This window comes from Sceloporus undulatus, chromosome 6, assembly GCF_019175285.1.
Source record: "Sceloporus undulatus isolate JIND9_A2432 ecotype Alabama chromosome 6, SceUnd_v1.1, whole genome shotgun sequence".
Lineage (NCBI taxonomy): Eukaryota > Metazoa > Chordata > Lepidosauria > Squamata > Phrynosomatidae > Sceloporus > Sceloporus undulatus.
In genome coordinates, this window is record NC_056527.1 from 153796988 (window position 1) to 153868753 (window position 71766).

Genomic DNA, 71766 nt, shown 5'->3' on the forward strand with positions numbered 1-71766 from the left:
TTTTAAGGGCATGTCTTTCCTTCAAAAATACCATATGCCCCTTCATTGGGAGGGATGGGTGAGCATCCTTTCCCTTCTCACCAGCACCTTAGGTCTCCATCTGTCAGAAAAGCATAGCCATCCTGCATCCTTTTTCCTTTTCAATTTGATCTGTTTTTTTTCCCCCTTGGTCCATCATGTTTTATTCATTGAAGTGACAAGGCAAGAAAAAATGGCCTCTAACAGCACTTTGAACCATTCTATTATGTTGCAGTGGCAATTCAAAAAACAAAACAAAAAACAACCCTCCCAGAAAGGGAAGGGGGAAACCTGTGAGAATCAGAAAGACATGAAAACCTAAGTCTTCAGTGAGAATTAGAAAGATATGAAAACATAAGTCGAAAGGATCTGGCTACGCTGAAAGATGGCTGAAGAAAACTGTCAGATCATTTGCAAAAGCTACTTTCCGGCTGAAGAAAAGGTTCCTTGAGTCACATAGCAATGTCACAGAAATCCAGCATCACTTTTCGAAAGTGCTATTGCTGTCCTCAGCTTTGTTTTCACAGTCTTCGACAACAATCCGCCGTATATGAAGCCAAATGAAGAAATCTCTTTTATTACTGACAACAGTCATGGCTGTATCTCTGGGAGGATGGGTTCACAACTTCAGGAGAAATCTCCATTGCACAGATGATGGGACCATATAATCCTGCTTCTCCCCATAAGTTTGTGGTTGAGCATTTATTTACTTATTAGAGGTTGAGTCTCCCTTATCCAGAATTCTGAAATCCAGTATATTCCATAATCCAAAATTGTCCACATAGGTGTCTGAGATAGTGACACCTATGCTTTCTGATGGTTCAGTGTATACAAACTTTGCTTCATGCACACAGTTATTAAAAATATTGTGGATAAAATTACCTTCAGGCTATGTATATAAGGTCTATATGAAACATAAATAAATTTCGTGTTTCAGCTTGAGTCCAACCTCTGAGATATCTCCTTGTGGATATGTGAATATTCCAAAATCCAAAAAACCGCTGAAATCCAAAACACTTCTTGTCCCAAGCATTTTGAATAAGGGAGACTTAATCTATATATTTCCTTACTGTATCCCCATTCCAAAGGAACTCAGGGTTGCATACATGGAGCTTCTCTCTCTTTTTCATTTCATCATCAAAACAGTCCCATGAGGTAGACGAGGTTAAGAAGTGAGGTCAAAAGTCATCCAATGCACTTGATAGTTGAGTGTTTTGAACTTGGGCCTCGCTGGTCTAAATCTAACAATCTAGCGACAGTGGCATACATTCCACCTCTTTTCTTCCCTCTTACACATTAATGTTGCAGATTCTCATCACTGCCTAAAGGTTGTCAAACACAACTGCATGTAACCATGATACTTTATCCTATTCTCCTCTCTGCAGGCCAACATAGCATCTTGGTGTTCTAGCTGAGCATTTAAACTTTTATCTATAGTCATCCTTAACCCTGGCTCCACGGCTTTTAATTTCTGCACCAGCAACAGTTGCATCTTCTCACTTCTGTCCCTCTTCATCCATCATTTCTTGTTTGGCCAAGGCTGGAGGAATATGTTGCCATAGTCATCTTATGGCCACATTGATCCTTCCTGGAGGCCATACTGATTCTTCTCAGGGATGAGAAATGCAGTCGTCCTTCCACTATAAACTGGGGCCCATTCACACTACAGAATTAGAGTGCTGTGGTTCCACTTTAACTGTCATGGTTCCATCTCATGGAAATTTGGGATTTGCAGTGTAGGGAGGGTCATTTAGAATTATCAGCCAGAATACTCCATTGCCACACCAAACTAGAAACTAGACACTCTACAAATTGGATTAACCATGGCAGTTAAAGTGGAATAGTGCAGTTAATGCAGTTTGACACCACTTTAACTGTTGTGGCTCCATTCTCTAGAATCTTGAACATTAAAGCTTTCTGACAGAAAAGGCTAAATATTCCCAAAACTACAAATGCCAGAATTCCATAGCATTGAGTCACGGCAGTTAAAGCGGAATAGCAATAGCATTTACATTTCTATACTGCTCAATAGTGAACTCAGCACTCTCTAAGTCAGCGGTTCTCAACCTGTGGGTTGCGATCCCTTTGGGAATCGAACGACTCTTTCACACAGGTTGCCTAAGACCATCATAAAACACATATTTCCGTTGGTCTTAGGAACCAAGACACCGGAATTTTATGGTTGGGGGTCACCACAACATGTATTAAAGGGTCGCAGCTTTAGGAAGGTTGAGAACCACTGCAGTGGTTTATAATTTGTAAGCCAATTGCCCGCAACAAGCTGGGTACTCATTTTACCGACTTATGAAAGGATTTGAGGCTGAGTGGACTCTGGAGCCCTCTAGGATCGAACTTACAACCTTGTGGCTGTAGTACCGGCATTTAACCACCGTGCCACCAGGGCTCCTTATCCAAACTGAATTGATCAATCAAAGGTATCAAACTGCATTAATTCTATAGTGTAGATGCAGCCTCAGAGAAAGGAACTGACAAAACCACTTTGGCTAAGAAAACTGTATGAAATTCATAGGGACTTCAAGAAAGAACAGGTGACTTGAAGATGCACATAGACACTCACAATTTTGTAGTGTGGATCAGCCCCTGGTTTTGAGCAGCTATTGCAATAGAAATTCAGTATGTGTGAGGTTTTCGCTGTTTCAGGTGCTCTGGTTGCTATCCAAAAGCTGTATTCTAATCCCTCTCTCTTTCTCTTTTCCTTAATTAACATCATTATCTTTAGAACGAAACAGATGACAACCAAATCCAGGTGGTTGGGGGCGACGTGGAGCTCCCGAAAGAGCTGGCGAAGATGATCGAGCAAGACAATGAAGAAGAAGAGGAAAAGGACTCTGTTATCGGGCAGCTAACCAACATCCAGAACCTGGACATAGATTCCTTGAAGGGTAAGGCCCAGGCCACGCTGGATGACCTGAAGCAGTCTGCTGAGAAATGCACCGTTATGTGACCCCAACGTTGCTCACCGGCAGGAGAAAAGAAAACCCAAAATTGTACACATGTTCCGTAGTGGAGTGGTTGGGGCGATGTCCATGGGAGACCAAGGATGGTTGGTGGTTTAGGAAAACAATCCAGCAGACCCCCTCCATTGAGTGTGTCTTCCTTGCCGGTGTGTGAGCTGGATACCTTTTTTAATTTCTATAAGCCACAGTTCTCTTCTTGTGACAGCTGTCTGACCTGTCCCCATCCCTGTAAGTGAACATGAGGTGTGTGTTTCAACAGTCTCAGGTTAGAACCCAACGTCTTGTTGTCCTCCTTCCGTGATGGCTGTTCTCTGTGGCACGTTTTTGTTCCAAGTGCCACCTCTCTCTCCCTCGTTCTTGTTCCCCATGTTGCCCTCTCAGTGGTGAAGGAAGAGAGCCATTTACTGTCCTAGAACTACACACATATGGGCTGTGTAGTTAAATTGAAGAGGAACCAACTCCTCCCTGAAGGAGGATTATTATTATTTAATTATTATTATTACTAATCCTTTTGCCTTCATTCTGAGTTAAACAAAGTAGATTCAAAGCAAAGGGGGTTGGTCAGAGGTAGACATTCAGCTCCTTGAAAAATAAGTCATTTGGCCTCAAGGAATCCAAATCTGGGGGATCAAACGGCGACCATTGTGTCTTCCAGATTCAAGACATTGGAGGGGAAAATACCCCTATCTTCCTCCCCCAGGTCCACACTCATCCATAGCAATACGGAGAAACAGTGACAATACTTTGCACTTAAAAAATAAACAACAAACTTGGCACCTCAGAGGTCTTTACAAAGGAAAGCATAGTTGTGTCATCCCCATTTTACAGATGGGAAAAACTGAGGCACAAAGGCAATCCAGCTTCTTGCCTCTAGGTCATGCAGCAGGAAAAGGATGGAAGCCCAATCGGTTGGTGCCCAGTCAGCCAAAGGCAACGGATGCCCTGTGGGTACTGTTTTGTTCCAATCCCATGTGTAACACAACATTGTGGGTACTCCCGTTGTCCTTGCTTCCAACGTCAGGAGGGGAAAGGTACATTTACCTATGTGTAACGAAATGTGGCAATCAGTCTGTATGTTGTGCCGTGACTATGCAGTGTTTCTGTACGAGCCTCTACCTGCTATGACAAACCCCCCTTCTCCCACATTTCCATGGTACTGTTAAAACTGGTGGAATAAATGCCAAGAATTCTCTATGCATTTCTTTGTCCTGCCATTTTGTCCTGAACCGAGATTCGAAGGAGCCTGGGACTAAACTGAGGCTATCATAATTTGGGACGCATCATGAGATGACATGACTTACTGGGAAAAGATGGTAGTGTTGGGGAAAGTGGAAGGCAGTAGGAAGAAAGAAGACCATATTAAAAGTGGATTGACTCAAGGAAGCCACAGCTCTAACTTTGCAAGATCTCTTGATGTCCAAAGCTCATGAAGATCACTTATTCATAGGGTCATCATAGGTTAAAGCCCACTTGACAATAAATTGCAACAAATTACACAGCCTCAATTGTACACATGCTGGTTTTATCCCCCTCTGAGAGCTAAGACCATGGATTCATCAACTCATTTATTCAGCTTGATTTTAAATGTTTTAAAGAAAGAAAGAAAGAAAGAAAGAAAGAAAGAAAGAAAGAAAGAAAGATCAGTGGGCATCTTCTAGATCAGTGATTCCTAAACTTTAGTGCTCCAGGTGTTTTGGGCTTCAACTTCCAGATGTTCCAGCCAACTTGGCCAGCAGTCGGGAATTCTGGGAGCTGAAGTCCAAAACATCTGCAGGACCAAATTTGAGAATCATTGCTCTAGATGTTTTGAGCTGCTGTTCCCATAAACCCATGCCATTGAGCTGGTTGGCTGGGATGTCATGGGAGTGGTAGTCCAAAACTGTCTGGAGGGCACTAGGATGCCTACTCCCCATTAAACAGTGGATGTGTGCAAATACTTTACAAATACTTCTTACAGTCAACCAATCCTATAGAATCAGATCCTATTTGATAGTATGTTATCGACTCTAACAATGGTATTGTGTTATCTACAATTTGCAGAATCCTCCACCCACCCTGGATTATGAGAGTTAATTTGATACCACTTTAACTGCCATGGCTCCATCCTACGAAACCCTGGGATATGTAGTTTGTTGTCGCATCAGAGCTCTCTGACAGAGAAGGCTAAATAACTCACAAAATTATGAATTCAGGGATTCCATAGCATTGAGCCATGGCAGTTAAAGTGGTGTTAAGCTGCATTAATTCTATAGTGTAGATGCAGCCGAAGTGGAGCAAGAGGTAGCCTTGCTTTAAAGGTTTGAAATTTCCCCAAGAATTGGTGGGGAGTGGTAGTTAGTGCTCACATTCACCCTATAAATGCATTTTATATATTTAAGAGAAACATAACATAATGACTGGACATTTACCAGTTAATGAAGGAGGCCTGTATTATATTATTATAATTCAACTTTCAGTAGTTGCAGTTGGTCTACCAAGCTGTGCAAAATAAGCTCACTGAAAGGATGGATAAGAATGTTTCCATCTTAGAATGCCTGGGATCCTTTGTTAGTTAGAATTGGGTGATTCCCCTATCTTTTCTTTACATAAATCATGGCAGAAAATAAACTGGACTCCAGAGATCTTGTTATACCTTCACGGCAGGGATAGCACTAACATTAGGCAGAGTGAGGCCATTGCTTCAGGAGGCATACACTGGCAGATGGCGGTAAAGGGTTGGAAAATAGAGCAGTCTGCCATAGCATGGACTGTTCCAGAAGTAAAGGCTGAAGAGAGCTATAGTTCAACAACATCTGGAGATCCAGATATTTCCTATTCCTGATTCATGCCCAGTGTCACCATTGCATAGTAGTCAACCAGAATGTAGGTTTTCCAGTGGCCAAGGTTGGCAGATGTTCCTGCATCTTTTATTATTCTGGTCATTGTTACGGAACAGGGCATACTTACCAAGATTACTGTTTATATCACAAAGGGAGAGGTATCATTAGAAGAGTGTGGGGATTATAACCCACAACAAGTGGCACTCTAAGGGAGATGTGTGTGACACGACTGCTTTCCAAATGGCTGACTTTGGACAGAAATTAACTACATCCCATTCAAACACAGGAGCTCAGCGGAAGAGCTGGTGTGAGCAGAGCGAGGGTCAGTGGACAGAGAAAGGAGAGACCTCAGGTTTTAAAGTTATTTTTACTCTTTGAAAGTTTTCTAACCAAATTTTCACTTTAACGACATGACAATCCTGTAAATGCAAATACATTTAGGCTGTGCATATGGTGTTGTAACTTAAAGATATACTTTTTAATTTTGCTAGCTATTCATGTCACAACCATTGCCATTATGAAGTCACAGGCCTTCATTGCCAGCATCCATAGTTTTCTGTGGGTTTTTCAGGCTGTGTGGACACATCCTGGAGGAATTTGTTCCTGGTGTTTCGCCTTGCAACTGTGGCTGGCCTCTTCTGAAGATGCCAGCCACAGTTGCAAGGCGAAACATCAGGAATACATTCCTCCAGAATGTGGCCACACAGCCTGAAAAACCCACAGAAAACTATTTCCATTATGTTTGGTGATATATGGGAATTATGATTTACAAGTAACACTACAAAAACATTACTAAGGATTCTGTATGATGTGGTATGGAAGGAAGTCAGTGAGGGGGTGACACCATGAGTTATTGCACCAGGTGACACCAACCATAGTTGGGACCCAAGGGAGCTCACAATATATACTCCTTACAGGAGATCCAAGTGCTCTCTTTTTCTTTAGATCTGATCCTTTGAGTCCAGGGCTGGGGGAAACATAGCTCTTCGTACAATAGCATCTAGAGGCTTCCATGTCCATTCTGGGTTTCACGCTGAAGTTTGAATGAGCTATCCAAAAGAGTGAACCTATTTTGGGGATAGGGTTCAACAAGTTGGATAGCTTCTTTCAGGTTCAGATGAATGCCCCCATCAAATTCCCCATGCCACTGGCATAGAAACCATCAACAGCTGGTACCTTCAGATGTTGTTGGGTGATATGTCCCATCAGACCTGGTCAGCATTGAGGGATTGTGGGATTTACAGGTGTTATTGCTCCTGTAGCCTAATAATTTCACATAACATTTGTGATCCACTCACATCACATTCTCCATTCCCAGTTCAGGAGGCAATGTTCTTCCTCTAGCCCTGCACAAAGAGAGTTTTTATTTCTTAGTCTTCCATGGAGAATCTCCCCCCCCCCCCCCCCCTGGTTTAGTGCAAACAGTGCAAAGTGGCCTTTGGGGAACTGGAGAATTGTCTGCTCTAAAAACAGCAGTGGCACTGCTTTCCCGATATGAATCATTCCTCAAAACAAGCATCTGAGCAAAATCTATCATTTCAAGCAGACAAGATGATATCCAAACTCAGAGCCTCTCTCGGCATCACATTCTCCAACATGGGAATGCTTTCGGATATCAATCTCATCAAGGCAAGCGCTCGGACAATGTTGTCATGGGATCAAAAATCCTCCCAGACCTCCGAGGAAACAAATCTGTAACTGGAAGATGGCCTTAATTGCATGCCCTGCTCATAGATCGTCCTGCAGATTCCTAGGTTTACTTTATTGATTTATTTACAACAGTTATATAAATCCTCGTGGCAACATTCTTCCCAAGGTCATTGCATTAAAATACAATCTCATAAAACAATTTGTGACACACTCTCTTTTCTTTCTCAGCAGAGAGAAGAAGAAAGCCAGGCAGCTTTAAAACAAACCAAAGCAAAATCATAGTATGCGAAATGGCTGGAATTATGTTAGTGACATAACACAGGCGTACATTGTGCTAGACATTATGGCTGCAAACCAACCAAATCCTTCAACTACACCATGGTGCATATATGCTACACCAGCCCTAGGAAACCCGCATGCAAAATAGCAACATTGTGCAACACATGTTGAGCACAGGCTGCTGCTGCACAATGTGATATGTGAAACCACTATGTGAAATTGAAATATGCAGTGTGCAATCACAAATGCAACGTACACAGTTTTTCAACTGTAACATGCCATGCACAACTGCAATATGTAATCTTGCTATATGTGCAACCACAATTCTGCCACCATCTATAGAATATGTCCATCACACTGCAGCAAATAAATCATTCCATATGTGTAGGACAATTTATGCATGCGTACTGTGTATCACTAACAGAATGCTATATGTGGAATAATATATTGGTGGGGAGAGTCAAAGCACAAAAGTCTTATCCAGCTGAGGGCAGTGCAAGAAGAGCTATGCATTTGGAGCTGTTGTGCATGTAGCAGCGCATTAAAGTTCATATGTTTTGGACTTTAATAGTGTGCGAATGTGCATTGCCTTTGTGTATTGAGCATTGCAATTGTACAACAGGTTGTCTACCATGGGCATGGCCCATTGACCCACATATGTTGCGCTATGTTGATATTCAGTATAGGGGTCACATAACTCCAGTGGTGGATACTTATATTATACTGAAGTGATGCAGGACACAGACCATTGGATGTTTTAGTTCTAAGAATATGTTTTCTCTAAATTTGTGTCTGGTATAATGCTTTCCAAATAATGACATTTGTGGATTTCAACACCCAGAATCCTTGACTGTGACAATGCTGGGCTGGGCTTCTGTTGACATTCAGCAATACCTAGGGATCCAAGTTGGGGAAAATTATGCTCTAGGGAAATTATCCCCATTGGACACCTATAAAGGAAAACACTTTTGTTGCAATCAGAGTCAAGTCCTTGCAAATTCATAGCATTGAAATGTCTCCAGCAAAATTCAGTGGGTTTTAATCGGCCTTTCCCAGCTTTGGGCCATCTATATTCCTGGACTTAACTCTCAGATTCTTCATATCACAGTCAATGAAAATAATGAGTGTTGAACTCAAATCAAAATGGAGGGTGCCTAGTGCATAAAGGCAGGTTTAGATCCCCAACCTTTGGATTTACGACAATTTTTGACTTCAGTGTCTCAAACCCCTGACTATTGATCATACTGGCTGTGCTTCTGGACTTTAAAGTCCAAGACATTTGGAAGACCAAAGGTTGAGAACCACTGGTTTAAAGGATTTCCAACACCTGCTGTTCCTAGTTATGCTCCATTCCTGTATCTCATGGATGGTACTATGGCTCCAGAAGCTATTTCAGCATGATTTATAAAGAATTGAAAGGACATAGATTCAAGCAAAAATTGAGCAAGGGTATTGCTCCACTGCCACCTTCTCAAACCAGGTAGACGATATAAGCAATAATGATGATAATTATTGTTTAGTCTTGATATTTATTTATTGCTCACCTTTTTCCTAGCCTTGGGACTCATGGCAGCTTCCAAAGGTTAAAAACGACCACCTCCAATGCAAAGGGGCGTTATAGCACCTTTGGGACTAACTGAGCATAAGAAGTTGAGCTTTCATAAACTTGTTGTACTTCCTCAGATGCATGGAATGAACTGGTTGAAATTCACTCCATGCATCTGAGGAAGTAAACCAAGTCTAAAGCTTGTGCTGCAACTTCTTTCACTATGTCTCAAAGGTGTGGTAAGATCCCTCTTCATACTGGTATTCCACTCTAACATGGCTATGTCTTTAAATACCACCCCCAAATTTATTATAGAGCCAGAGTTTGTCAATGTTAATTTATGGACAACAGTTCCCAATATCCCCCTGTGACCAAATAGGAGATCCAAAGAGAAATAAGTTCTTCATGCTCAGTCAAAAAGATGCAAGAAAGGAATATGAGTATTTTCCCTGCAAGGAAAGGTCAAAATATTAAAACAGGGAGATGGTTTTAGGGTGACAGGTTTAGGCCATAGACCATTAACCAGGGATGATGGGAATTGTAGGCCAATACATGGCAGGCTCCAATTTAAGGAAGCTGTTTTACCTAGGAATATTTTGAAGGCACAAGGAAAGCAATTTGTAATCCTAGAGATGTGCATTTCTACTATCTTTTGTGCACCGATGCTCAGACTGTGCTGACGTACAAGTCTTCAGGGATATGAGAGAGCTGTTTGAATAATACAGTGCATTCAGGTGGCAATGCTTTCAGTCAGTACAGATTAGACATAAAGCAAGAGCGGGTAGAAGATAGCTTGAGATCTACAGGTAGACATTTGGTGAATTGCAGGAGATCAGCAGAGCTGGCTTCATTAAAGAAAGGTTGTGTAGCCAATCCCAGGGCCCTCATTACCTGAGTTTCCAGGACAGCTCAGGCTCCAGGCTCTAGCAAAAGGAAATGTTGTCAAAAGCACGCCAGAACAATGGTTTGTTGCAGATCCCCAACTGGATGCAGCAATAAAACCCAAGGCAAAGGCAAAGCTAGCTCATGTCCCTTAGCTGATCAAAGCAGTCCTTTGTCACAGCCATTGTTCATCCATGGAGAATGAGATGCCACATGGACAGAGGAGGGCGGCCAAAATGGTGAAAGGTCTGGAAACCATGCCTTAGGAAGAACAGCTTAGGGAGCTGGATATGTTTAGCCTGGAGAAGAGAAAGTTAAGAGGTGACATGATAACCATGTTTAAACATTTGAAGGGATGTTGTATAAAAGACAGGGCAAACTTGCTTTCTGCTGCTCCAGAGACTAGGACACAGAGCAGTGGATTCAGACTAAAGGGAAATGGATTCCACCTAAACATTAAGAAGAACCTCCTGGCAGTAAGAGTTGTTTGACAGTGGACTACACTGCCTTGGTGGGGTCTCATTCTTTGGAGGTTTTGAAACAGAGGCTGGATGGCTATCTGTCGAGATTGCTTTGACTATGTAATTCAGCATGGTAGAATGGGGTTGGATTGATGGCCCTTGGGGTCTCTTCCAACTCTATGATTCTACAGTTTCCTGAGCTGAACAAGGGTTGGTGCACCCAACAAAGATGAGACCAATTATTTGGTCTTTCCCAGTCTTTAAATATATTTTCTCCCTTATTGTAAAAGATACTGACACTTTCACCGACAAAAGATGGGGGATCACCCCATTCCAGCCAACAAAGGGACATCTTCCCAGGCATTCTAAGATGGAAACATTCTTATCCATCCTTTCAGTGAGCTGACCTTACAGAGCCTGCTAGACCAACTGCAACCACTGAAAGTTGAATTATTAGAATATTTTCCCCTTATAGACTTGCTTGATTAACTAGTAAATACCCAGTTATGATGTTGTTTCCCTTATAAAATGCATTTATAAGGTGAATGTAAGCGCTAACTATCACTCCTCATGAATTCTCCAGGAAATTCCAAACCTTTACAGTTAGACTACATCTTGCTCTACTTAAGCTATATCTACACTGTAGAATTAATACGGCTTAACACCATTTTAAATGCCATGGCTCAATGCTATGGAATCCTGGGGTTGTCGTTTTGTGAGATACTGTATCTCTCCTTCTCTGTCAGAGCACTCGTTTGCCACAACAAACCACAAATCTTAGAATATCATAGGATGGAGCCATGGCAGTTAAAGTGCTATGAAACAGCATTATTTCTGCAATGCAGATGACGCCTATTAAGGGGCTGAACATTTGGTTCTGATGGGGAACATCTCCATTCAGTACAAGGTTCAAAGAAATCCAAGTTGCACATGCAGTACTATTGCGCAGCTAGGTAAGCATTGCACATGCGAATCTAGTTGCACATTTGCTCTAACATTGCACTTCACTAAAGAGGTGGTATCACACAGCTGCCATGTAACTCCATGATGTTGTGCTCTCTTTCCTTCATTTAAGATCTCAGCTAGTATGAAAGGCTGTAGCACGGCGGTAGTTTCCATGTCAGTGGGGCAGTGAATCCACTCTGCCTTTCATGCTTGCTGGGATTCAATCCATAGAAGAGATATCCATGGTGTTGACCCTATTTGAGGGATAGTAAGTTCATACTAAATCCTGGCAGGGATTCACTGTCCAATAACATGGAAAGCATAAGTGGAAAGCTATTGGAAGGAAAAGAAGACACCCTAAGAGTTAAAAATGATCTGAATATCAAAGTCTTTATAAAACCTCTTTCTTCTCCCTTCCTCTTGTTCACTTTGACTTGTTTTAATTCCAGCAGCTAATCTCAACACCAGATGCTTTATTCATAAGGAAACAGTGCCACTAATAGCTTGGACAAAGCCGATCCCCTGGTTCATTAGTGGCAATTCTTGAACGGCTGGCAAAAAAAGTCCCATTTTAGCAATAGCAGGAAGAACCCTTGGCTGTGTGCTAAAGCTACTCGAGAGTAAGCACTATGTGTCTCTTGTGCATCTATTTGTGAGAGGCAAAGATGCTTTGGCGAACCAGCGTGTTGTAGTGCTTTGAGTGTTGGACTATGGCTCTGAAGACCAGGGTTTGAATCCCGGCCCGGCCCTGGAAACCCACTGGGTGACCTTGGGCAAGTCACACTCTCTCAGCCGCAGGGGAAGGCATTGGCAAACCTCCTCCAAACAAATGATTGGGTTGCCTTAGGGTCACCATAAGTCAGAAGCAACTTGAAGGCACAAAACAACAATCTGAGTGTGAATGGGGTTTAGAAAAAGCGAGAGAAGCCATACATGACAGTTTTCTTTAGTCTCAGCCCCAGAGGAAATGATTCACAGCATCATTACGTCTCACACAAGAAGTAACAATTGCTCATTACTTGTTTCTTTTTACTCCTCACTTTCTGCGTGGAAAAAGCTTTGGGAAGGGAAGGGCATGTTGAGTGGAATTTTCTTGCTTTTTAGTTGGAATTTTGTTAAAGGAACTAAAAGGCACCAAAGAAGGGAACAAAGAACTGCACCACCATGAAACCATCACGATAAACAACAGTAACAAGTCCTTTGACAGTCACCCTGGTGTAGTGGCTTGACTTGGACTCTGAAGACCAAGGTTCGAATCCCATGGAAACCCATTGGGTGACTTTGGGTGAGTCACACTCTTTCAGCCTCAGAGGAAGGCAAAAGTGAACCCACTCTGAACCAATCTTGCCAAGAAAACCCTATGATAAGTTCACCTTAGGGTTGCCATATCAGAAAGGACTTGAAGGCGCACAACAGCAGCACAGCCACAGCTCCTGATAGTACGATTTATTTCTATTTTTCTTTTCCAGTTTTCTCACTCTTTCTTTCTCTCCTTCTCTCCAGGCTTCTCTTTTATGTTAACATTCATTCCTCCCCCCCCCCCCAGCCTTTTTCCCTTTTCACAACTAGCTCTGTAACCTCATCTCTGCCGAGACCATGTGATGTTCCCCTGGTTTATTTTAGGAGCCAATATGACCTCCCATCGTGAGAAAAGAAAGCAGCACATGTTATTCTGTCTGGAGCTATAATGTGCCACACACAGGGATGTATATAATATAAGATGAGCCCTCTTGGGCTGCGTGATGAAATTTCACCTGTAGCATGAATGCGCCTCTTTGCTTCCCGAGTCCCTTGACTTCGCGCATAGCTGACACTAAAGCTTTCTGTGACTTGTGTATTCCCCCTTTCTAGGTGCGCATCTCCATAGCAGTGTGGTGCTTTGAGTCCTGAACTTGGATTCCAGGAAACCCACTGAAGGGGCATCTACACTGTAGAAATAATGAAGTTTGACACCACTTTAAGTGTTGCAGCTCCATCTTATGGAATCTTGGGATTTACAATTTTACAGACTTTCGCCTTCTCTGCCCAAGAGTGCTGGTGCCTCACAAAACTACAAATCCCTGACTTTGGTCATTTAAGTGGTGTCAAGCTGCATTATTTCTATAGTGTAGATGCATCCTGGGTGACCTCAGGCAAGCCGTACTTTCTCAGCCTCAGAGGAAGGCACTAGCAAACCCCTTCTCAACAGATATCACCAAGAAAAACCCATCATAGGTTCACTTTAGGATTGCTAGAAGTCAGGAATAACTGAAAGGCACACAACAATGCCCACTGATCCCCAAAGAAGCAGAGAAGTGTAGTGGTTAGCATGCTGGACAGGGACTTGGGAAGTCTAGCTTCTCATTCCACTACTGATTCATAAAAATCATTCAGGCAGTTTCCCCCCCCCCCAAACATCCTTCAGCAACTTGGATGGGTCCTTTACAGTTCCTACTAAAGCCCAGAATGTAACTCCACTCCTAATGAGACCCACTACTTTATCTGAGAGCGAAATATGACTTGCTGGATGTGAGCCCAGAGTGGTCACCCTCTCCCTCCATTGATTTTCAATTCATACAGTCTGCAAAAATCTTTTGGATTATTTGGGATTAGCGATGTAGGAGAGACTGGAAATGCTGCTGGGGCTGCAGCCCAAAGAGCTGGCCTGCCTTGAAAAGCCTGCAAGAGTAAGTCACCTCCCTGACCTCGTCCAGCAATACATCCTTTAAAAAAGATGGTTTGAAGAGGGACTTTAGTGTAATTTGCTCTAAATTTAGTATCTGGACCAGCCGTCCAAGTGCCTCCTTCAGAGGGAATAAAACAAACCAGATAATAATGCACTGAAATAAGGAAAGAGAAGAGAGCTCCACCACACTTAGAAAGCAACTTGTTCCACTGTTGAACATCTCTTACCAGCAGGATGTTCTTCCTAATGTTTAGATAAAATCTCTATTCTTGTGATTTGAATTCATTGATTCACGCTCTAGTCTCTGGAGCAGCAGGAAAAAAGCTCGCTCCTTCTTCAATGTGACATCCTGTCAAATATTTAAACAAAGCTATCGTGTCACCTCCTAACCTTCTTTCCTCCAGGCTACACAACACTTAAAATTCCCAATTAATAATCATAATGATAAATAATATTCAATGATAAAGTAACAGTAAGACAATGGGAATCCTGGGATATTATACACGGGGTCCATATTAACAGGGACCTAGTAAGTTAATCAGGAATATCAGTCAGGGAAGGTGTGTCGGAAGAGATCCGTCTTGACTGCCTTTTTAAAGCCACCAGGATTATCAATGTTCCGGATCTCTTCTGATAAGCCATTCCATAGTTTGGGAGAGTTGTACTTCCATATAGCGGGGGATTCTGGGAGTTGTAGCTCCAGTAGTGGCCACCAGTGACAGGGTTGTGGTGGTGGGGAAAAGCATTGTCCAATGTACTGAATCCTAAATGGGTCCAGATGCATGGACAGTGCCTTTAAAATCTGGAATAAAGCCTAAAGCAGATCCACCACCACCACCCCTGAGTTGGAAGCCACCAACCACTATTGCCGCATATGCTTCCTTGAACTCCTTAGAGGATGCCCATGAAGAAGCCCCTCTGCCTCTTTTGGCAGGGTCTTAGTACCAATTAAATAATGTCTGGCTCATTGAACTCACTTTCTAATCCTAAGTGGCAGGAGTCACAGCCGATGACAATAAGGTGCCCTGGGTCCCTGCCACCTGGATTGACTCCACACTGCCAGGGAACACAAAATGCTCACTCGGCTACTGCGACCAACACATCATTAGCTTCAGTATGCGCAGTGACATTTTGCAAGCTACCCCCCCCCCCAACACACACTTCTCAAGAAATAAATAAAATGTATCAGGCCCCATTGCACATTGACTAGGATCTGCTTGGACAGAGGCAAAGCACATCACCTCAGACCACGCGGGGAAGAGCTGGTTGTCTACTAGTCAGGGCCCAGGAAGATGGAGATTCATCCCAACCAGGCAGCGATCTGAGCAAAGAAGGCGTTTATAGCCACCAATGGCTCTCCTTCCATCTTGCGGCTTGCGTTCTTTTCACGTTAAGAGATAAAATGGCCCCAGGACAAGGAGGCTGTTTGGATCATCTCGCCTCCAGTACAAAGCTACTGCGATGCAATCTTTGAATCCGGTTATTGACTCCATGGGGATGGAGAACAGCCTGCTGGAGGGGTAAAAACAAACAAACAGCCCGTTGACTACTCTTTTTAACACAACAACGTCTTTTATAAGTTAGAAAGGCAACTGGCAATGCAGATAAGAGCTCAAATTCTAGATGTCAGAGACAAGCAAAACCTGTGCAACAATGCATCGCTGTGTGGAGTCCCTTTGTTTCACCATGCCCTTTTCCGGGATAATTGGTCCTCAGCAGACAGCTTTGAGATTCCTACAATTTCTTCTCTTCAGTTACTTATTTTTCTTTCTTTCTTTAGATGCCAGCCTTCTGACAAGCCTATGACATGTTCCTCTTGTAAGGGCCTGGTGTCATTTGGGACAACTGGGGAACAGTTTGGTGGCATTCTCTCATACGGTAACACACATTTCCCCCCGTTCTGTTCTGTTCTGTTCCGTTCCATTCCCGTTCCTCCAAGTGCTGTGCGATAAGCTTATCTGCCTCTGCCTCTGAAGGCCAGTACTTGTTAGATGATAACATATTATCCAACTGTTCTGATTTGGCAAGGAAAGTCCTAATTACCATCCCATTTTTTCAGATGCTTTTAAGATAGCCTGGTTTCTCCCTCTTCCTCCCACTTTCCTTTTTTGTCCTGGCTTACTTCAGTTGTTGCTCACAGAGTTCAAAGTGCAGAAGTTAACACTCAGCTAACTCAGGGGGAGAATAGAAGAGGGGAAAAAGTCTTGTCCTTTGCAGTAGCCTCAGGCAAAAGCAAACTTTGGCAGCCTCTGCTACTTTGTCTGTTCTTCCTTATTAATAACCTTCGCCATCCTGACTACACCCTGATGATGCTTGGCCACACATGTCCCAATTTTCATCTGTAACACGTTGGAGAGCATGCTATAACAGGGGTGGGAATTATGCTGCTTTCCAGATATTGCATCTCCCATCATCCCTCACCACTGGCTATCCTGGCGGCTGGGAGTTGCAGTCCAACAACTTTATAGGGCTGTACCATACTGACCTAAATGGCCAAGCATTTCTTAAAAGGCAATTTCCTTTGTTCTCACAACCCCAGTTTCTCAATCTAGGTCAACTGAGAAGACAGAAAGAGAACATAGAAATGGCAGCCCATCACTTGCCAACCTTGTCCCATTTTATTGTGTAGTATATACTCCATTAAGAAAGTCAGGAGTGAAATGACCCTAAAACATCACCTCTCCTGACTGAATGTAACCCGAGAAGAAGGGAAAAGAGCGTTCCCCAGCCCCAAGAAAACACAGCTAAAACGGGGATAGCTGTTGCAAAGACTTAATCTCTCATCATCTATATTATTATCCTTAGATCAAAGAGTTATGTAACAAGAAAGACAAAAAATAACCCCAAGGGGATTATGCATTGTAAGGAAGGATGCATCTTCCACAGCTTTGGGAGTATAATCCCATTATTGTGCGCTTGCATACACGTGCGTGTGTCCCTTTCCATCCTTTATCTCCTCACAATAGGAAATATAGGATTGTGTCACATGAAATCCAAAACAATCGGATGGTGCCTTCAACAGATGGCCATTTCACCCTTCTCTTTGTGAGAAAACACCTCCAAAAGAAATCAGCTGCCACTTATGTGTGCATGTGATGGAAAGGAGCTGCGTATTTTCACACACGTACAAATTGGTCCAATTGGATGGCTTCAGGGAAATAATATCTCCTCACTCGACTATATCAGAAAAATATGAGTCCACCACCTCAGAAGAAAGCTGCCACCTTGGTACTGTGGATCTATCTAGCCAAGCAATGTTTCTCTTCCAGGAGATGAGCATGTGCTTAAAACAAAGTATGGGACAGGACTACACATTTCCCACCCTTGAACATTAAAACCACTACCTTGACCTGGATCTGAAAAGCAACTGACAAGCAATTCTCTGATTCTTTAGGATCAGAGTAATATGATCTCAATACTGTGTACCAATTTCCAGCTTGGCTGCCACATGTTGTTTGAAGTGTTGCTCCTCGACACTCCTCAAGCATAATCTCTTAAGGCTATTAATGGAAACCCAGCATATTTTTGACAAATAGACTTCCGTCCTGAAGGAAGGCTAGGAATAGGAAGGGCAGCTATGAAAGAACTAGGCAAGATCCTAAAGAGTAAAGATATACAAGATGATATGTTATAGAGCTAATTGACTGTGGAAGTTTTAAAGGGTTTTGATTATTTTTGTAATTTGATGGCTATAAGCTGTATTTGGTTGTCATGAATAGACTGTATATACAAGATGACCACTAAAGTTGGATGCATCCAAACCATTGTATTCCCCATTATCATGTACGAATGCAAAAGCTGGACAGTGAAGAAAGCAGATAAGAAAGAAAAAAATCAACTCATTTGAGATAGGGTGCTGGAAAAAAGTGTGGAGGATATTAAAATAGATAAAATAAACCTGCCTAAACCTAAAATAGATGAATAGACTCAATTAGGAGGTCACAGGCTAGGATTTGCAGGATCTGAGCAGAGCAGTGGAGGATAGGCAGGCTTGGAAATGTCTCATCCATAGAATTGCCATGAGTCAGGGTTGACTTGAGGGAACTTAACAAGAACAGCAAAAGATAGACTTTGTGGTGGTTGTGTGCCTTCAAGTTGTTTCTGACCTATCGCACCGTAAAGGAGCTCTATCACAGGCTTTTCTTGGCAAAGAGGGTTTACTTTTGCCTTCCTCTGAGGCTGAGAGGGTATGATTTGCCTAAAGTCACCCAGTGGGTTTCAATAGCTGAGCGGAAGATTCAAAACCTGGTCTTCAGAATCATAGTCTGGCCTTCAAACCACTACACCAAACTGGCTCAGTACACTAAAATTATCTTCAACTCTAACAAGATCAAGCCTAGCATCTCTTTATATCTTCCCACCAACCTACCAGTGACCCGATCTGTTTTGCTTACGGATGAAGACCAACTAGGTATGTCAGGTCTATACATTTTTTTAAAAAAGGGGTCGTTGAAGGAGTTCTTTTCAGTTTTGCACCATTTCATTCTATAACCAAACACCTAGCCATGTTAGTCTGGAGAAATCATTATGCAAAGGGATCTTGCAGCACCTTTGAGAGTAACTGAAAAATAGTTTTTGTAGGCTCGAGCCTACTTCCTTCAATGCATTTGAGGAAGTAGGCTCAAGGCAATGAAAACTCATGCTACCAACTTCTGTCTTTCAGTTCGTCTCAAATGTGCTGCAAGATCCCTGTGTATTCTGCATCCAATTTAGAAAAATAGGGTATTTTTGGTTTGTTTCCGCAGGGATGCAAACTTGGACCTTTCGCAGAAATTTTTACCTTGTATAGAGTGAAAATTTCACCCTGTTTCGGAAGGGAATTTTCTGTTTTACAGTTTTATTTCCCTCTCCATTGCCCACCCACTCCACCCCCTGGACCACCACAAAAGGCAAATGGCCTTTGTGTCTTTGTACATCTGCCAAGAATCCCACTCTCTGTTTCTTGCTGAACTGCTCCCCTCCCACCCTTTTTCTGAAAGCTCCCCCCGAATGGTGTGGAAATTTCCTTCGTTTCCATTTCAATGGCCAGGAGAAATAGAGTGAACTGTGCCAGCCTTTGGAGCTTCTAGAGTGCGCTTTGTCAAGGCAGTGGCAGCCAAACAGAGCCTGTCAAGGAAAGGCTATTGCTAGGCTGTAGGGCGTGAACAATCGACTGGGCCATAAAGGCGCCAGCTCACCGCATGGCCCTGGCAGGACAAAAGAGGGGAACCAGCGTAGAAAATGCTATTCAGCCTTTTACTGAGACCAGCCATTAAAAGACACCCTTCTCTCCCAGGGCCCTGATTCAACCCTCCCTCCCCTATAACTGCAAGGACCACTGCAGCTTTTCCTCTCTGTCTCCAGTCACCTTAGGCCACTGGTTGATTTAATGGTCTGCTTGAAGAACACGCATGCACCTGATCAGATTCAAGTCTTGGATCTAAACAGTTTTATTGAGTTATGTCAAAGATCAGGTTGTCGCACTTTGGACACATCATGAGAAGGCAAGAATCACTGGAAAAAAACAGTAATGCTAGGAAAGGTAGAGGGAAGTAGAAAGAGAGGAAGGCCGCATGCAAGATGGATGGACTCTATTAAAGAGATCACTTTGAGTGTGAGTTTGCAGGAGTTGAACAGAGCAGTGGAAGAGGGTCTTGGAGATATCTCATCCATAGGGTCGCCATGGGTCAAGATCAACTTGCGGGCAGTTAACAACAACAAAATTGAGTTTGGGTTTCCAGGTCTGGATCATCCCAGGCCCTGAGGTTTCCAGGCTAAAATCTAAGACCCCGATGCTGGCGTGTGCCTTCAAGTCGTTTCTGACTTATGACGGCCCTAAGGCGATTCTGTCATGGGGTTTTCTTGGCAAGGTTTACCCAGAGGAGGTTTGCTGTTGCCTTTCCTTGAGGCTGAGCGCATGCGACTTGCCCCAACATTGCCAGTAGTATTGAGCAGCAGAATCCAAACACATCTTCACATCCAGAGCTTTAAACTACACAACCCCAATGGAGAATCTTGGCCAAAGTATCCCATGATGTGTGTGTGTGTGTGTTGTGTGTCTTCAAGTCATTTTCAACTTATGGCAACCTTAAACTGATTCTATAATGGGGTTTTCTTGGCAAGATTGGCCCAGACAAGGTTTGCTATTGCCTTTCCGTGAGGCTGAGAGCATGTGACTTGCTCTGAGGTCCCAATGGCAAACCTCCTCTGAACAAACATTGCCAAGATAACCTCATGAAAGGTTCGCCTTAGGGTCACCATACATTGGAAACAGCTTGAAGGCACACAATAACAAACAAATATCCTTCTATAACTCATTAAGGATGCATCTACACTGTAGAAATAATGCTGTTTGACACCATTTTAAGTGCTGTAGCTCCAACCTATGGAATCCTGGGATTTGTAAGATCTTTAGCCTTCTCTGCCAAAGAGTTCTGGTGCCTCACAAATCCAGAAATCCCAGGATTCTGTAGGATGGAGCCATGGCAGTTAACCTGGTGTCAAACCACATTTTTTCTACAGCGTAGATACACCCTGGGACAAGGAGGGCCTCTGTGTAAAAATTATGTTCTTGGTTTTTACTGATATGAGTGGTTAACAAGATTCCTTTTGCAGTAATGTAGAAATGTCCTCTAGACTTTTTGTGAGCATTGTTTGAACAGAACAATCACTTTGGTGCAACTTGAGAATGAGAATCCCTTTGGCTTGGGCTGGCAGCAGACGAAATTGTATTTGAGTACCATACTACTAGCAGAAAACATCACAGATTTGGAACAATTACTAAGGAAGGTCAAAGATGAAAGTGCAAAGGCAAGCTTAATGCTGAATCTTAAGAAAACAAAAATAATGATCATGGAAGAAATACATAAATTCTATCTAGATAATGAGGAAATTGAAATATTAAATGAGTTCCTGTATCTTGGATCAAATGTCCATTGAACCGGAGACTGCCTTTAAAAATTCAGAAGACTAGGAATGGGAAGGGCAAGATAAGGTCATAAAGTGTAAAGATTTACAAATGAACACCAAAGTTAGAATTGTCCAAACCATCATATTTCCCATCATCATGGATGGGTATGAGAGCTGGACAGTGAAGAAAGCAGATAAGAAGAAAATGAACTCATTTGAGATGTGATATTGGAGGAGAGTGCTGAGGATACCATGGATGGCCAAAAAGACAAACAAATGGATCCTTAAGCAGATAAAGCCAGAAATCTCTCTGGAAGCCAAGATGATCCAATTGAGGTTGTTGTATTTTGCCACATTATGAGAAGTAACAACTCATTAGAAAAGACAATAATGCTAGGAAAGGTGGAGGGGAGTCAAAAGAAAGAAAGACCACAAGTTAGATGGATAGATTCAGTTAAGGAGGTCACAAGTATGACTTTTGGCTTTGGGAAGAGTTCAGCTTTGATGTGCTCTAGCACATATTTATCTGTCTTTTTGGCAGTTCAGGGAATTCCTAGCATTTCAAATGAGTTGATTTTCTCCTATCAGCTTTCTTCATTGCGCAGCCTTCTCAAGCATATACTAAAATTGGAAATCCTATGGCACGGGGATGATTCCGATTCTTTATACTTGAGGCTCTTTGCGAGTTCCTTCACAATGCCTTTTCAAAGTTTTAATCTTCTCACCTACATCCTTCATTCAAATTAGGCTGCAAGACTTGGGCTCTTCCCCTCTGAGCATCCCTACACATTTTCTGCACACATTTCCACTAATGTATGTATTTTCCCCTTGGGCAAAAGCATGTTTGCATGTATTTTGCCACTGCGTACTATTTTTAAAAGGTAGATCTGATTTGACCTATATTTGTTATGTTTTAAAAATACACCCTCAGGCAAGGCAAGGCACACTTTGTCTCTCCGTGAGTCTCAAGAGAATACTTTCCTCAAGAATCTCAGCTTGAATGAAACTCTGTTCAATTCCTGTAGTGCAAGGCAATTCTTTTGTTGCTCCTGGTTGTCAGGCTGCCATGTGTACGTTTAATACCGTTTCTTTGCGCCAAATGCAGGCACCCTGATGGGAGTGCCTTCTCCTGGTGAGTTTTTATCCATCACACAGCTGTTCAAGACACAACAAAAACACAAGTTCCATTTTTTAAAAAGGGGGCAGGCAGCTTCTTTGATACTGATCTGGAATGTATCGAGAGTGCAGTCATAGCAGTTTGATACCATTTTAACTGCCATGGCTCCATGCTATGGAATCCTGAGATATGTAGTTTAGGGAGGGATATGGCGTTCTCTCTGAAGGAACTCCAGTCCACTCCTCTGAACTGCGGTAGACAACTCTACCTAACTCCAGAAACTATAACTCCCAGGATTCCACAGCATAGAGCCATGACAATTAAAACGGCACAAAAGTGACATAACTGTGTAGCGCGGACACATTTTTGTTAAAGAAGTGAGCACCATCAAATACCCCTACCCTCACCCAACTTTCTGAATCATCTTATGCCAAATTTTATTACCTGGATTTTATGATGCTTTGTCTCCTAGAACTCACATGGCCAGAAGGAAGAGTGGCTACTGCCTACATAGGGGTCATCCGCACGGTGTTTTTTTTTACCGGAACAATGCAAATATCCTCACACACGCATTCCGGATTTGTTATTCACACTTTGAAATGGCATCGATCCGCATCTCTTCGGGATTTTAGCAGGAGCCAGTGGCTGAAGAAGGGGAGTGGATCCCCTATTGCCAGACAGGGACTTGTTATCTGGGGTCTGAGGTCTGCAAAAAATTTAAACATGCTGCTTTCTTCCTGGAGATCCCCTGGAAGCTGCCATTGGAACTGGTTGTACAGGGGAAAAGGAAAAGGAGGAATGTTTCCTTGTAAAGCTGGCCAGATGGAGCCTCGCCCTGCCAACAAGTCAACAATACAAATGTATTCTGAATCCATTCAAAATATGCTGAGTTTAATCTGGATCTGCTCACATGTTTGCACTACTGAGAATCTTTTTGGGTTCATTTGACCTGGGGTTAAGTGAGGGTTATTGGTAGCCTCCCCCCCAACTGATTCGGGTGCATTCGGTGTGTGTGTGAGAACAACAGGGATTCAACCTGGGTTATTTTCATTTCATGTGAATAAAACCAAAGATTCAACCCAGATTCTACCTGGATTATTTTCACCATCTGAATAACCCTCAGCGCCCTGGTACTAAAAGTTGCCTTCATCCAGCATTTGGATGAACGCTGCAAGCGACTTCATGGTGCCATGTTTTTTTAAACTCTCATATTGCCTTGCAGTGGTGCTGCATTGCAGGACCGTCTTGGCCTGCAAAAAATTTAAATGACAGCTCCAAGCCCACCAGCACAATGGTCCCTCCTGCCAGGAAAGTGGCCTCCTGGGCTCATGGCATGGAGAGTGAGGAAGCCACCGATGGCAGAGAAGGGCCACCACAAAGGTCGCTAGGCTGACGGAGAAACCTGGAGCTAGCTTACAATTGCTTTTGAATGTTTCAGCAGAAAAGTCTATTAATATATCATTCACATGAGAAAGAGAGATTGAGAGAGAGAAACCACTGTGTAGTGGTTGGAGTATTGAGCAGGGACTTGGGAGATCTGGGAGCCTTGAAACTTATTAGGGTACCCTGGGCCAACGGTCACCTTCTCTCAGCCCGATCTACCTCTCAGAGTTGGCATGAGAGTAAAACAATGTTGAGAAGAGGCAAAAACCCTTGCACATCACCCAGATAACCTTGAAGGAAAGGAAAGAAGGAAGAAAAAGATGATAAAGAAACTTCCCCGGGGAAGATGTTGTCCCTAGGGCTGATCTAAAATAAGACAAGGACATGTGGGACACTAGCCGTGGGATAGGGTGACAAAGAACAGATAAAAATAGCAAGTGTTCCCCATCCTTGGACACTCAATGGCAAAAATCTGTGTTCATTTAGCACCAGGAGCATCACGGGATGTTTTTACAGTCCTCGGTGTTGTGTGTCAACAGTAAAATGGGAATTTAATCCACACATGAAGGGCAAGGGAGGGACAAATAAAAGGAAACACACATAAACACACACAGTGGCCCCAGTTTGGTGATCTTGAGCCAGTCCCTTTCGCTTATTTCCAGCCTGAACTCCCTTGCAGGGTTGTTGTGTGAAAATAAAATGGGGAGGCGAAGCATGTATGTTTTCTTGAGCTCACTAAAGGAAAAGATGGGATAGGAATGTAATGTAAATGCATGCGCGTGCACACACTCACGGGATGTAAATATAAAATGTAGGGAGAGAATTCTTTGCATACAACTCTGCACTATATATGTTGTGTGTATATACAATATATATGTATATGCTCCAAATATATTGACACATATACATAGAAATAAGAGCCAATGTGGTGCAGTGGTTTGAGTGTTGGATTATAACCCTGGAGACCAGGGGTGGAAGCCCTGCTTGGCCATGGAAAACCACTGGGTTGCCTTGGGCAAATCACACACTCTCCGCCCCAGAAGACACTATGACAGAATGGCAATAAGTCAGAAATAACCTGAAGGCATACAATAACAACAACATGAGCATGGGGAAAGCCAGTATGCTATAGTGGTTTGTGCTGTGGACTACGGTTCTGAAGACCAGGATCTGAATTCCTGCTCACCCATGGAAACCCACTAGTCATGCACACTCAGTCCCAAGAAACCCTATGATAGGGTCACAATAGGTTAGAAACAACAACAACATAGAATTCAAAGATCTAGCCACATTAGTCTGTAGAATCGGTAGGTAGAGAGATCTTGTAGTACCTTTGATACTCATAGAAAGAAAGAAGTTGGCAGCATGAGCTTTTGTAGATTTCTGAGGAAGTAGTAGTCTGAACTCTACGAAAACTCACGCTGCCAACTTCTTCCTTTCTGTGAGTCTCAAAGGTGCTACAAGATCTACCTACATAACAACAATATGGGTATGTACAGAACCAGTATGCATTCGACTACAACTCTGGAGAACAGGGTTCAAATCCCCACTTGGCCATGGAAACCCACTGGATGGCCTTGAGTGAGTGACACACTCTCAGTCCCAGGAAACTCTATGATAAGTCTGCCATACGTCAGAAATGTCCGAACAACAACATGGGTATGTAGATTGCCAGTGTGGTGTAGTGGTTTGTGCATTAGACTGTGACTTTGAATCCCCACTCAGCCATGGAGACCCACTGGGTGACTTTGGCCAAGTCACACACTCTCAGCCCCAGGAAACCCTATGATAGGGTGGCCATAAGTCAGAAATGATTTCAAGGAACATAACAATGGATGTGTTGAGGGACAAATTGAGGCAGGATTTCTGCTGGGAGACGTAGCAGCCCATCTGGAAAAGGCCTGGACAGACCACACGGGATGTTGGCCAGGCAAAGCAAGGAGGGGGGCGACTGAAAGGCTTGGCCCAAAAACAATGAGCCTGGAAGATGAATGGGAGACCCTTCCTCCTCCTCCTCCTCCTCCTCCATCCCTCCCTCTTTTTCACGCCCATTTGGGATGCCAGGCATTTCCCAGAGAGAGAATCCCAGCCATCATCCTGGAGAAGAGAAGGTTTTGCTCAGTTTCTCATCTCCAAGGGCTTTGCAACCTCTCTGCCATCTCCTGGACGGACCATCAGTTGCCAAAGCAGAGGCTCAGTTGGGCTGGATCCAAGGCAGAATCCCAGACTGACTCTCCATTTCTGGGTACCCAAAAACATTCATCCTGTTGGAGAGCGAAAAAAGCAGCCGGAATGGCCTGGAAAGGTGCAAGATTTATTTTGTTGGGGAAGGGATTTTTGTAAGAGGAAAGATTTCTTTTGTTGGGGTGGGTGGAAGAAGAGGCTCATTTTTTCAATGCTCTCAGGGAGCCTTTTTGTTAAACCAAGGTTACAAATTCTGGGGAGCCTTTTGTCAAGAGGAAAAGCTGCATTTGGAGGGTGCGCTTTCTCGAAGGAGGGATTTTCCTGCCTGGTCAAAGTTTTATTCCTGTCTGGAAAGACCTTTGTAAGAGGAAGAGTTGCATTTGGGGGTGTGCTTTCTTGATAGATTTTTTTTCCTGCCTGATCAAAGTTGTGTCTCTGACACTAAAGTTGCATTTAGTGTTTTGTTTTATTTTTCAAGAGGACAGTCAGAGGGATTTTCCTGCCAGATCAAAATTTTATCCCCAGCTGGACAGACCATTGCAAGACTAAAAGTTGAATTTGGGCTGATTTGAGGTGCTCTTCCTTGAAGACAACAGTTGGGGGGATTTCTCTGCCTGACCTACTGTAAGTTGTGTCTCCAGTTGTACAGACCTTTGCAAGGCGAAAGGTTGCATCTGGGGTGATTTGGAGTGCTCTTGCTTGAAGACAACAGTTGGGGGGATTTTTCTGCTTGACTAAAGTTGCATCCAGTTCTGGACAGACCTTTGCAAGACCAAAGCTGCATCTGAGGTGCCAAGTTGGGGAGAAAAGAAGGGGATACAGTGAAAGTTCCAAGTTGCCTTTTAGGAGGGCTTTCTGTAAGACCAAAGTTGTTTCTTTTGGAAAGAAGAAATCTGCCTTTTGGGGAGGGAGAGTTGGTGCCCCACCAAAGGGATCTCTGGGGTGACTTTTTGCAAAACGTGAGGTCCCCATTCCTTGTGTGGAAACAAAAGACCCACATCTAGACCACAGTCACACATCGGCAAAACTCCAAGTGGGGATTCTGTTTTGGGAAGAAGGACTCTTTTTCTCCATCAAGGTGGGTTTCCAGGCCTGGCAAGGGACCCTTGTTGGCTTGAAGGGACTCTTCTCCAAGAACTGGAGCCTGGGTCTGGCACACATGGAACCCAAGGGCCCACAGGGGGCATGCAGTGTTTTCTCCTCCTTTTCCCTCTCTTGCTTGTCCTTTGGGAGATTCCCCATGCCCAGGCTGTCGGGGAACCCTGTTGGGAAGCCCTCTTGCGGTGCCAAGATGAGCCAGACTGTGGATCTGCCTACAGCCAGTCCCAAACAGCTTGCCAACCAGTTCTGGACGGGGAGAGGCCCACTCCAGTTTGCCCCAGCCATTGCATCGGTGCCTTGGTACGTCTGAATAGGAGTCGGAGTGGGCCAGCATTGGAGCAGTGCCACTGTGGTTCAGACATGCGATGCCAACACCTCAAAGCTGCCATAGAGCCCTGCCTGCCCCGGCCTTCCCGCAGTGGCCTGGGTTGCATGGCAGCCCGGTTCCGATGCCAACAGGAACCCACGTGCCAAGCTCCGCTTTCTGCCTACTTGGCCCATTGTGGGCAGCTTTTCAATGGACGGCGCTGCACGGGAGAGTGCCGGGCTGCCATTGGGCAACTCTTGGTAGCACCTGGTGGGCCAGCTTTGGAGCGCTGCATCTGTGATGGTACCGAGAGGCCCTTTTGCCAAGTCCTCAAAGCCAACATGGGACGACTGTGCTTCGGACCTGGGATGGTACTCCTGGAAGCCACAGAATATGAGGAAGAGGAGGAAGAAGAGGAGGAGGAAGAGGAGGAGGAAGAGGAAGAGCATGATGGGGGAGGGCAGGTGGCTAGCAGGGGGCCTCTGATTCCCTCCAATGGGCTATCTCACCTGTCCTCCCTATGGACCTCTTTGGCCTTTGGCCTCCTCCCTCTGGGGTTACTTTAGAGAATTGGCCAAGCCAACTTTTCTCCATTTCTGGTGGTGCTAGTGGCTGGCTTCCTTCAAGTCATTTCTGACTTATGATGACCATATCATGTTTTTTTCTTGGCAAGATTTGTTCAGAGGAGGTTTGCCATTGGGACCTTGGGCAAGTCACATGTGCATCAGGAGAGAAGCTGCTGACCTATGGAAAAACTGAGTGGGAGGGGGACAATTTTAGTGCAACTTTTATAAAGTTTGGTACAAAAGGTACATTGATGCTACTTGTGTGCCTTTCTCATGACATTTTCAAATGAGGGCCTTCCAATATGGATATAATTTCTTCTTAATGTTGACAAAAAGACCTTGGGAGTAAAAATCACCAGTGTGACGAAGCAAAGTGGACAGATTTTACTTGTCTCATGTGTATCAATGGTTGGTACTATTCCACTGTGGGTAAATGGCAGCTGGGGAGAGGACTGAAAGGTGGGAGGAATGGGATAATCCCCCCCCCCCCCCCCCGCAGTCCTGACCTCCCCAATGACTGGCCACAGATGCTATGGACAGATACATTTGCAACAGTCCATGCTCTGTTAAACAATACCTTTAACAATACTTTTTTCAGGAGTGGGCATCTGTGGAAGACTGGGTGAATTAGGCCCTCAGGAGACCTTGTGGGGACACATCTCTCATACCGCTCCCACCACACACACATACACACAAAAATATATTTGTTGTTGTCAACTACCCTCGAGTCGATCTCAACTCATGGCAACCCTATGGATGAGACATCTCCAAGACCTTCTGTTATCTACTACTCTGTTTAATTCCTGCAACCCCATAAAACCCATAGTGACCTCCTTGAGTCCATCCATCTTGCACTTGGCCTTCCTCTCTTCCTACTTCCCTCCACTTTTCCCAACATTATTGTCTTTTCCAATGAGTCCTTCCTTCTGATGATCTGTCCGAAGCACAACAGCCTCAGTTTGGTCATCTTGGCTTCCAGGGAGGTTTCTGGCTTGATCTGCTCTAGGTCCCATTTGTTTGTCCTTTTGCCTGTCCATGGGATCCTCAGCACTCTTCTCCAACCCCACATCTCAAATGAATGGATTTTCTTCCTATCATCTTTCTTAACCATATTGTCTTCAAACACCATCTAGTGGTGCACAAATTGGTCAACAGTTTGCCCACCCCTGAATTATTAAGTCCTCCAATGCTAATGAACATTTGGCTTTCCAGATGTTTTGATCTCCAAATCCCATAATCTCAAACAATGGCTCTGACACATAAGGGTGATGCGAGTTGACAACTGCAGAGAGTGGTGGCCTCTCCTTCTTCAGAGATTAAATGGACATCTTTCAGGAGTGCTGCAGTTGTGCATTCCTGGAGCAGACAGTTAGTCTAGGGGACCTTTTTGGTCCCTCCCAGCTCTAAGAATCTATTATCTCTACCTTGAAATGGTGGATATTGGTAGGTGAACTCTAGGGTCCCTTCTGCCTTTCACATTAAGTGATTCTATGCTCAGCACTATCAGCACCATTGCTGAGCTGAACAGGAGGTGATTGCTCTTGAAAGGCAGTAGTCCAATGACTAACAAGACATATTCTGGACCACTGGGTGAACTCCCTGGCATGGCAGGTTGGTGGCTGCAGTGTCAAAGGAGTGATAAATGCACTCCAGGTATTCATCCGTGCTTGGATTCACCACTCCACTGACACTGAAATCATTGCCCTGCCCAGCCACCTAGTGCAAACTAGTAGCCCGGGTTCTTGGAAATGATCCTAGATCTTGGTCTGATCTAAAAGGGCATTCTGTGCATTCTGAAGGATTTGTACCTAAGATCACTTATAGCAGATATGGCATCTTCATCTCTCATCTGGAAAATTCTAGCTACAAACATTCCGCAAACTGAGAATCCAAAGCGCAGAAGCTTTGTCCATTGTCCCCAAGCCTGGAAAAATTAACTTTCTTCGATAATAACTTCCAGGATCATAGAATCAGTTGGAAGAGACCCCAAGGGCCATCCAGTCCAACCCCATTCTGCCATGCAGGAACTCTCAATCAAAGCAGTCCCAACAGATGGCCATCCAGCCTCTGTTTAAAGACCTTCAAAGAAGGAGATTCCACTACACTCCTAGGAAGGAGTGTGTTCCACTGTCGAACAGCCCTTACTGTCAGGAAGTTCCTCCTAATTTTGAGATGGAATCTCTTTCAGCCAAAATAGCTGGGAAATCCTGGGAGTTATGTCCCACAGAAAACATGTTTCCAAACTCAGTATAAATCCCATCCTCACACCTTCTTTCCTCTTTATGTCATAGGTCTTCACTTGGAAGTCAGGATACAGATAGCGCTTGGGTGGAGAGCATAATGTGCACTGCAGGATGATAAATACAAGGTTATTGGATTAGCTAAGATGGATCACTCTGTTGCTTGGTTCCTTCTTATGTGAAATTTCAACTAATATAGCTTGTCTTAATTGTATTTTCAGAGAGGTTGGGCTGCTGGCTGGCAGACCAGAGGGAATGACAATTTTGGAAGCAGAAACAAGTGGGTAAGGAAGGGAAAATAATCAGCTGCAGAGTTTGTTTTGAGAGGATGTTATTTTTATTGAACGCACTGATGGGAAGCATGAATAATAGAGAGCAACAGAGCTGTATGTGAGTAAACTATGGCTCCAAGCTAGCCAGCTTTGACCATTGTGCAACCTCATGACTTCATATCCTTTTTTCTCTTGCTGTTCCCAAACTAAAAGTGGATGTTTTTTGGTGGCTTTTTCGGGCTCTGTGGTCATATTCTAGAAGAGTTTACTCCTGACATTTCACCAGCATCTGTGGCTGGCATTGTCTCCGATGCTGGTGAAACGTCAGGAATACTCTTCTAGAACATGGCAACATAGCCCGAAAAACCCACAAAAAACTATGGATGCTGGCCAGGAAAGCCTTTGACTTCACACTAAAAGAGGATGGGCCATTTGCCACATTGCTGGGTAGCTGCTTTGTCAATACCAATCCTTCCTCAGCATCAAGCAGCATGGTGCTTTAAGAAATTTCCCACAATGTCCTAGTGCATGGATGAGCAATGGGTCATGCAACCCTTGGGACTCCTGTGTGGCCCCAGAAGTCCCCAGATTTTTATTTTCGGGGCGATTTGGAGGCACCTTTTGGCTGCATACCAGGTAATAATGTGCCCAAACCACAAGGGTTTGCTTCTCCTAAGCTTCCAATACCTCTGAACAAAACAGAAAAAAGAAATTAATGGTCAAAATGGAGGTCAGAAGTGACATTGTGACACTTCGGACATGGTGAAATGTGCCAGTGTGGCCTGCTGGAAGAGGCCCCAACTCCAGCATACTTGTCCACCTCTGCCATAGGCCAACACTATGCCAAAGATATTGTGGGAAAACAAAATGGCAGCTCACTTCCTAACACTGCTCAAAGTGTTATGAATTAAGCTTTCCATGGGGGCCAGTTAGAGATGAGAGGGCTAGTCAGAAGGCGGTTTGGCCAGTTGCCTTCTACTCCAGACCTGAAGCCAATTCTTCAATTAATAGAGCAGAAATATATGCACATAGACTGTGGAGTGCTATGGATCAAATGTACTCAGAAAATCCAGGTTTAAGCTCAGAGTGTTAAAACACACTGCAGAAATAATCCAATTTTAGACCGCTCTAGTTGCCCTGGCTCAGTGCTAGAGAATCGTAGGAATTGTAGTTTCGTGAGGTAGGTTAAGACCTATCTGTTCACACAGGATTTTAAAGAATATCGCAGCCTGTCCTTACAGCAATTCGTTAAAATCCTGTGTGAACAGATATATATATATATAGTTTTATCTTTTTAAAATGTGTTTTATTATTTTAATAGCTATCTGTTTTAATATTTTAGTAATTTAATTCCTTTTTAATGTACTTTCTTCTATGTTTTTAATTGTACTGGTTTTTAATGTTGTGAAGCCACTGTGAGTCCCAGTTATGAGAAAAGAGTGGAAGACAAATAAATATAATATAATAATAATAATAATAATATACCTTCTGTGTCAGAAAGCTCTGGTGCCACAGCAAACTACAATTCCTTGGATTCCCTAGCACTGAGCCAGGGCAATTAAAGTGATCTCAAACTGAATTATTTCTGCTGTATGTTTTGGACCCAAGCTGCAAAATTCAATATATGACTCTGGTACAGTCATTCTTGGCCTTGTTGTGAGGATACAGTGGAGAGGAAGACTCATGTACATCCACTTGATGTCACAGAGATTTAAATCTAACTAATATATTCCAAAAACTCTTCCTTGTAGGTCTCTTCCCAACTACACGGTTATAACAGTGGGGTATCACTGACTTTTATGGCTCCCCCCTATGAAATTCAGATTTGTAGTCTCATGCAGTAAACAGAACTCTGCCAGAAAGTGCGCCAAACTACAAATCCCAGGTTTTGTATGGCAATTAAGGTGGCATCAAAGTGCTGCAATTGTGCAGCATGAAGAAGGAACGAAAAAGACCCCAGATGCTTTTGAAAACAATGCTAAGAAAGCCGAGACAGCCCTTCTTTTAGAACCGGGAAATCTGTACAAGCCAGATGTTAAGAAAAAGATCCATCTTAGTCTTTAATGAGGGGGTGGGAAAGAAGAGGACACCAACTGGAGAGGAAAAACGTACCCAACCTACACAGGGGCTCCCTCCTCTGTAGCAAGACGGACAGAGGCTTGGCAAGCATAAGACAGTGATCTATTAATAAACAGCCTGCAAGCGCCTAGGGAAGAGAGACGTGGCAGATGGCTTTGGCAGGGAACCCTTTGCTACGGCAGGCGGCATGCTCCATGGGCGTAGGGTGCAGCCAAGCCAGAGCAAATCAGCTTGCCTTTCTCCATTCATGTCAGCTTCTCAAGAGAATTGCATGCACTGGCCAGAGATAAACCCGTTGTGTTGCATCCCAATTAGGTGATGATGCAATCACAGCCATTCCCTCCTCCCTTGCTTTTTTTAGTTAAAGTAGAATTAACTACTTTTAGCCTATCCGATAGTAACGGCCAGATATAGCAGTACAACGCCTTCTTCCTTGTCAGTTTTGACAAATGCATTCTCCCTCAAAGACGTAAATCCAAAACACTGCAGAAATAATCCAGTTTGAGACTGCTATAACAGCCCTGGCTCAGTGCTAGGGAATCCTAGGCGTTGTAGTTTATTGTGGCACCAGACCTCTCCAACAGAGGTGGCTCAATGTCTCACAAAAATAGTTTGCAGAATTCCCTAGCATTGAGCCAGGGCAGTTAAAGTGGTTTCAAACTGGATTACTTCTGCAGCATGTTTTGGACCATAGAGTAGAAAACAGTTACAGGTTGAGTCTCCCTTATCTGGAATTTTGAAAGCCGAACTATTCCAAAATCCAAAACTGTCCACCTGGGTGGCTGAGAGAGTGATTCCTTTGCTTTCTGAGGCTTAACTGCACACAATCTTTTCCTTTTCTGCAGAAAATGAGTCAAAATATTGGGTATAAGATTACTTTCAGGCTGTGTGGATCAGGTGTCTACAAAACATAAATGAATTTCATGTTTATACTTAGGTGCCATCTCTAAGATCTCTTATGATTTATATGCAAATATTCCAAAATAAAACAACAACAACAACAACAATAAAACTCCAAAATCCAAAATACCTCTAGCCCCAAGTATTTCAACTTAATGGAGACTCAACCGGTAATAGATCAGGGCGAGTGATGTGTTGGAGATTATGGACTACAGCTCCCTTCCTCATCCTGGGTAAGGATGATGGGAGTAGCAATCCAACAAATTTGAAGGGATGCACATTCTCCTTTTGGGCGGTAGCTCAGTGGTTCTCAACCCCAGTGACTCTCCTGCAAATGTTTTGGATTTCTCTGACTACTGGCCATGCCAGTTGGGATTTGGGGGTGTTGACATTCACAACATCTGATGGAATGAAGTTCAAGAACCACTGTCCAGCCCAGAGGTGGGGAAAGCGCACCCATGTGCTTCCTGGGTCTAAAAGAATGGGTCCTCAAATGCCCTCTAGAAAACATGGGTGGCAAACTGGCTACTGGTTTAAGGCTCCAAACATTGGAGTTTATCACATGGGAGGGAATCAGTTAAATCCTGTGAAGAAATGGGATTTAAATCTGGGAAAATCCTGCAAAAGTAGGATCGTTTTCAGATGATGTAGGGGGCATAGAGCATTAACGTGACATTAATCCCAAAAGTAAAATTCCCGAAAGTAAAAAGCAGTGTGATTTTGCCCACTTTCTGGGTGGATTAATGGCACATTAATACTCAGTGCCCCCAATGTGTCTAAAAATGATCCCGCTTTTGCGTGATTTCCCCGTGATTCAAATCCCGTTTCTGCACAGGATTTGGGCACTTAGCTATGTGATAAAGTCCATTGTAAAGACCAGTGGAGACACTTTTGCCTAAGAGGAAATTAACCAAAAGTCAACTACTGTTTAATCTCCCATTGTAAAATAAAACGATCTTTCCTGAACATATAATGGCCTGTATGAGCCTCAAACATGGCAAAATTGCCCCCTATACCACCTAGAGGGCATTTCAAAGGAATTTTTTGAGGAGGGGGATTCTTGCCCCTCAATTTTTTAAAGCCTACCAGAAACCTTTCTTCTAAAAGGTTCACTGCCTATTGTAAAATAAAAGGCCTCTCTTGGATCAATAATGACCCAGGGGAGTCCCAAAACATGGTAAAATTGTTCCCCTCGTCTCCTAGATTTTGGGTAAAAAATATTTTTTTGTGTGAGCAGTTAGCTCTCTGAGGTCTTCTAAGGAGCAAATGTGGTTCCCTAACTGCTATCAGTTGACTATCACCACTCTAACCTATGCGCTGGCTCAAGCAAAGCTTTCATTGGCAACCCTATGGGGTTATTCAGATGGTGAAAATAATCCAGGTAGATTCTAGGTTGAATCTTTGTTGTTCACATGCATTTCCAAATGCATCCGATTAAGTTTGCAGGGGCGCTGACAAAAACAATGTCTGAATGACCTCAAAGTCAGTATTGCGCTTGTCTAGAGTTGCTAACTAGAGCGTGCTGGAGCCACACAACCAGCCATTTCATGCTACTAGATCTGGTGGCAGGGAAATCTTTAAAGTACCACTGTATGTTTCAACAAAGAGGTGGTGTAGTGCAGTGATTTGAGTGGCCATGATCGACTTCTGATCCTCTAGCTTTTGCTGGACTGCAACTCCTAACAGTCTAGCTGGAGAATGGAGAAGGCAGATGGAAGCTGCAATCCCATACTATCAGGAAGGCCACAAGCTGTCCAGTCAATGAAGCCATTCATGTACTTTCCATGAATCCCTCTCTCTGCTCTTAGCATCAGAATCTCTACAATTTACCCAATTTCCTATTGTTCAAAAGACCCGCTTGGGATTATCAAATGCCTAAAGCCCTTTCTCAGCTTTATACTATACATCTCCTGAAAGGGTGGCTACCCTGAGTTTAATCCCCGGGTATCAGCAATGAGAAGCATGCAGCCCTCCAGCTATTGTTGGACCACAAAGCCCAGCATTCTTCACCGCTGGCTATGCTGAACAGGGCTGCTGGGAGTTGCAGTTCAGCAACACCCAGAGGGCTGCACATTCCCCATCTCTGTTGTATATTAAGTGCTTTTAAATGCCTCGAATGTCGTTTAGTGCTGCCCAACAAAATTGCATTTTTACAGAACATCATATATAAATAAATTACATTCTACAAACACCGATAGCTTATACAATAACTCATTCCGGAATAAAATTTGCTCCGTGTTTGTGTCTGTGTGTCTCTTTAGTGCCCAAACATAATTCTGTTCCAACAGACATGAGTCCAAGCTGTGTAAACAGTTTCTAGATAAAAGTGGTCCGTCCGCTGCTCAGTTGACGTCGAGGTATTGAATCCACTGGCCTTTATCCCGGCATTCAGGTTACTGCAGAGTGCATGCTGTAACAAGGAAGAGCGAAAGAGAAAGTTAGGGGGAAAGGAAGGTTTTTATTAGCATCAAAATAAATTCACTACCACCATCATCTAGATCAGGGTAGGCAAAGTGCAGGGCCAATTTGGGGAACACTGAATCTCCTAAAAGGTCAACATTAGGGGGAGATATGCTCCAGAATACAGTACTCCCAAATGCACTCCAGGAGGTGTGGAGAGCATTTCCACCACATCTAAAGCCACTCTGGGCCTCCCACGAATCAATTCTTTAATATATTGTATATATTCATGTATATGTCTAGAAATTTTAGTCAAAAAATTGACCCCAAACCCCTAAGTTGACTCATCCATGGGTCAATATAGGTACTGTAAGTACTGTATTTTAACACTTATTTTAAAAAAGGAACTGTCCCCTGGTGAAAAGCAAAAAATGTTATCTATCCTGGAATCACTGACCTCTCTCTCCATTCTTTCATCCATCCATCCTTTATTTTGAATACAAATAGTTATGCCTGCTAGAATTTTGTACGTTCTTTGGCACTGTTTTCCTTTGCATCATCCTTTAGATCCTTTGCTACATGCCCCTAGATTTTACCCTCGACTTATCCACAGGTCATATTAAAATCCATGAGGTCGACTTATAGTCAAGTATATACAGTATATATTTGCAGAGAAATGCTCTAAAATGTCCTCAAGAAAGAACACCCACACTTAGAACTTTTGAAAAAATAAAATAATTTAATTCAGTTTCATTTTTGCAGGAGCAAGTGTAGCCTTTCATGATTTCCTGGGAGCTAATGCAACCTCCCTGAGCTTTCCACTCCGATCTAGCATCAAATCAATGTCAGGATATCGAAGATTGACCTTCTAAAAGGAATATGCATTCATTGCCTTCAAAAATGAAATAGACTCATCCTTTGAAAACTGATCCTCCTCATTCCAATACCGACCCTCCAAAATTTCACAGATAAAAACCAAGACACATGTGGCCAACCAGCCCCAGAATAAGGTCAAGATGGCACAATTTTTTAATGAACACACAAGCTAGGATAGGCTGCAGTAGTTTGCTTTTGCCCAAGCCTCCTGGAAAGGACAAGTTTCTGCTTTCTTCTGTCCTTTCTCCCTTCTGCGGAGTTAACTGAGGACAACCTACTTTTGCAATTTTGAACTTAGTTTTCAGCAAGTGAAGGAAACTGAGGACAAAGGTGGGAGGAGAGAGAAACTGGGACTTTTTAAAAGCAGCTGAAAAGTGAGACAACAGCAGATTAACAGTTAGAGGGCACATCTCTCATGTTTGGAAATACAAATTCATACACCACCAATGATAATGATTGCACAATTGAGAGAAATATTCCAGGATTTTCAATGACCAATGTGAAAACCATAGGTTAAACAACATGATATATAGTGGGCTCACTGCACAGAAAAGGGAGGCAACTTCCAAGATACGATCCATCATCCTACTCTAGAGGATAACTTGTTTCGAAATGAATGGGAGAAGCCACGGATCCTGCAAATGTGGATTAAACCAGCATCCACGCATTTGGCAACAGGATGATGGCAACAGGTGGAACCTTGTTAATTCCAGGAAAACTATAAAGTGTGTGTAGGAAACCAGCTTGTTTCGTGGCATCAGGACTGCTGGCCTCCCGCAGCTACCTCATTTGACTCTTTGGGGCTCAAGGGCTTATCGCAGACGAAGATGAAGGATTAAAATAATCATCATCGGCATCATCATAAAAAGGCACTCTCCGTGTCTCTGGAGAGTTATTTTTTCTAAAAATGTTGGACGCCAAGTCTTTATTTTTCCCTCTCTGCCCAAAATGAAAATGTGTTTTTTCCCCTAAACTAAACTGTAATCAATCCCAAATCCTCTTCTTTTTTTACTACATCTGACCTAATAATAATAATAATAATAATAATAAAATTTATTTCTACCCTGCCTCTCCAATAAGATCTACAGCAATCTCTTTAAGAATGTGCAGATAACTAATCAGAAATAACTAATTGCTTGTAATTAACAATATGGCATAACTAACTAATCTCACAACTATTAATGAGGGTCACATTTTTCTGGGTCTGACAGTAATGTCTGCCATCTGATGAAGTTCTGCAAAACCTCATGCTACTATCCTTCAATGGTTCCTTCTTGTTTCTAGAACCTTTAGAAAGTATTGGTGTGTGTGTTTGTGGGAGAGAGAGGGGGGGAGAGATAGTAGGGATGCAGAAGTGATTGTGTGTGTGTGTGTGTGTATGAGTGAATAAGAAAATAGATAAGTAAAGTATATACTCGATTACAAGTCGACCTCATGTATAAGTAGAGGGCAGGTTTTGGAACCAAAATTAGAGATTTTGATATGACCCATGAATAAATCAAGAGTAAAACTTAAGGGCATGTAACAAAGGATGTAAAGGATGAAGCAAAGGAAAACAATGTCAAAGAACATACAAAATCCCAGCAGACATTGTTTGTGCGTATGCTAAAGGCTGGATGGATGAGAGAATCAGTGCTTCCAGAACAGAGTATGCTCTTGCCTTTCACCAGGGGATGGATCCTTTTTAAAATAAGTGTTAAAGTACAGTACTTACATTGACCCTTGGATAAGTTGACTCAGGTTTTGGGGGCAATGTTTTAACTAAAATTTGTAGACTTATACATGAGTATATACAGTATGTGTGTATAAGAGAGAGAAAGTAGGGCTGCAGAACTGACAGTGTGCCTGCATGCATGTGTGTGTATGTGAGAGAGAGAGAGAGAGAGAGAGAGAGAGGGAAGGAAGGAAGGAAGGAAAGAAAGAAAGAAAGAAAGAAAGAGGGAGACAGGAAGTCTGAGAGCAGACATGACAGTGTGTGAAAGACAGAAAGAGACAGAAAGCAAAAATGTAAGTAAGTTGTGGTGTGTGTAGGGGGAAGTAGCAGTGTGTAAGTGAGGGTGCATCTCAGAGTCAGTCCTCCACCTCCTTAACCAAGCCAAGCCCTGGGCAGACTGTTCCCCAGCAGGACTGCCTTCCTTGTCTGCATCCGCCTCTCTTCCAGCCGGGAACCAGTGTGACATCAAGTCAGAGCAATTCGTCCCTGCCTGCTTCAAAGGGCATCCTCCCTCGGCCCTTCTGGACACCTGCCTGCTGCCCGGTCCAGGACAAAGCTGCCCCCCTGTGATCCCTCAAGCGTGTGCAAGCCCTCGAGGGAGGCTCCCTAGCCTTTCTGTATGCACTCCCAGACCTCTGCTTGCTATGGAATAAAAACAAGGGAGGGTCAGGACTCCAGCAGGGTCTCCGTCTCCTGCCTAGTGAAGCTAACTGCTTCCCAGGCGGAGAGAAATAAGAGGGGAGGGCAGCTTATTCCAATTAACCAACCAAATACAAAAAGAGAGGGAGATTAGCCAGCTACCTGTGGATTCTCTCAAGATGGAAGGAGCCACCCGCAAAGACTCCTGTCCCTCTGCAACAGGAAAGAGATGTCGGCTGTCTTTATTTTCTCCATCCCATAAACCTACCCGGAAGCCCTCCTCAGAAAAACCACCACCAGGACTTTGCTCTACCCTGCCTAACAGTAAAGTGGGATTCTCAGGATACATTTCTAAAGTTTTATTCCAAGAGCAACATGTTTTAGTCAGGACATATCTCAATGGCCCTCTATGGGTGCTTTTGGGTGGCAGTTGCGGGGAAGAGGAGATTATGGCTGGAATTCAGAATGGGGTTTGCATCTTTTTAAGTGGACATGCGGAACTGGTATACTAGTCTAAGAGTTGGATTATGACTCTAGAAGACCAGGGTTTGAATCCTAGCTCAGCCATGTAATAATAATAATAATAATAATAATAATAATAATAATAATAATATGTTTTATTTATAAACCGCTATTCCAAATAGATCATAGCGGTGTACAAGAAAATTATATAACAATACAAGACAAAAACAAACAAAACAAACAAACAGCTTCATTTATATACCGCTTCATACTGAACTAACAGTGTATAAGCAGTTTACAACCCACTGGGTGATCTTGGGCAAGCCACAAACTCTCTCAGCTTCACAAGATTGCAATAGTGTACGTACACACCAATGAAACTTGCCAAGAAAATCCTACCATAAGCTTGGCTTAGGGTCACCATAAGTCAGAAATGATCTGAAGGCACACAACACACCCAAGTAGCTATGCATGGGTGGGAAATAGAATTGATCAGTTTGGTAAACTATCTTAGAGGCTGGTGTGACATTACTACATATGGGCACCAATGCACAGTGATGGAGTGAATGATACACCATGGCCCAATGCACAATGCATTGGGGTGCTCCCCAATCCACAAATGGACACCAACTACAAAGTGCTAGAATACAACAGATCATCAGAAAAGCCCAACGAACATGATATCGAATGTCCCTGATACACACTGGAGGCTTCTTGCCACTGCCTGATAACACATGTTCACAATTCACTAACAGGTTTTTGTTTTGTAGTAACTCCACTCTGACCAGTGAACACACTAGCTGGAGGATTCTGGGAGTTGTTGTCTACGGAAGTAACTTTCCCAAGCTTTGATTTACACAAGATTGTGCTCTTATCACAACCAGTCAAAAGACACTGTACAAATACCCCTTCTTTTCCTCCTTAATGGATTTTGATAAGACAACAACAAGAAAAAGATGACAGAAACAGCAGGAAAACACGAAAGGTTTAAAAATGAGAGACAACATCCATTGCACCTCAGAAACATTGTGAATGAAGCAATGAAAACCACATCTGAAAGCACTTTTGACTGCATAGTTTTTTGTGGGTTTTTTGGGCTATGGGGCCATGTTCCAGAAGAGTTTATTCCTGACATTTTGCCAGCAGCTCTTGCTGGCATCTTCAGAGATCTTTCTCTGAAGATGCCAGCCGCAGCTGCTGGGGAAACATCAGGAATAAACTCTTGTACAACACAGCTTCTTAGCCTGAAAACCCCACAAAAACAGTGGATACCGGCCACGAAAGCCTTCAACTTCACTTTTGACTGGCTTCCTATCCAATGCTTCACTGTAACACAACAATTGATTTCCAGGCTGGATGGAAGTTTTCTTCCCCATTATGAATTGGATTGGAGAACACTCAACCATGTTGACACTCAGCCCAGATTAAGGCAAAATACAATATTATTTGCACGCTCACACATGCATGCCGAGATGCAATTGACCTAATTTCTCTTCTGCCAAAAATAGCAGCATGTGTGCAAACTGTTACCGCAGATAAACTATGGAGGGAGTGGGGGGGAAGGAAACACAGAGTCAAAGGGGTGGATAAGAGTCAAAGAAAGCAAGGTAAATATCTGCAAGTGAAGAGGCATCAAGGAAGCAAGGGACACAGTACTCAACAGTAGCCAGACTCTCTTCCCAGCAAAAGTGCAATTATGGATTTGTGTGTGAGAGTTTGAGGGAGAGAGAGAGAGATGCAATTCCTTCATCCTCTCTTTAGGGGATGAAGCTGGAAGTGATCATAACTGATAAGAAACCAAGGACTTGTAAATTAAAGCACTAGCCAAGATGCAAAAGAGTAAAGATATACAACTGAACACTAAAGTTAGACTCATCCAAGCCCCACTCCAGTCAACAAGTGGGAGCTTAATTACATAATTGAATATATTTTCCAGTTTCAAAATTCTACGCCAAGAGAAAGTCAATAGTTCTTGCTCTCCTTGATGTGCTCTTTATGTAGTCTAAGCTCCTGCTCCTGTCAAAGGCAGACAGACATAGTTTTCCACCTGCATTCCAAATTGTTAAAGTCCAGATGTACGTACAGTCCTGGTGTACATCATAAGGCAACCTGCATTTTAACTGTTATAACTCAACTACTGGTTGCTTTCTTTGATGAAAAAGCAATAGTCAAAGGCCATGGAATATCCCATAAAGGGGGCATAGCTGAACAACAGCATTCTATACTGCAATGTTCTGTTGCGACTTCCACAGCTAAGTAGCCGTGTAACCAAAGACCTAATGGTATGGCTGAAATGCTTATGCATAAACTGCCCTAGTTCTCATTTCTGTGGTGCAACGTTCCTTCCGTTCAGCTGATGGTTTGGCTAATTTTGTCACTGCTTAAAAACAAAATCAAAACAGAGATTGGGAGAGCGTCTGTGAACTGGAGACCCAACACAGATCCTGAAGAACAGAAATTATGTGAAAAGTCCCAAGTGCCAATAGAATACATGCAGGACTTGGTAAGGCCAGAGATAACCTTTCAATTACCATTCACGCTCTGGTAAACACGGAGAGAACTTTGGTTAGAAACGCCAGGAGAAACATAATCACACTCACAGCTTCTCACAGAATCCGACATTCCCTCTTTGCCTATGGTTTCGGCCTCCTGTTGGGACTCCTTCATCTGGAACAAAAGAAGGAGATTGCTCATGTCTTCTGATCTTTGTTAGTAGAACACAGTTGAATCAGATCAGTGATGAATCTAATCTTGTATCTTATCTCCCAGCCATCCAGAAGTCCATGGGAAGAAAGCAAGCACATCTTTGTGGCCCTCTTAAACTAAAAATTGAGGTTTCATATTTAGCTATCATAATTAAGAACTTGATCTAGGTTAGCCTTCCTCGAGATGGTTTCTTCATTAACCCCAGACAACATGGGCAATGATCAAAGGGGATAACAGCTGTAGTCCAAAATATCTGAACGCATTCCAAGCTGATCGAGGTCTACATGAAAAGTATATGCTGGACAGTTCAATGACTGATAGATAACCCAGAAGCAGGGACATGAAGACACTTGTAGCTGATCATAAGCAACATTCACAATGTATGCAGGATTTGAATCCAGCTCTCAAAGGAGTTTATCACATGAGAGGAATTTCTCTTAATTTCAAATGAAAATAAAATGGGGCCAGAACACATTCACGTAAATTCACTAGTTCAGTGAATTTACGTGAATTCGAATTGCATTCGAACTGACTTCCCATTGCCCGAAAATAGCTTGCCATTGCCCAAAATTGTGTGTGATCGGCTCTCACACAATAACATGAAACCCCATGATTGCGTTCGGACTGACTTCCCGTTGCCCGAAATTGCGGTGGTAGTCTATCATGCAATAACATTAAGCCCCATGATTGCGTTCAGATTGCCATTGGATTTATACTTCCAATTTCCCTTGTCTGATAACGTCCTCTGTGAGAGCTACATCCCTAGACAGAGATGCTTTCTTCAAAGGCAGCCTTGTTTTTCTAGATGCCAGCTTGCATAGAAACTGAGCTGAAGACCTTTTGTACTCAAGAAGAATTTTATCCCAAAACAGCAACATTTCTAGAAAGTCCACCTCAAACTTTCCCCAAGGCAATTTCCCCGCAAGTCTTCCTCTAGAACTTGGAAAAGTTACTTTTTTGGACTACCAACTCCTCCAGCCAGCATGGCCACTAGCAGTGCTCTGGGAGTTGCAATCCATAAAGGTAAGTCTCACAAGCATTAATCCCAGTACTCTTCCACCTCCCTACAAGCATGCACTCATTTGCAGTCCATATAAATTCAACCCTGCTGTTCAGCTCTACCTTTATCTGTTCTTTTAGGTATTCTGCTCGGCCCATCAGCATCTGGATCTGTAAACACAAAAGTCAAGTTGTCATTCATGCATGCTGTCAACTTAAGGAGAAACAGGCTAAGGAGCTACATTTCAAAGCAGGGAATAGCTGACAGGCATATGATTCAACAACTCTACTAAAACTAAGGTGGACTGAGACCAATCAATGTATGGTGCCTAAATTTCAAGGAGGAAAGTAGTGGAGGGGAGCATACATATAATTTCATACACTTCTGATATTCAGGTTGTGAGAGAAAAACAGGTAAAGAGCCTGAATTGCATGGAATATCTTTCAAGAAGATATGCTTGACTAGAACATAAACAGAAGCACTCCACATGGCAATTCTATGTTGCAAGCTGATAGCTGGCTCTAGCCAGCTTGATAAAATAGACAGAAAACTGGACAGACAGATCAGAAAGACAAGATAGACAATACAGATTGAGTCTCCCTTATCCAGAATTTCGAAACCCAAAATACTGCATAACCTACAATTGTCCACATGGGTGGCTGAGACAGTGACACCTTTGTTTTCTGATGGTTCAAAGTACACAAACTTTGCTTCTTGCACAAAATTATTAAAAATATTAAGCATAAAATTACCTTCAGACCATACTGATAAGGTGTCTATGAAACATAAACGAATGTAATGTTTAGACTTAGGTCCCATCTCCTAGATATCTCATTACGTATATGCAAAATATTCCAAAATCCTCAAATCCAAAATACTTCTGGTCCCCAGCATTTCAGATAAGGGAGACTCAGCCTGTATACAGACAGAAAGATTGTATAGATGATGATGATGATGATAATAGGATTGATTTATATCCTGCCCAGTCACTGGGAATCCAGGGGGCTTACAACAGTGGGGATAATACAAAGCAATAACAATAAATATGAAAATAATAAAACAATATAACATGGATGGATGAAAGGGCAGGCAGGCAGACAAACAGATGGAGGTATAAACATATATGAACACACTTTCTACACACAAGGAGCATGGGGTGTTTCCAAACATACAATTCCTTCATTTTCAGTCTGTAGATACACAGCCCAGCAAAAACTGCACTGTGCCATTTGGCCTCATGCATTGTTCAGCTCATCCTTGTGATATACAGGTAATCCCTGGTGTACAACAGGACTCCCATTTGTGAATTACAGCAGAAGTTTTAAAAAATGAATTATAGCTCCAGGGAGAGGTTAGACCCCTACCTCTGCATGCAACAACTCCCGTCTTCTCCCTGCAGGTTCAGCTGGAGACAGAGAAATAAAATGGGTTAGAGACTGCAAAAAAGGTAAAGAATTATCATAGTAGTTTGGATCAAACTCTCTTTCCCTCTTTCACACTCCCTCCCTTGCACTCACTCTTTCCCTTGTAAGCAGTTTTTCCATCAAAACCCATTTCTCACTTGGTATCCCGCAACAAGCTCCACTTACCAGCTAACATGAGCAGCAGTTCACCCAAGCTCTGCTGATACAGCTCAAGAGTTTCGTCGTCATCTCTGCCTTCTTCCTCCTATGACAGAGACAGGGAAAAGTTCCATCACAAAGACACTTCTTCTCCAAACCAGAATTGCAGGAAATATGTCAGCTAATCTGCATCTGCCTGGGGTATTTGATGCCACATTGGGGATGGATCTATCCCATCTCATTCCAGCTGTGTTTTCTCTGCACGTCTTGGCTTCACAATTTCCAAAATGAGATGAGAATAGATCCATCCCCAATATGCCACCAAAGACCCCATACAGATACAGATTAGCTGACAAATAAGTCTAAACAGGGGAAACATGCCTGTTTCAGTGCAACCAGATAAGGAGCAACATTGGCTTAAATTTCCTCTCATATACACATATTAAAGGTACAAGAGCCCTCTCCAGTTTGTGCTCTGGCAACCCTATAGCTGAGCAATTGGGTAGTGCTTGGTCAGGCCTTGGAGGGAGCAGGAGCAGGAGATGATGGTAACAAATACTTTACTGCAACAAAAATAGCAGCAGCGGTGGCTGCTTTGGAGGGGAGAAGGAAGGATGGTGGACTGCAGTCCCAATTGTCATCACTCAAATGTTGAAGGGTTCGCAAAGGCCATGTAGGTTCAGCCTCCTGTTTAGCTAGGGAAGAATCCTGCCTGAAACTCTGTGCAGCCACTTTCATTCAGTGACAACCATATGGAACAATGGCCTGGCTGCAAATAGGTGACTGAGGCAGGTGATGGGGATTAGAAATAGTTTAGCTGAGAAAGAAGGGAAAGCGTAGTCCATAGGCTACATATGCCTGCCCCAAGGTCTTTTTGTGGCTCGTGCTCTCCCAAAGATATTCAATGACAAGGTCTGGAAACCATGCCCTATGAGGAGTAGCTTAGGGAGCTGGGTATGTTTAGCTTGGGGTCTTTGTGATGTTGCAAATGTTATGTATGTAATGTAATGGTTGTATTGTATGAGTTTGGGTGGATATATTTAGTAGTGCATGTCATGTGCTTTGTGTTATGTGTTAATAATCAATAAAAATATTATACACACATACACACACACAGACACACTTGGGGAAGAGCAGGTTAAGAGGTGACATGATAGCTATGTTTAAATATTTCAAGGGATATCATATTGAGGCTGGAGCAAGCTTGTTTTCTGCTGCTCCAGAGACTAGGACACCAACCAATGGATTCAAACAATAAGAAAAGAGATTCTACTTAAACATTAGGAAGGACTGTTCAACAGTGGAAGATGCTGCCTTGAAGTGTGGTGGAGTCTCCTTTTTTGGAGGTTTTAAAACAGAGGCTGAATGGCCATCTCATGAGTGCTTTGTTTGTGTCTTCATGGTTGCATTGGTTGGCCCTTGGGGTCTCTTCCAACTCTATGATTCTAATCCACTAAATGCTTTACAGTCCATTGTGATAGGAACTCAGTGTAATGTAGGCAAAGGGTTAGTCAATGTCACAGTCTATTTAGTTCAATAACACAGTCCATTGAATTCAGTATCAATAGTATCACCCTCAATGTCATATTAAAGTCAATCTACATACATTTAAACGTAACTTTAGCAATAATTAATCAAGCGTGAGTGGGTGGGATTTTCTTTATTAGTAACACATGGGAGAACTGCAGTGAATCTAATCATCTTTAACTAAGAAAGCCCATTTTAATTCATTTTCTGGTCATTTTAAACTTGTTTTGACATAACATGAACTAAATTGCAGAAACAAACCCACACACAAACTAAAAATAGAGCTAAGTAAGTGTGAATGTGTAGAATTTGGCCAATTTGAAAAGTCAGCCACTCCAGTTTTAGCTAAATGGATTTCAGGATATAAACTTAGATGAGCTGTTGCATTGAGGGAGGTTCGTTCTGCCCGCTCTCTGCTATCTTTTTGCTATCAAGCAAAGGACCTTCTTGCTTAAACAGGTCTTCAGTCTTCGCTGACCAGGATAGAGTGATGTGCAACAGCAAAAACAGAGCTTGCTGTTTTTGATATGTAATGTGCATTTTCATTTGTTATAATTTTAATGCCTTAAAGGTAGTGTTTTAATTGGATGCATGGCTTAATGCTTTTTTTTTTTTAAAAAAAACCCTTTTACTCCATATTTTAGTGTATATATTAAGTCTCTTTGAGTCCCATTTAGGAGACACACAGGCTATAAATCAAATAAACAAGTAAGTAAGTACTGTATATACTCATGTATAAGTCTAGAAATTTAGGTCACAAAACTGACCTGAGTTGACTTGTCCATGGGTCAATGTAAGTATTGTATCTTAAGTCTTATTTAAAAGAAGGAACCATCTCCTAGTGAAAAGCAAGAGTATAATATGTGAAGCACTAACCCCCTTCTACTCTCTCATCCATCCAGCCTTAAGAGTAAGCACAAAGAGTTATGTCTGCTGGACTTTTGTACGTTCTTTGACATTGTTTTGCTTTGCTTCATCTTTTAGATCCTTTACTATATGCCCCTAAATTTTATCCTCGACTTATCCACAGGTCATAGCAAAATCCACAATTTTGCTCCAAAACTTGCTCTCGACTTATACATGAGGTTGACTTATCATCAAGTATATACGGTGAATAAACTGCTAAATCAATGAGTCTCTGCCTGCAATTCAACCACATTTCCATCCCCACCATAATGGCTAACCTTAGCTACAGCAGCAGATGCTACCTCCAGAGCAGCATAAAGACGTGGCTTATCCTTGGACATCTCTGTAATAAAACAGAAAAGATCCATGAACCGGCAGGAGGCAGAGGACTAATCTATACCTGCATCGAAGCAAGATCCCAAGGAAGTAATACTGGACTGTATCACTTCAGACAATTTTTTTTAATTCTCCTGTAAAATCCAAAACAAATAAGACAGAAAAAATTCCAAGACTGAAACAGGAGCACTGGGTTGTCTTGATTATATCATGAACAGCTTAGTTTTCCTATCCATAAAATGGGAAGAGTAGGAATATTGTGTGAGCCAACATGGCTTGATGCTTTGAGCGCTGGAGTAGCACTCTGGAGTCCAGAGCTTGAATCCTGGCTCAGCCATGTATAGCCACTGGATCACCTTGGGCAAATCACACTCTCTCAGCCTCAGAGGATGTCAATTGGCAAACCCCTTCTGAAGAAACTGGTTGAGAAAAGCCCATGATAGGTTCGCCTTAGAGTGGCCAGAAGTTGGAAACCATTTGAAGGCATGTAACAACAACAACAACAACAGAGGAATACTGTGCAGAGTGAACTATCCATAAATACGCACACTGAGTCAAACTGCTAGATAGAGAATGATGCTAGAGTCCAACTCAGGCAAGGTAAAAAAACAATAGCAAAACAAAGTTTGTCCCTGTAAACCGTGAGTTAATGCAATATACAGATGCTGTTTTGAATGGTTCTGCTATCAGAGTAAATATGGCAAAGACACCAATGAATCCAGTGGCTGTAGACTGGCGCCCCCTGGTGGCCTATAAAATCATGTTATGTAGCCTTTGACAAACATGTGTCTTCCAGACGTGCAGCACTATAATTCCCACCACAGGAATGGCCATGCTAACAAGGGATGATGGGAGTTGCAGTTCAACCTTCCCCAACAACATTCCCACAGAGAATGATGATTTAGGGATTATTACAGCATCGGAGGTATAAAATCCAGAACTGCATACACACACATAAACCAGAACTTGGCCAAGTTTCTTTTATGATGTATTCCACTCCCAGAATTCCCAAGCCAGCATGGATGCTGCAGTCCAAAAAACAACATTGTGAATGCAATGTTGTTGCACACTGTAGCTGTTGTTATGTGATTTCAAGTTGACTCTGACTTATGGTGACCATACGCTAAGGTTTCATTGACAAGATATGTGCAGAGGTGGATTGGTCATCGCCTCCCTCTCAGGCTGAGTGTGACTTGCCCAAGATCAACCCATGGGTTTCCATGGTTGAACAGGGATTTGAACCCTGGCCTTGCAGAAACCTTGGTCAGTAAGGACAAACACTCAAATCACTAGCCTACACTGGATCTTCTTGCTGTAGCACATACAGATAGGTATGAGCGTTGGGTGCACATTCAGTTCTGCAACATTGCCATCTAGTAGCAGTATTGAGCAGCAGAATGTAGCCATACCTTCACATCCAGAGCTTTACACTGTATAACCCCAATGGAGAATCTTGGCTAAAGTACCCCATGGTGTGTGTGTGTGTGTGTGTGTGTGCGCGCGCGCGTGTATGTTGTGTGCCTTCAAGTCATTTCCAACTTATGGCAACCCTAAGGTGACCCTATCATGGGGCTTTCTTGGCAAGATCCTCTGAGGCTGAGAGAGTGTGACTTGCCAAGACCACCCACTGTACACCAGATTAACTCAGCTAATGCCTACCAGAGCCTGGAAAAGTCCAATTTCTGAACTACAGCTTCAGTGGCCATGCTGATTGGGAAATTCTGGGGATCATACTCCAAGGAAAGAACATTTCCAATCTGCATCCCCTCCTACCCTTTGGGTCCCAGTCTTGGAAGCAGGATGGAAATAATAATAATAATAATAATAATAATAATAATAATAATAATAATCCCTTTCCTCTGGAAATTACCTTTCAGGATGTCCCTGGCTGGACAGCCCTGCTGCAGGAGGGCTTTATTGTTGGAGGCAACTAACACCTTGAGCTGCTCCGCTCGTGAGATGTACTGACTCACCTAGGCAAGAACAAAGAACCTCTATAAAGCTCCATTCTGAGAATGAGAAAAACCTTCATTTAAGCTGGAGGTGTGCATGGTCCCAGAATCCGCTCCCAATGGTAAGGGGCTCTCATAAAACAAGGTGACGTTTCAGAGAGATAAACGTTGTCATCGCCAACAGAAACAGTTATAGCCCTCTTACCAAACATGTGTGCCAGAATCCCATAGATGTGCTGGGTTCCAACTCCAGCCAGGAGAGCCTTCTCAGATGTTGCACCAACTTGCTATGGAATTTTGTGCATCTTTTCATGTGTGTTTGTGTTTTCTTACTGTTGCTTGTGCACTTTGGAATTCTGCTCCTTCCCCTTTTTGACTTTGGTCCAAAACACATTGCAGAAATCATTCAGTTCGACACCGCTTTAACTGCTCTGGCTCAATGCTAGAGAATTCTGGGAACTGTAGTTTCATGAGACATTTAGCCTTCTCTGTCAGAGAGCTCTGGTGCAACAACAAACTACAATTCCCAGAATTTCATGGCATTGAGCCATGACAGTTATACCGGATTATTTCTGCGGTGTGTTTTGGACCTTTGGCTCCATTGTGTTATGCTGTTGCTTTAATCATATGTTTTTATCCACCTCGGGTTATTACATAAAGAAAGGCAAGGTGTGATTTTTAAAAACACCATAAAAAAGGATCAATAATAAAGATTTAATAATAATAAAGATCACCCAAAAAAGGAGGACAGAGGCAGTGGCAGTAACTTGCATTTCTTCTATTGCTTCTTGGTTTACATCTGTTTCTTTTGAAAACATGTTGGCATAAAGCGTGTCTCATTCCTCATAAACCCTAAGTGTCTGTCAACTTGTCTGGTGATGAGGCACCCCACCAATAAATGACATTTCAGCCCAGGCTGTTCCCACTCCAAAAGTTGCATGACCCAGCCTTCCCAATGGCTGAAGGAAGGGCCAGGGACTGACCTTGGATCTGATTGCTTCCTTCCTGCGGACATCGGTTTCATCTGAAAGAGACCGAGAAAAAAGGACCATATAGAGGAGCAAAATCAATGGGAGTGATCAGAGTGAGGCAATGAATCATAGAATCACAGAGTTGGAAGAGACCACAAGGGCCATCCAGTCTAACCCCCTGCCATGCAGGAACTCTCTATCAAAGCATCCCGGATAAATGGCCATCCAGCCTCTGTTTAAAGACCTCCAAAGAAGGAGACTCCACCACTCTCCAAGATTATATATTCCACTGTCAAACAGCCCTTACTGTCAGGAAGTTCCTCCTAATGTTGAGGTGGAAACTCTTTTCCTGGAGCTTGCATCCAGTGTTCCGGGTCCTATTCTCTGGAGCAGCAGAAAACAAGCTTGCTCCCTCCTCAATATGACATCCCTTCAAATATTTAAACAGGACTATCATATCACCTCTTAGTGAAATAGTGAAAGGTCCAGAAGCCATGCCTTATGAAGAGCGGCTTAGGGAGCTGGGGATGTTTAGCTCATGAAAAGAAGGTTAAGAGGGGACATGATAGTCATGTTTAAGTATCTGAAGGGATGTCATATCGAAGAGGGAAAAGGCTTGTTTTCCACAGCTCCAGAGACTAGGACAAGAAGCAATGGATTCAAACTACAGAAAGAGATTCCACCTAAATCTCAGAAGGAATGTCCTGACAGTCAGGGCTGTTTGATAGTGGAATATGCTGCCTCAAAGAGTGGTGATGGAGTCTCCTCCTTTGGAGGTTTTTAAAAAGAGGCTAGATGGCCATGTGTCAGGAGTGTTTTGATGGTGTCTTCATGCATGGCAGAATAGAGTCGGGCTGGATCACCCTTGGGGTCTCTTCCAACTCTGCGATCCTATGGAAGTCAACACTTGAGTGAACAAAGGACAGTCTACAAAATCTGAGGAGGTATCTCTTGAAAATGGGGGACAAGTCACTTACAGAGCAAGGCAGGGACAAAGTACTCCAGGGCCTTGGAATACAGAGAAAGGGCGGCTGCGACATCTCCTTCTTGGTCCTTCTTCACAGCTTCCATTACGAGAGAGGTCTTGAAAGGGGTGAGAAAGAAGAAGGTGAGGGGGAAAGAGTAAAAGCAACAAAGTTCCTTATAGTAACAGCTTAGTTTGGGAAGCAAGGAGAGCATAATGACAACACAACATCCTTCAATGCTGCTATAAAAGGTCAGGACTAGAGATGTAAATATTCACTAATTTAGTTCTGAAAGGAAGCAAAGAGTACTTTTAGCATTTCCCCTCTCACTACGAGGAAATCCTCAAGAACTGCACAGTTCTCCAAGACTATTCATAGCTCAAGATTTTTTTGCATCAAAATATGAATTTTCTGTGCAAAATAACCTAATGGGGGTCTTGCACAGAAATATCGCAATTCAGGAAGACACTCAATGCAGGGGTTGGGTTTTCTTGACACCTAGGAACCCCATCCCTTTTTTTAAGCTATTGCTTGAATATTTTAAAACATTCTTTCCACCTTTAGAAGGGCAGACTCGTGCCACAGTGCAGTCTTTGGCCATCTGTCGGGGATGCTTTGATTGGGATTTCCTGCATGGCAGGGGGTTGGACTGGATGGCCCTTGTGCTCTCTTCCAACTCTATGGTTCTATGATCCCCCAAACTGTATGCTCAGGACATGCTGGACTACAACCCCCATAACACAGCAGCCAATGCAGACAACCACAGCAGGTCTGCATCTCACAGTCCCCTGCTCCAGTAAGGCTTAGCTATCTCCCACACTGCATGGCCCAGAATCCCCATCCAATCGTTGAGAGTGGGCTCCTTCTGGGTACCGTTTCCACTCACTGCTTTGCCCAAGCTCTCTTCACTGGGCATGTGCTCCATGTCTACAAAAGGGTGAGCGAAGAAAGCCTGGAAGGAGATGCGATGATGGGGATCCCTCTTCAGAAGGCACTGCAGGAGGTCTCGACATTCTGGCGAGAGCCGGGGACGGCTGGGCAGCTAGAGAAGTAAAGGAGAAGGTGAGTAGGTGGGCTCCAGGCTCCGAAAAAATCCTTTGTTCAGACTCCAGAATGCCCTAGCTAGCATGAAGCTAATGGTCATACTAGTGGAGGGAGGGAGATGATTCTGGGAGTTGTAATCCCCCAAAATGGCTATGATTATTGGGGATTCTGGGAGTTGTAGTCCAAAATAAGAGGGAACTCCCTCAGGTTTTGGCTGTAAATCTGGAGGCTCGATGTTATGGGATTCTGGGTATTGTGATTTTGTGAGACATTTAGCCTTCCCTGTTAAGACAGCTCTTGTGCCCAATAAATTACAGTTGCAGTCCCACCTCAATTGGCTGATTGCTGCGGATCTTGTCTTCCAGTTCAGTGAAGGACTTGGAGGCAAATGGTGGCCGTCCGAATAAGGCCTCTAGGGAAAGAATCACACACGTACACATATGCATGTGAAATAAAACTGGGAGACCCGAATTATGTGTTAAACGTGCAGCAAAGAGAGGCATTCCTGTTGCAAACTTCTACCACCCAACGCTCAAAACTGAGATTAAGACCAGAGCCAAGAAGACACAGAAATAAATAACAAACTATTGTTAGTGCAATATCAATGTTACATCTCAAAAGCAATGCAACAAGAGGAACGATACTCTCCTCCGAGAAAAAAAAATGGTGGTGTAGCAAAAAATAGTAAGGTTTTCTAGTTCAGCATTTAAGAGTTATATTAACAGGACCTTTTCAAGATTCATGTCGCTCCACTAAGGGTCTCCCATCCTCAGAAGTAACAGAATCAGGATCTATCCATACTGCAGAATTATAGCAGTTTGACACCACTTTAACTGCCATGGTCCTATCCTACAGAATCCAGGGAACTGTAGCTTTGAGAGGCATCAGGATTCTTTGGTGGAGAAGGTTAAAGACCCTGCAAAACTACAAATTCCAGGATTTCATAGGAGAAACCTAAAGCACTTAAACATGGTGTCAAACTACATTATTTCTACAGTGCTGATCATTGCTTTACCAATAAAGCTTACTTTATAACAGTGATGAGTGTCAGTTTGGGTACCAAAAGAAGTCTTGAGTAAGCCTGGAACTGCAGCCAGTTCCAGCTCAGGATGGATGGACTTACCATAGAGAATCACTCCGACAGACCAGAGATCCACTCGGGCGTCATACTGCCGGCTGCACACCATCTCTGGAGCCATGTAAAGTGGCGACCCTCTCAGGACGTGCTTCTCATCCCTTGGGGACATGTGCTGAGCAAATCCAAAATCTGGTGGGGCAGAGGAAAATAAGCTCTGAAAACCTGGCAGAACCAACTTCATCCCCAACACCCAAACTCAGTTCTCATACCAACCTGCCAGTTTGAGATGAGGTTTGTCCAAGGAGCTTAGCAAGATATTCTGAGGCTTTAGATCCAAGTGGGAGATATTCTTATCGTGAAGGAACTTCAAGGCACAAGCTGTTGGGGATCAACAGAGATGACAGCCCCAAAAGGGATGGGAGTGTTATGGCCTCATTCCCTGGTAACCATCATCTTTACCCCACCAAATAATAATAATCATCATCATCATCATCAACCTGCCAACTTGCAATATTTACTACCTTTCCATGGCTTATTGCTGCTACACTGGAAGGTATGAAGGGAATATGGGATGCACAGGTCTGGGGGAAAGTTCCTATCTGCCCATCCATTTTGTCATAGCTTCAACAGCCACAATGCAACACAAGGCCATGCTTGAACTAATGGTGGCTGGTGGTTTCCATGCCCTGCGGGCAAAGAATCCAATCAGGTTTTAGTCCAGACATTCAAAGAGCTATCCAAGGTGCACTGAACCTATTTTTGAGGTTGTGTTCAGCTCCTGGGAGGGCTCTTTTTAAGTTCATACTAAAACTCAGCAGGTTGCCATACAGACCATGGAGACCACCAGCTATCACTGGCTTGAACCATACATTATTCCTGTTCTGATTTAGTGAGGCTTACCCTGTTCACTACAAAAGTAACTAGAAGTTAAAGTGGGAAAACAGGCTACATGTCAAAGAAAAAGGAGATTTTGGTTCTGTAGAAATTTATGTAGCATTGCATGCCTCCAAGTCATTTTTGCTTTATGGTGACACTCAAATGACCTTTTCCCAGGGTTTTCTTGGCAATGTTTGTTCAAAAGAGGTTTGCCCTTGCCTTCCTCTAAGGCTGAGAGAGTGTGACTCGCCCTAGGTCAGCCAATGGATTTCCATGACCGAACAGGGATTTCAAACAACTACATCACACTAGCTCTAATAATTTATGCTGTGTTAGCCTTTGTCTGGAGGAAAGGATGGAAAAATATAAGAATATGATTGCCTGTTGAGAAAGACCACAGGTAGAAATGCATCTAGCTTCTACTTGGATGAAGACCTCAGAACAAGACATCTTTTCCTTCAAAGAGGCTTTCTTATTCTATAAGAATTCATACTGATGGGTTATAGCCTTCGTCTGGATGAAAGAACTGGCAAGTGTAAGAACTTCACTGGCTACTGAGCAACACCACAGTTCAAAATGCGTCTGGCCTCTATTTTAACAAAGACCTGCCAGGACCTTTGAGCATCTACTTTCCTTTGGTTATTGATTTCTATCCTATATACAAACAATACTGCTGAGCTACAGCCCTCCTTCTCTCCTCTCTTTCATCTCTTACTCCTCACCCAGCTGCTGAAGGAATAAGCGAGCCACTTTCTCCGGAAGGATCCTCCGCGAATGGATGAAGCGAGACAGGTCACCTCCAGCACAGAACTCCATGATCAGGTAGATGTACTCCTTGTCCCACTAAGAGGGGGGCAAAAACTCAGCAGTCTTGTTAAAAATACAGTCTTGCTCCTGTTCGTTCGTTCATTTGTTCGTTCGTTCATTCATTCATTCATTCATTCCTTCTACCACAACCTGCCTTCATATCCCATCAGGACTCAAGAAGGCTTACAATTTATTATTTATTAAAATGCTTCTAATGTCCCATTTCTCTAGAAAACCCTCTGCCTAAAGAGTTATGTTGCCTTTGAAACCAATACACTATAGATGAAAACATAGAGAAGATTATCATTGGCCTAATACAGACAGGCCAAAATAAGGCTGCTTAGAGTCACTTTGCAAGTATGCTGTTTAAATTATACATGTGTCCTAAGAGGCCAGTGCAGCTTTGGTGCAGCTTCCAGACTCTTAGGGCACATGCATCATTGAAACACCATACCTCCAAAGTGACCTGAAGCAGCTTTATTTTGGCCTGTCTGTATAGGGCCATTAAAATATAACTAGAGTATGAACAGCATGTTAAAAAGTACAGCTGGCCCTCCATATCCACAGATTCTGCATCCATAGATTCAAACATGTATTAACTGCAAAACATAGTGGGCACTTGGTATCTGCTGGGGTTTGGTTCCAGGACCCCCTCTGGATAATCAAGTGGATACACTAAATGCAATGGAAGTAAAAGAGTGTCCCTTATATAAAATGGCAAAATCAAGGTTTGCTTCAGTCTATGGATAAAGAATCCGTGGACAAGGAGGTCTGACTGTACTTCCATTTTATATAAGAGACACCATTTTACTATGCCATTGTATTTAATGGGACTTGAGTATCCCTGGATTTTGGTATTCATGGGGGTCCTGAAACCAAAGCTCAGCAGATATCAAGGGCCCACTGTATGCATTAAAAAATACAAAGGTTGCAGCAGCAGGAATAAAATATGCACAAAGATGGAAGGACACCAGCCCACCAATTCAAGAAGACTGGCTGATGAAGACGGCTGAACTTACTGAAATTGACAAATTGATAATGCTGATTAAGGAGAAATCTTTCAACAAACTTAAAATTGGTATTGCTTTGTTACATACTTGGGGATATGAAAGTTTAGGGGATATGAAAGCTTTAGGTACTGTAAAATAAACAGAACTGGCATATGGTAGAGGCATAATAAATATCATATATAAGGAAGTAGAGAAAAAGTGGTCTATATCCATCAGTTGGAGGGAGTGTTAGTAGTGTATGTTTACTTTTGTTTAACAGCTTAGTTAGTTATTGTTGGTTTGTCATTATTGCCTGTATTTTAGACATGACTATAAAATTTCTTTGTGACTGACTTTATGTCTAATAAAAATAACTTTTTTGAAAAAAAGATTGCTCAGAATACTGAATTGGGTTAGCTGTGCCAAAATTTCAGCAAAGCCAATAGTAGGAATCAGGTGGCCTTCCAGATATAGATTGCAACCCCCAGCATCCCCAGTCTGTATAGCCAATGGTGAAGAATGCTGCAAGTTGGAGTCTCACATCTTGCCTGATGAAGAAGCCCATGGAGCTTCGAAAGTTGCAACAAGTACATTGTGCATTTTGGTTGGCCAATAAAAGGTGTCACAAATGGATTTTTGTTTGTATTTGTTAAATGGCCAACGCAGCTATCCCTGAATGTTTTCTATAAAAGAATTGGTTCCTCCAACCTTGCAGATTGTCTAGGTGGGAGAAGTCAAAGGTTCAAATCCATCCAGACTCAAGCAAAGCTCCATTCTGCTCCCTACCTGAAAGTCCTTCAGTTCCACGATGTGAGGATGGCGGATAGTCTTGAGGATCTCAATCTCTGTCAACAGATTTTCCACCGACGCCTTGTTCAAACTCTTTTTGTTCACACATTTAATAGCTACAACCTCCCGGGCATTCCTCTGAAAAAATGTTATGTATTTATTTAATGGCTAATAACATTATTAGACGTAATGGAGACGGACAAACAAATCAATCAGTCCTAATAAGTATGCCTGTAAAGTGCCATGCAAACTTATGGTGCTATATAAATAAGCATTAATATTAATATTATTATGGGGAATGGGCTGTTGCTTTCACATTTTATTTTGGGGTATTTGGCTTTTGGAGGCAGGATACTGGTTTGGTTTAGTATTTGTCCTCATTCAGAAGCTCTTTTATTAAATCATGTGATTTTTGCAAATCATGCTGAGCAGACAGACCTTTGGTCTGAGCCTCCCAGCGACTGCCGTCCAAGGTCCGATCCACATGGCAGAAATAATCCATTTTGGGACCACTTTAACTGCCCTGGTTCAATGCTAGGGAATCCTTGGAACTGCAATTTATTGTGGCCCCAGAGCTCTCTGACAGAGAAGGCTCCACGTCTCACAAAACTACAGTGCCCAGAGATCCCTAGCACTGAGCCAGGGCAGTTAAAGCAGTCTCAAAGTGGATTATTTCTGCAGTGTGGATTGGCCCCATATTTGTTGGAACAGTGATGTCAAACTGCATTATTTCAACAGCGTGGATGCACTCTTGAGAGGCAGCATGGGGTAGTGGTTTGAGTCTTGGACTAGGATTTTGGAGACCAGGGCTTGACCTGGTGTCCTTGGGCAAGTCACACTCTCTCAGCCTCAGAGGATGGCAATGGGAGACCCATTCTGAAGAAACTTGCCAAGGAAACCTCATGAAAGGGTTGCCATAAGTCAGAAAGGACTTGATGGTACACAACACACACACACAGAGAGAAATGCACCCTTTATTTACTTACCCACAAACTCAGGTTTGCTTTCCTATGTGTAAACTTCTTATTGCTTTTTTTGTGCAAATGTTGCAAAGTGAGGAGGAGGGATTGAGGGGGGAAAAGGCTGTGGTTTGCTTACATCACAATCACCCTCCCTATTATTTGGGACTAACACACTGAATGTGGGCCTTATTCTCAATGTCCTGCAACAACCTTTGGCTCTCTACAGGAAAGTCTGGACAACTTGTGACATTTCCAGGCACCTAGGGACTGCTACACCCATCATCCCCACAACCACTGGATGGAAGGACGTTGTAGATTCAGTAAGATCTGGAGGGCCGCAAGTGGCCCACCCACTCTTTGCTCTAACCACTGCTCTCTGTAGGAACATGTGGGCAATCTGTGGCCTCCATAGGCACCTTGTGACTGCAGCTCCCATCACCCCCAACCACTGGCTGGCTAAGTGTTACAGATCCAACGAGATCTGGAGGTCCATAAGTGGCCCACCCACCCTTTGCTCTAACCACTGCTCTCTGCAGGAAGGTCTGGGCAATCTGGGGCCTTCCCAGGCACTTTGGGACTGCACCTCCCACCATCCTCCAACCGCTGGCTGGCTGTGCATTGCAGACCCAACAAGATCTGGAGGGCCACAAGTGACCCACCCAGCCCCCCCCTGGCTCTAACTACTATCCCCCTGCAAATCCGGGGCCTGGAAGCTGCTTTTCTTGCTCACCTTCCTGTAGGCTTTGAAGACAGTGGCATAGGTGCCACTGCCCAGCCTTTCGGTTAGGATGAAGTCTTGCAGCTGCGGGGGCGCCCAGGAGCCGGCTCCGGCCATGCCAGCCCCTTTGCCCCCATGCACCCCAGCAGGAAAGCTTGCAAGCCAAGCCTCCCTTCCCTGGGACTCAGCAAAAGGCTCCTTCCGCCTGGGCTGCTTAAAGGGCCAGCCCAGGCAGAGGCGCCCCTCGCCCGCCACCTGGCGGCCTCCAACTGGAAATGCAAGCATGCGTTCACACAATCAGCTCATTCATTGCCTGATGAAGCAGCAGCAGCCAGTGTGACTCTGAAAGCTTGCAACATGTAACTGTGCATTTTGGTTGTTCCAATTAAGGTATCATTGTTTGGATGTTATTGGATTTGCTACATGGCCAACACTGCTACCCCCTGGATTTCTTTTTTTATTTATTTCAAGGGCCTCATTCCCACTACCTTCTAAACCGGATCGTAATTCGGCTTGAACCGGTTTAAAATACCATGGTTCCTACTTAATCCAAATCGCTGAAGCAATTCCGAAAGAGGTGGGGCATGCTCTAGACCCATTTAACTTGCGTCTTTTTGACGCTGATTTTTTTCCCTGCTTCTTTTTTGACAAATCAATTTCGTGCGCTTCGGAATCAATTCAAGTTTCGCCTTCACGAATGGGAACCATAAGTGGATTATTTTTATTCGATTCCATGCCAGGAAATGCGATCGAGGCAAATGTAGTGGGAACCATGACCCCATGTTGAATTGATCCATGAATTCGAATTGGAGATCGATTTATCTGTAAGTGGGGATCCCAGTGCACTGGGACCTTGGCATCTGAGTCTTCTGCCTCCAACAAAAATAAAGCAATTTTTTCTCTAATATTGGGACTTGAGATTGGCATGCTTTACCTCTACATAATAAGTTTTCCTGATGCAAAACATGGAGACTTCTTGAGAAATTCAATGTTGTCTACCTACATAGGAGCCTGTGGAAAGGAAAGGAAGGGGACATGTTCGATTCCAAAGGAAGCATCTTCTTATATGGACATTAAATTTCCTTGACTTTGGCCCCATACACAGAGGCCAAAATAAAGCTGCTTCGGGTCACTTTGGAGGTAGGCTGTTTAAATGATGCATGCGTACTCCTGAAGCTGCACCAAAGCCACGTTCCAGTCCTTAGAACTGGAGCAGGTCTCTGGCAAGGTTTCCAGCCGCTTAGGACGCATGCATCATTTAAACAGCATACCTCCAAAGTGACCTGAAGCAGCTTTATTTTGGCCTGTCTGCTCAGGCCCTAATCTCCCAGTGACTGTATGGCCAAGACCTGCCTGTGATAGCCCTCCCTACCATTTGAACTAAGACCAGAAACAGCAAAATGCAGGACTATGACTAACATCTTCAATTCCCCCCCCCTTTGCCTGATGAAGCAGCAGCCACTCTAAAATCTCTCTGCATACCGATCCTACAGACTAACACAGCTATATCTTTGAATTCTTAGGAAATGAAACACTGAGGTTCACTGCTTCTTATATTGGGTTTTATGTGTCCCATTTGCTGGCAGATCAATGTCTTTTGGTAATAATTAAAGTGGCCGGCTTTTGTGTGGCAGCGGTCCATCGGTATCAAATAAATAAATAAATAAATAAATAAATAAATGTATTTTAACATTTAAAAATTTATGATTAATTTTTTAAAATTATTTTTATTATCATAACAAATGTTAAAACAATTAATTCTATAAAATAAAATAAAGGATTATTACACGCCATCCTCCATATTACATTCCAGATTACATTTTACAATCCATAACCCTTAGTTTGCTCCTCAGAGTAGAGGGAAGAATGATTTTATGATTAATTTTAAAGTTTAATTTTAAATTTTGGGGGAGCAAACCTTGTATTTTTGATTCCCAATTAATAATATTCACTTTTACAATCTGATGTCAATGTGATTTCATTTATCTGATATGTCTGATTTTTGGTTGTATGTCTAATCTGTGAACGGTTAGTAAATAATGAATTGGGCAACAGGTACCCATCCTGAATAGAAACTAGTCCAAAGTCATATTGGCTACATGCTAAAAGCCGCAATATCTGCATTTAAGACTAAAGTTCTCAAATGGAGACTGTTTTTTTTCTATATGCCTCCTACATTTAATCTCCAGCTCCACCGAGATGAAGATGGTGCTTCTGGTCTAAACCAACATGGGAGTCGGGTTGCTGGATAACAGGGCTTCAGACCTCTTCTTTGCTCCGAGGGGAAGAAATCTCAAGGCAAGAGTGCTGTCTTGAAAGTTCTTTTCCTCATTAGACTTGCAGATAAGTTTTAACTTGAATGGCATATTCTGTGCAATTGTTTTTGTTAGCAGCCCCCGAGTCGACCTCGACCCTGTGGATGAGACACCTCCAAGAACCCCTATCTTCACTTCTCTGCTTAGTTCCTGCAATCCCATGCCCATATTCCCCGACTGAGTCAATCCTTCTGGCATGTGGGCCTCTTCTTCTGCCCTCTACCTTTCCTAGCGTTATTGTCTTTTCTACTGATCCCATTATATGGCCGAAGTACATCAGTCTCAATTTTATCATCTTGGCTTCTAATGAGATCATAGAATCGGAGTTGGAAGAGACCCCAAGGGCCATCCAGTTCAACCCCATTCTGCCATGCAGGAACTCTCACTCAAAGCATACCCAACAGATGGTCATCCAGCCTCTGCTTGAAGGCCTCTAAGGAAGGAGACTCCACTACACTCTGAGAAAGGAGTGTGTTCCACTGCCGAACAGCCCTTAATGTCAGGAAGTTCCTCCTCATGTTGAGGTGGTATCTCTTTTCCTGTAGCTTGCATCCATTGCTCCTGATCCTTTTCTCTGGAGCAGCAGAAAACAAGCTTGCTCCTTCCTCAATATGACATCCCTTCAAGTATTTAAACAGGGCCATCATATCACCCCTTAAACTTTTCTCCAGGCTAAACATCCCCAGCTCCGAGTTTTTCCTCATAGGACATGGTTTCCAGGCTCTTCACCATTTTAGTTGCCCTCCTCTGGACACGCTCGTTTCTCAATGTCCTTTTTGAATTGTGGCATCCAGAACTGGTCACAGTATTCCAGGTGGGGCCTGACCAGAGCATCCCTGACAGATGGCCATCCAGCCTGTTTAAAAACCTCCAAAAAAGGAGACTCCACCAAACTCCAAGATTATATATTTGACAGTTAAACAGCCCTTTCTGTCAGGAAGTTCCTCCTAATGTTGAGATGGAATCTCTTTTTCTGTAGCTTGCATCCATTGTTCCAGGTCCGGTTCTCTGAAGCAACAGAAAACAAGCTTGCTCCCTCCTCAATATGACATCCCTTCAAATATTTAAACAAGGCAGTCATTTCACCTCTTAACCTTCGCTGCTCCAGGGTAAACATCCCCAGCTCCCTAAGTCGTTCCTCATAGGGCATGGTTGCCAGGCCCTTCACCATATCTCTGGCTTGATCTGTTCCAAGACTTACCTGTTTGTCTTTTTGGCTGTCCACAATATCCTAAGAACTCTTCACCAGCATCACATCTCAAATAGTCGTAGAATTCAACTATATGTGCCTATATGCATCTGAGGAAGTAGACTGAAATCTACAAAAGCTCCTGCTGCCAGCTTCTTTCTTTCAGTGAGCCTCAAAGGTGCTACTAGGTCTCTCTACATACTGATTCATACATACTGATAGGGAATACAATGGCTCGGACAATTCTAATCTTTGTGCTCAATTGTATATCTTTGCTCTTCAGTAGTTTTTATACTTCTTTCATTACTGCCTTTCCCATTCCTAACTTTCGGATTTCCTCACTACAGTCACCATTCCTGTCCATATTTGATCCTAGTTATGGGAACTCTAACTATTTTGATTTCTTCATTGTCTGGATTGAGTATCCGTATCTCTTCTGTGGTCATAATTTTTGTTTTCTTTATGTCCAGCCTTAATCCTGCTTTTGCACTTTCCTCTTTGACCAACTGTAGTTGATGCTTAAAGAAATCACCAGGCTGACCCATGTAGGATCTACATCCTGTAACATCACCATGTTCATCTTTGGACTTGGATGCCCTGATTTGGCAACTCTACACAAGAACCACAAACTTCAAGTAAAGACTGTGGATAGCCTGCTGAGAAACTGGTAGCACTTTGCCTATAGGGGCGGAGAAGAGCAATTGATTCAAAATGCCTGCTCTGCAAAACTGGGTATGTGAAGTTGAAGGCTTTCATGGCCGGCATCCATAGTTTTTTGTGGGTTTTTCGGGCTATGTGGCTATGCTCTAGAAGAGTTTATTGCTGACATTTCACCAATATCTGTGGCTGGCATCTTCAGAAAATGCTGGCATGGAAGAGAGTGGCCCTGGGTAGGAAGGAGTGATTTCCATGTTAATCTGTGTATTCTCACTCTCTTCCATGCCAGCATTCTCTGAAGATGCCAGCCAGAGATGCTGACGAAATGTCAGGGATAAACTCTTCTAGAACATGGCCATACAGCCTGAAAAACCCACAAAAAACTACAAAACTGGGTATTATTAAACCTCAAGCTTTATAGGCCCCATTTTGAAACTTTAGTCTTAACTAGAATTTTGTAGCTTTATCCACCAGCCAGGATGATTTGGAGACTTTTCTCTCTCCCCCATTCCATCCCAATTCTGTAATGCCAAGCCTGATTAAGGACTTGAAAGCTGGCCTTTGAAAAACAAAGCAAAACCCAATTTAGTAGAGTCCAACCTTGGTTCCCACTCCCCTCCCATGGACTACACCAATGTGTTTCCTCTTTGTAGCCTAAATTTTTACCTGTCCTAAATTCTGCTCTAATGTGGTGGTGTTTATGTTGACTGGCAGTGACTCTCCAAGGTTTATGGCAGAGAAGAGTCATTCCCATCACATCTCCTATCTGGCTCTTTTGACTGGAGATGCCAAAGCTTGAACCTGACACCTTACACACTCAGAACAAATGTTATGGCACACATGGAATGTATTTATAAAATATGATTCTGTGCACATATTAACAGTCCTGACATTTTTATTTTGTATTTAAGCACAAAAGTTTGAAATATACATTTTTACAAGGGGGAAAAAAAAGATCGGAGAGGTGGAAAATTACACCCAGGAAGGGAAGACATTTTTGTTTTTTAAAAAAATCTCATTTCTGCCATCATTACGAATATTCAGAGAATAATAATAACAACAATAAAAAGGAGACAGAGACCAAGAGATACTTCCCTGGGATGTACTGGGCTACATCAAACCCTATAAGAGTGGTGTGGAATCAAATCAAGGAAACTACTTTCAGGGAGGAAAAAAAACGACATGGAGATCATATAAACAGACAAAAGCAAAGGAAAAATCTGTCAGCAGCACTTCAAATGTTCTACTCCTCTGAATATTCCCTTGTATTTCATATCTAGTAAGAACTACCTGCAGGCGACACATCTTACAGAGCTTACAGTATACATTTTGGATGACTCTGGCCAATATGTCAGGGAAATAACTGAGCGACAGATCATTTAGTGTCTCAGAGCAACTGTCCTGATCATCTAGGCCTCTCCCAAGACAGCACCAACTCTTTGGGACAACAGTCAAACAAGCAAAGATTTCAGAAGTTGCTATCTTCAGGGAGATGCTTCTACAATGATTTGTTTACAGAGGCTTAAAAAATAGCACTCCCTGCTGCCCCCAATATTTCTCAAGCCTGCATTCAAGTTCCTGGATCTCAACCCAGTATAGTAATAGGTTAAGCACACCTCACTTCCAATCCCATCCCAATCAAAACTATATCTTCTCCCCACCATCACCACCACAGCCCACACTTTGAATCCAGTTTTACTGCTACATTCACTGCCATCACTCCTTTCAAACAGACTTGGAAGAAAGAGACGGCTTTCCATTCTTTCACATTTACATTTCACTGGAGTGACATACAAAGAAGTGAAGGTTTTTCCATATCCTGTATTCACTAACAGATACTAACAAAAAACTGCAGGGATTTTCTTACTGGAGCAATTGAGGGTAGTGGGACTATATACCAGCATCTCAGGACTTTTCATGAGCAAGGGATTCACCCTGTGATGCAGAAGCACTGTGGCATCAGCTGTTCGTTGCATGAACCACACCAAACATGCTGCAGCTGCATAATGCAGTCAAGAAACTGGATTAAGGGAGATATTCACAAGCCCACCATTGACAAAGCTGGTATTTCAGCTAACGCTACCCTCTCTGTTGACAAGTCTGTCTTACCTGCCAGAAGCGTTTGCTTCTCAGACCTTAAGACCTCCAGTAGGCCAGGACGGGAGAGAAATCATGAAGGTAAAAATATGGGTAGTGACTACAAGCATCACTAATTCACAAATCTTGCTTGAAGATCACTGACTCTTCCTGCTTCCCCTACTTCCACTGCATCCATAATCTGGATCACAAAATAAGCTTCCTGGGAAAGACATGCTTGTTACCCAAAGCTGGTAAAAACCCCTGAAAGCAATGGAGCTGGTGAATAGCCCATATTTCTTATCAATACCCAATTTAAGGCTATGATGAAGGAGGCATCCACAGCAAACGAGAACACCCATTTTTTCTTGGGGGTTAAGGGCTGGAGGAATCAAATGTCCCATTGATCTAGCTGTATTTATTTATTCATTTAAAATAAGCAAGGGTGCTTCTCAAATCATATCTCTTCCATCACACAGCGACATGCACACAAAAAACCCATGCCAGATGTCCCTTGTGTGCCAGCAGTGAAAGATCAGCAACTAAGTACAAGGTTTAAGTTAAAAAAAAAATCAAAAAGTGCAGCTATTGCCATTAGTACATTTTTATGGGTCTGTGTTAGGAGGGAAATGAAAAGCCATTCTTCACAGCAGCTTCCAATGAGAGAGAAGTTAGAGAGTGCAAAATCGGCTTTCCCAAACTGCTGCGATGGAAGGAGTTAATGGGGAACTGAAAGAAATGTTGCACGCATCCAGACTGAAGGGGAAATATATTTGATTTAAAAGGAAGAGATGGAGGGAACACCAAACACTGCCCTGATCCTGCCCTTTCCCACCAATGAGACACAAATGCTGGCAAGAACAAACTAGAGGGAAACCTCTTCTTGCAAGCATCTAGGAGTTAAGATCCATGGGAAAGAGCATCCTCAACAGTAAAGATCATGAAGGAATTAGAGCAAGTGTAGAAATGAACAAAGAAATAAGATTCCCGCTCAAAGAAGTTTTCAGTTCCCCCGGAAAGCACTCTGAGCAGCTGTGGAGGCTGCCCCAGCGGCAGCATTCTGGACGTTCCTGTTGGTGAGGATGCCTTGGGAGAACTCTTCTTGGGCTCTCTGGAAGCTGGCTCCTGTCCGGCGATACATAGAATGAACCTTAGGAAAAGAGTAGAGCAGAGACAATCAGCATGAACGTTATTTCTCCAATCCCACAACCACAGCAGAACTTGCACTTTCCTTCCAATAAATTTTAAATTTTCTTCATAGTCTGGTAGAAAGAATGTGAACTACTTAAAAATGTGAAAGTCGGAGAAAGCAAAAAGGATCAATTTGTCCATCCAGTTAGAGGGTTGTGAACATTCATATCAGAAAGTTTGACTTGAGTATCTGTTGATTCAACCAAGTTTGCCATTTTTGATTTTTCTTGGGAATCTCCTAATCTATAATCTCACAAATTCTGGTTTCATGAAATCCAAAAACAAGGAAGGACATGCTGCTCAATTTCCCAGTTAGGTATCTTGCTCAGTGCCTGCCACACTTTTATGTGCAGAGATGGAAGTCAGGGAACAGATTCTCTGTCCCCTCGAGGTGTACCCTGAAATCATCACACTTCAAACTCATCCCTCTGGCCTGCAATCTACATCTTGAGACTTAAAGTCTAGCTACATAGCCAGCTGCTATGATGCCTGGCCTGATTTCTAAACTTTTCTGTTTCCCCCCAAACCAATTTTTCTAACATAAAAGCCAGTTGAAGAGTTCTGAAGAACTCAAAAGCTTGCCATTTAGGTGACATTTTAGTGGTTCTAAAAAAGTATTGCCCCCCCTCTGGTTTCTGTTCAAATATCGTTGGCCTACTATTATACGCCGCTGTCAAATATATCTGGAATACTTATTAACTGCTCTCAGAGGAGTTTCTAATGATAAAATCACACAAAATCATAGAACATTCAGGAAAAAGCATCAACACAATTTAAACATGATATTAATTTTCATTTTATATACATCTTGTACACACTTCTTAAAGGTGGTTTTATACACATTATTTTAATAATTTTTTTACATGAATCAACATTTGTGTACACTGAACCATCAGAAAGCAAATGTGTAACTATCTCAGCCACCCATGTAGACAATTTTGGATTTCAGAGTATTTTGGATTTTGGAATTCTGGATAAGGGAAACTCAACCTCTGTTAGCATTATGCCAATTGATTATCCCTACGATGCGCTACTTCTGGGGTGGTTTTATATTTTAAATACTCTGCACATTATATTTCACTTTTTATATTTTAATTGTTAAAGATGACTAGGATCTTTAAAAAAAAAAGAAAAAAGAAAAAGGCATCTAAGAAATCTTACAAACCATTAACCATAAACATAAAAGACAAGTGAAGGATTTTACTCAAGTTCTCCTAACCATCAAAAAGTATTCTGCATAGAGAAAACCAGCATCTCAGGGGAAAGGCTAAGTGAGAACAGTTCCTCATCCAACCACTTGTTCACAGGTAACTGGCTGTGATTTATAATGGGTTGTCTTACCATGGAAGCTGCATGGGGGAGATAAGCAGCTTGCCAGCAGCGGTTACTGAAGAAAAGGCAGCAGGGAAGAGAGCAGGGAATGGGGATATGTTTTTTTCAATGAACTGATGTGTAAACAGCTGCAGGCCTCAAAGTAATGCTGAGCATACCCACTCTGTGCACCACTCACCTGCTTCAGGAGTATGAGGGAAAGAACAGCACAGACCGTGAAGAACGTAGACACCACCATCATGATGATTGCTACTGGCAAGCTGTACCCAATCGCTGAGAGAGCTGCAATCCATCCACTGGAACAGAGAGACAGAACAAACACTGGTGTGAGTGGGGAAAGAGTCACCTGGGGTGCAGAGAGCAAATGTAAGCAACTACACGTAAAAGGCTGCCTACATTAGACCAGAGCTTCCAAAGTGACCTTTCTTGGACTAAAATTCCCTGAATATTTCAGCCGGCATAGCTACTGGGATTCTGTGAATTGCAGTGAAAAAAGAATAGCTTCCCCAAGCTCTGGGTCAGATCAAATGTCAATCATAGACTTTACTATCTGGCACCCTCCAGAAGAGGCAGCCATGTTGGAATCTAAGGACATGCTGGCTAAGGATGATAGAAGTTGTAGCCCAAGAGATTCAAAAGGTTCCAGTTTGAGGAAGGTGGGCTATTTAGTCCAAGGAACAGCATTCCAAAGTACTGTACAAGACAAAGGTACTGAAGATAATACCTTCCCTGCCCAAACACTTCTGTCCTGCTCCAATAGTTGGTATTCATTGGTAGACTGTATCTGATGACGGAGGCTCTCCTTAGCTATCATGGCTAACAGCCACTGATCGGCAAGATAACAGAAGACAGGGCTGGTCAGGGTATAACTGGCTGTGTGTAACTTTTGCTTCTGCCCCACAAATTCCATATCAGTGATCACTATGCTTATAGTGGCACAAAAATCATGCTATACATTTTGACTTGACTGGGAGTATTTTCTGATGTCTGGTCACTTCCCCTCAAAATGTTATTTAAAATCACTGCACCTGTGTATGGCAAATACATTGAACTGAATAGATTAAGAGGGTTCAAGTCAGTTTTCTAAAGAAAAGGAAATTCTGTGAGAGAGCACTCATACTGTATTGCCACATCTTATTTTCACTCCTTGGGAAAAAAAAAAGAAGATAGCTCCTGAAATGGCAAACTGTACCTGCAGAACCATCTGGGGGCAACACTTGCTATTTTAATTAAAACAAGTAATCTAATTTACAGCCCTGGTTCTGGCTTGTGCCAGAAAAAAAGATTTACAACTACATCTAGTTTTATAAAAAGAAAAGAAAAAGAAAAGAAGGGATAGGAAAGGAATGGAATGGCCTAGAAGAGGATCCAGAGGTGAAATTATAGTTAAATGGGAAACAGTGTCCCCTAAATGGTTCTGTAGGTATCAAGTGGGAGATTTTTGGGGTGGGGGGGGAATATTTTTTGCAGGGTATTGGGTGACTTTGTGAGTGGCTGCATGCAACCCATGGATCACATTTTGTCTAGCCTTGTATGGGCATCTCCAGTGAAGGACAGTGTGTTTCCAGGGTTTCAGAAAAACATCTTTGCTAGTCCTTGCTGAAAATGCCAATTATTAAAAATGTACCTTCTGCACACAAAACAGATGCTCTGTCACTGAGCTATAGAACATTTCCCAAACTCAAATTGTTTAATGTGGTCTCTTGTGGATATTTCAGTAGATCTGTAGCCTATATTTCCTTTTTTGCAAACTGAACAAAGATGTAGTACCAAGAATGTTAGAACTATCAAGCTTCACTAGAGCTACTATTATCCACTTGAGCCACATAATTCTAATCTGCCACCACACTAATTAATATGAGAAGGGAGAAAAGAAGTACAAATAATCCCTGATACCGATTTGAAATCCTGCTATGCTCAGATTTGCCTTGATCTACAATCCTGTGTATGTTTACTCGGAAGGAAGAGGCCTGCCACGTTCAAACAGCTTACTTCTAAGAGTGTGTAGACAGCACTGCAGCCTGTGAAAGCCAAGGGCAGATGGTTTGTATGTGTTTTTCCTGCATACTGCATACTGCATCATGTTGATTGTAAATGAAAGTGTAAAACAAGAAATGTACAAAAAAAGATTTAGCCAGCAGTGGAAATTGTCCCCTGTTCAGGACTGGACATGGTTAAAAGCATGACTCTGTGAACTCAGGCTAAAAAAAGCATTATGTAGGCGAGAGAGGTGCTCCAAGCATGACTCAATGTGACAGCCAAGGATGGCCAGAAAGTGGCACAGCTCAGAGGTTTTTCTCCAGGTTATGTGCAAAAATAGACACCAACTTGACTGCATTTCTTACCCAAAGGGCCTCCTGAAGCTAGAACTGCCACATCAAATACTAAAGATTATTCACATACACAGGAATGATTGATTCTGAAATGGCTTTCTGGAATTATTTTGGGGCCTTGTTAAGTCTCCTAAATGGGTCAAGGCTGTGATGCAAAAAGCACAGACATGGTGGGGACTCATCCTTTCATAGCTAGGTGGGTAGCCTGTGCGGCTGCTTGAAGACACATGATACAATCTCTTGTCTAGCATCTAGACCAGGTCTGTGCAACACATTTGCGACCCACTTTTGTGGCCTTTGTCCTTACTTGAGGAGGAAAAAGGAAGCTCACAAGGATTAGTGTTGAGCACCTTCAACTTTAGAACACTCTAAACAGGTGAGAGAACAGATAATATGTCTGATGGTGAGAAGAAGTCTCTATTAAAGTCAGGAAACCAGGATGAAGTGGGAAGCAGGAGAAAGCATGCAAAGGATGAGCACAGCAAGGTAAGGATGCATTAGGAAAGGTTAGAGGAGATACGTGCCTTTCAGGCGAAGGACTTAAGAGCAGGAAGCATGGAGTTAAAGGCGCTTCAGCTGGGATCTGTGGGAGCCGCAGATCAGGAGAGAAAAGAGAGAAGCTTTAGAAAAGCATGACGACAGAAGCCTCAGAGGCAAGTGTATGCTTGTAGTAAGAAGATCTAGCTACCTGGCACTACTTTGCATTCTGGATACTAGCAACAGGACTTACCTGTCCCCCGATCCAGGAATACCAACAGCCTGGATGATGTAGATGGCTATTTGGCAAAAAAACACAAAGAAAAAGACAAAGAAACTGAAGGAACTGTCGGACCTGCCAAGAGAAAGATGGAAAATGTCAATCCAAATAGAACCACAAAAGCACCATGGAACATTTTTGCTGGGCTTGGAACATTTCCCCTGCTGACTTCTAGATAATTTCTGGTGTACAGAATTAATACAAGGATTTTGTCACTGACATGTATCACCTCTTTACTGATCTATACAGAACTAATCCCAGTAACAATAAGCACCCCCCTCCCTATTTTAGCCATGACAAATATTATTCCAGTCCTCTCTCCTACCCTAGAAAGCTTCTCTCTCTAGGTCTGTCTTTTTCTAAATGCCTTTCTCTTACATTTAATATCACCAAGAGTGCAATTATCTCTTTATCACCACAGGCAGTTTCATGCTGCCATACAGCTACTTAATAGAAAGGAACCATCAGGGCAACATTTTAAGTGGGTGCTGCTACCTATACAAACAACTCTCTAATTTCAGAGTCCATGAATAAACTTGGATCCACCTAACTATAACACTAAGGCCAGGAGTGCACACTCATATGGATTTAACCTTGACAGTTTTACTTCTGGGTGGTTTTATCTCTTGGTTTACTCTAAATGGCTTTCACTAGGCTGTTTTTGGACAAGAGTTGTTACTTGCTGATTCCTATAGTTGGCATGGTGAAACTATATTCCAGCTCTGACCTAAAATTTTGACTGGGCTGATCTTTAACCATAATTTGGGGAAAAAATACTTTTGGGGCCCCCAGAATTACTCAGTTGACACATGGGCTAGTTATAGTACAAAAAGTAACTTTCTCAAACTCAACCTCTGAGAAATCACCATCTCTCAGCTTACACTATCTCACAAGTTTGTTATTAAGAGAATAGAAACACTCATAATTATTTGGCAGGAAGGTGAGATACAGACGTGTGACTATTAAAAAAATATATTTTTATTATACAATAAATATTAATGTTGGCTTTTATCCTGGATTTTAATTCCAAGAGTTGATCATCACTCAACATGCAAGATACAGGTGTGGATCCTATGCAATAAAGGAAACCCCTCAACTTCAAATTATGTGCATTCAAGACACATGCAAGACCCTATAAACAAGCATGGGATGGTACTTGCCTGAAAGCCTTGTAAATTGGCCGATACCAACAGAGGAAAGCACAGGGGGTGAACAAGATAAACCACAGGATAGACAGGCCGAAGTCTACTCCTCTTTCAGTTTTTACTGTGAACCATGCCAGGCATGCAAGCACGTTTAGTAGCAGGGTAACTGAGTGAACTGGTTGGGATTTAAAAACAACAATGTCAATCAGCAG

The 71766-nt window shown here is 42.9% G+C and overlaps 4 protein-coding genes across 5 annotated transcripts in view; 2 read left to right on the plus strand and 2 right to left on the minus strand.

Moving 5' to 3' along the window:
- CPLX3 (complexin 3) overlaps positions 1 to 4192 on the plus strand; it is a 17687-nt gene extending 13495 nt beyond the window's left edge. The window contains exon 3 of the mRNA XM_042471103.1: positions 2759 to 4192. Coding sequence (XP_042327037.1) covers positions 2759 to 2983 — 225 coding nt within the window. The 3' untranslated portion in view covers positions 2984 to 4192. The remainder of the gene's footprint in view (positions 1 to 2758) is intronic.
- A 21529-nt stretch (positions 4193 to 25721) lies between these two features.
- Positions 25722 to 28525, plus strand: LOC121934588 (growth arrest-specific protein 1-like). The gene is made up of 2 exons (XM_042475192.1): positions 25722 to 25936; positions 26294 to 28525. The coding sequence occupies exon 2, from the start codon at positions 27001 to 27003 to the stop codon at positions 27787 to 27789; it is 789 nt and encodes a 262-aa protein (XP_042331126.1). The 5' UTR covers positions 25722 to 25936; positions 26294 to 27000; the 3' UTR covers positions 27790 to 28525.
- A 4793-nt stretch (positions 28526 to 33318) lies between these two features.
- Positions 33319 to 58773, minus strand: ULK3 (unc-51 like kinase 3). 2 transcript variants are annotated; one of them, XM_042476415.1, is made up of 16 exons: positions 58572 to 58773; positions 56877 to 57017; positions 55017 to 55137; positions 53692 to 53796; positions 53464 to 53607; positions 52670 to 52752; positions 52183 to 52338; positions 51309 to 51414; positions 50344 to 50384; positions 49279 to 49381; positions 47351 to 47415; positions 44667 to 44745; positions 44442 to 44482; positions 43200 to 43247; positions 41972 to 42038; positions 33319 to 35690 (listed from the first exon to the last, which is right to left on the minus strand). In XM_042476415.1, the coding sequence occupies exons 1-16, from the start codon at positions 58674 to 58676 to the stop codon at positions 35674 to 35676; spliced, it is 1422 nt and encodes a 473-aa protein (XP_042332349.1). In that variant the 5' UTR covers positions 58677 to 58773; the 3' UTR covers positions 33319 to 35673. The 2 variants fall into 2 exon arrangements, with proteins under 2 accessions (XP_042332349.1, XP_042332350.1); XM_042476416.1 differs by lacking the exon at positions 58572 to 58773 and adding an exon at positions 57866 to 57967.
- Positions 58774 to 63601: 4828 nt separating this feature from the next.
- SCAMP2 (secretory carrier membrane protein 2) overlaps positions 63602 to 71766 on the minus strand; it is a 28174-nt gene continuing 20009 nt past the window's right edge. Inside the window, exons 6-9 of the mRNA XM_042474817.1 lie at positions 71570 to 71729; positions 70383 to 70484; positions 67498 to 67615; positions 63602 to 65946 (exon numbers count right to left, since the gene is read on the minus strand). Of these exons, the coding sequence (XP_042330751.1) occupies positions 65800 to 65946; positions 67498 to 67615; positions 70383 to 70484; positions 71570 to 71729 (527 nt within the window). The 3' untranslated portion in view covers positions 63602 to 65799. The remainder of the gene's footprint in view (positions 65947 to 67497; positions 67616 to 70382; positions 70485 to 71569; positions 71730 to 71766) is intronic.

Coding starts and splice junctions, on each gene's coding strand:
- ULK3 (XM_042476415.1), bottom strand. CDS start 58,676: ATGGCCGGAGCCGGCTCCTGGGCGCCCCCGCAGCTGCAAGACTTCATC. Junction 57,018..58,571: donor TCTTCAAAGCCTACAGGAAG/GTGAGCAAGAAA, acceptor ACATTTTTTCAG/AGGAATGCCCGGGAGGTTGT. Junction 49,382..50,343: donor AGGAAGCAATCAGATCCAAG/GTCAGTCCCTGG, acceptor GTTCTTGCCTAG/GTGAGTCAGTACATCTCACG.
- LOC121934588 (XM_042475192.1), top strand. CDS start 27,001: ATGCAGTGTTTTCTCCTCCTTTTCCCTCTCTTGCTTGTCCTTTGGGAG.